At 36.0% G+C, this 72,089-nt stretch overlaps 3 protein-coding genes across 4 annotated transcripts in view; all 3 read left to right on the forward strand.

Moving 5' to 3' along the window:
- Positions 1-14,395: 14,395 nt before the first annotated feature.
- EXOSC9_1 (Exosome complex component RRP45) lies at positions 14,396-25,328 on the forward strand (the record flags this gene model as incomplete). 2 transcript variants are annotated; one of them, XM_051210153.1, is made up of 5 exons in its annotated part: positions 14,396-14,429; positions 17,065-17,354; positions 19,349-19,596; positions 22,566-22,807; positions 24,159-25,328. In XM_051210153.1, the coding sequence occupies 4 exons, from the start codon at positions 17,252-17,254 to the stop codon at positions 24,832-24,834; spliced, it is 1,269 nt and encodes a 422-aa protein (XP_051070120.1). In that variant the 3' UTR covers positions 24,835-25,328. The 2 variants fall into 2 exon arrangements, with proteins under 2 accessions (XP_051070120.1, XP_012796844.2); XM_012941390.3 differs by lacking the exon at positions 14,396-14,429 and adding an exon at positions 16,469-16,610 and having other exon boundaries at positions 17,031-17,354.
- Positions 25,329-32,190: 6,862 nt separating this feature from the next.
- Positions 32,191-40,967, forward strand: MS3_00002560 (uncharacterized protein). Its single transcript, XM_051210154.1, has 11 exons — positions 32,191-32,281; positions 32,323-32,460; positions 32,495-32,543; positions 32,578-32,747; positions 32,779-32,856; positions 32,892-32,923; positions 34,475-34,649; positions 34,900-34,975; positions 36,623-36,639; positions 38,338-38,402; positions 40,055-40,967. The coding sequence occupies exons 1-11, from the start codon at positions 32,240-32,242 to the stop codon at positions 40,122-40,124; spliced, it is 912 nt and encodes a 303-aa protein (XP_051070121.1). The 5' UTR covers positions 32,191-32,239; the 3' UTR covers positions 40,125-40,967.
- Positions 40,968-68,987: 28,020 nt separating this feature from the next.
- RAD21 (Double-strand-break repair protein rad21) overlaps positions 68,988-72,089 on the forward strand; it is a 23,987-nt gene continuing 20,885 nt past the window's right edge. The window contains exon 1 of the mRNA XM_012941387.3: positions 68,988-69,087. The gene's annotated coding sequence lies outside the window, so the exon portion shown is untranslated. The remainder of the gene's footprint in view (positions 69,088-72,089) is intronic.

The raw sequence follows: 72,089 nt of genomic DNA on the forward strand, positions 1-72,089 counted from the left end.
TGAGTGTGCGGAGCATTGTCCTCTTCATGACCGGAGTATAGCAGCATCTCTCCCGTATTAACCCTTTTCTATCCAGCTTGGGTCCAGTGGGTTAAGCTGATTCCAGTACTTCCAATTTGTATCTCCTCATTTCCGTTGCTATTTGACTGGTCTTCCCGGTCTCCCACATTGTTCGGACGTTCCATGTACCGATAAAAATTGTTGCTCTGGTTGTTAGAAGGGGAATCGGCCTCGTAACTTCCGAAGGGAATCCGCTTTCACCATGAAGCGTCATAATTCTTCTAAATGAAGACCTTCTATCAGGGTAGAGTTAAAATGGTTTGAATTATTTTTTCTGGTTAACGTTTTTTTAGCGAGTTAGTTTCCTACGAGATGGAGACGCTAACCCCATGCCCAACTCTCCTCCTTTACCCGGGCTTGGGACCGGCAGTAACTCTAGAAGAGCTACAGGTGGAGTTAGTTCGTGACAAAAAACCATAAATCTGATTCCTAAACCTTAATTATCAACTGTAAATCATAATTCGGGTTCCTCACACTAATGTATAACCCTCACTTGGTCCTAGTGTGGTGAACAAGAACACCAGTGGGGACAATCGAATGTATTTGACACGAAATAATAATAAGATCTAACAATCATAAAGTAAATACGTAAATTGCAAAATGTCCATCAAGTGTCTCATAATGACTCAGACTTCATTGTTCTTGCATTTTCATACAAATCGCATTCTGTTTCCATTCTTTCCTGTTCAATCCTCTTGTCTCTCTGCTGCCAGACCTTCTGTTCACGACTAACATCATCTACTACTTATGTCAATATAAGTAGCACACACCACACTAGTTATCAGATGGACATTCTCAATGTCATTCTAGCGTCGTTTAAAGATCGTCCATAAATTATAGTCTCACCGAGATATAGAAATAAAAATCATGGCTAATTATTTAATGTTTTCGTACATTTCCTGCTAATGTTATTTTACGTCTATTTGTGTAGGTGTATGAACTATTGAACATTGAAGTGAATGGACTATATAGCGTTGTTCTCAAAATCAACCGCCACCACGGAGTAGAATGATATAAACAAGATAAATACTGAATTTAGTTTCATCTTATCACATATATGTTTACATTGTATATATCCATTTATTTGTAATATATAATTAGATTAAAGTAAATTAAGTAATTGAAAACAACACATTACATCAACCTTATTTTTGGATGTCTATTTCATGTTGGTGAAACAACTTAGTTTGTTATTTGTAAGTTTATTGTCTAAGTTGGTAATATGAATGTTGAAACAAGAAAGTATAAAGCATTAAAAAAGAACATATATATGAATGATTGTCTACTTCGTTATTAGTACTAACTTACTTACTTATTTACTTACACCTGTTACTCCTAATGGAGCAGAGACCGCCGACCGTTATTTTTCAACCCACTCTGTCCTGAGCATTCTTAACTAGTTCTATCAAATTCTTGTTCATTTTTCTCATGTCTATCTCCATTTCTCGGTGTAATGTGTTCTTTGATGTTCCTCTTTTCCTTCGGCCTTGAAGATTCCATGTGAGGGCTTGTCTTGTGACGAAGTCGGGTGCTTTCCTCAATGTATGTCCTATCCACTTCCAGCACTTCTTCCTTCGTTATTAGTATTGCTCTAATAATAAGGATCTAATCCTAAGATTATAGATTTGTCATAATGTAACTGCCTAGTCTATAAGATCATACGTGAAAGTCACACCATTGTCTGCACTGACTCATCTTATCGCAACAATTACCAATAGATGATGGTGAACTCATTCAGGCTGAAGGTAGAACAACATATTTAATATAATTAAAAGCAAGTCTTACAGAGCGACCATGCCTACGAGGTTGAGTCATGCCACCCGATTATTTCGAATTAATTCAATTCATTGTTTCCGCCTTCTCTATCGTTAGGTTTTTCTCCGAGTTAAATGTTGAATATCTATTTTCCCAGTTGTCTCCATGTTCAGCGTTGAGGATTGCGAGGTTATGGCCCAATGCCACTACACATATTTATAACCACTAGACAAGTTAATAACCCAGAGTCAAGAGATAATGAAATGATAGTTAGTTGGCTCCGGTCTGACTATGAATATTAGCACTGTAACGTAACTATACTTAACTGATATGTCCTAGTTAAAAATGGAACATGATACCCTTTTCCCATTACTGGTATACAATCATCAAGTACTTAGTTAACTTGTATTTAATAATGTTTTACAAATTTTTCTACTGGTAAATATTCTGATAATAATCATCTGCTCACTAGTGACTGACTTCAAGAGATATTCCTGAAGTTCTAGTGGGAAGCCGTTACCAGTGGAGTACAACCAGGTCTGTTGTGAGATATCAGCTCACTGAAGACAATGGAATATGGTGGCGCAACTTCGTGGATTGGTTGAAGTTAGACATTAACACCGTTGGATACCAGCCGGCTTAGTGGTGTGATGGTTAAGCGGTCGCGCGCGCGAAGCCAGTAGGTCCTGGGTTCGAGCCCCGCGTGGTGCGGGATCGTGGATGAGCACTGCTGAGGCGTCCCACACTAGGACGAGACGGCCGTCCAGTGCTTCTAGGTTTTCAATGGTGGTCTAGCTTCAAGTGACTCATGATTTCAATCTGTGAAAATATTCATTAGTAAAAAATGTTGAACCTCATTACTACTTAACAAAAGTTATTAGTTGGCGGTTAGAATTAAGTGAATTACCAAAATAGCATTAAGACAATGTCGTTTTTTCTTGATTCTACTTTGCATAATATATATTACTTTTGCTACATAGGGGTGTGATGTGTGCTACTTCATCGACATAAGTAGTATATAACGATGTCAAGAATAGAATAACCCCACTTATGTTCTCGTTCATTACAGGGGGATTATATTTTGTAAGATATGTTGATAGTTTTGTTTTGATCAATCTATACTGCGGCGTATATCAACTCAGGAGTATACTCAGGAAAGATCGAAATATAGGATGAACTTCAGAAGGAAGAGTAAAAAAACTATTTACCACAATATTTTGTGTGGATTGGTTTACTGGAAATAAGCCATGGATCTTTTGTATTCACGTAAAGGACGATATCCTTTAGTCTAGTGTTTTTAGCGTTTTCTTAGCGAGTTAGTTTTCTACGGAATGGGGTCGCTAACACAATGTCCAACCCTCCTCCTTTATCCGGGCTTGGGACCGGCAGTAGCCCCCGGAGGGGCTTCAGGTGGAATTTAGACTACTCAACTTAAAACTTACTGTCTGGATTATCTACTTCCGATCTTATTTCACTTTTGACTTCGATGACTACACCAAACGTCTCTTCTCAACTGAGTTTAAAGAAGTTGTTTTATTGTCAGTAATGACTGCATGTTGAAAGCAAAAGATTAAAACTGAATTTCTTTCAGAACATTTATTATCGAACTTACTTTTCAGTTCAAATATAATAGCGAAACCTGAGTTGAATCTTTGGTGGTTGTAGGATTCAAACCATCCTCCCTTAGTAGTTAACCTTATCTGGGAGTCGTCGTTAGAGTAGATATTCTTAATAAAAGGTTTTCTTTTTCAAACAAGTAAATACACCATAAAAAATGACCACCAAATACATCTTAGTTCATGTATGAGAGACTGTTTGAATCGATGATTTATGAGTATTAGTGAAGGAAAGTATTTTTAGTTGCTCAAGTTCAAAATGACAACATCACAATCAATTATTATCATTTCTTTTTGATTGAGACTATGAACCGATTGATGTTAGACCACTAGTGAAAACCTGAAAGCACTAAATGGCCGTTTGGTCCTACTGTGGAACTCCTCGATTCCACACGTGGGATTCGAACCCAGAAACTTCAGTCTCGTGCGCGAACGGTTAACGTCTAGACCACTGAGTTGACATCCAACGGTGTTAATGTCTAACCTCAACCAATCCATGAAATTGAAAAATCATCTTCCATTGTACTGGGGTAGGTACCTATTTCTACCCAACACGGATTAGCTCTACTGGTCATGGCTTCTCACTAGAACTCCTGGAATTCCCTCTAAATATCACCATATCTCAGTATAGTTGAGAAAATGCTTGCCAGTCATTTTACTAGTCATCAGAATGTATATGTCATTACTGAATCAGAGTCACATAACATGAAAAATTAATCTCAATTCGTCACTACAAAACATCTCCAATTGTTGAGTCTTCATTCTAATCAAGTAAGACCATTAGTGCTCGTATTAATGTGTATTCCATTGATTTCCATTATCAATCAAACTACTATTCAAAGCAAAATGTCATCATGTATATAGAATTTGATGTTGCTTTTTACTTTTCTCTCTAAAACGGAACACTGCCAAACATGGATGATAAGTGTGAACAAATAATACATCATAATGGCAGTGATTATCACCAGAAGGAGACAAAGTATGTGTGGCAATTTAGAGAAATACAAATGATCTCTTCATTTCTCTAATCTCATATTCACCTTTGCATTATCGAACTATCACCATCATAATCTCACTACTGATATCTAGTAATATAAGTAGCATTCACCACACTACCATTACTACTACTACTACTACTACTACTACTACTACTACTACTACTACTACTACTACTACTACTACTACTACTACTACTACTACTACTACTACTACTACTACTACTACTACTACTACTACTACTACTACTACTACTACTACTACTACTACTACTACTACTACTACTATTACGACGACTACTACTACTATTACGACTACTACTATTACTACTACTACTACTACTACTACTACTACTACTACTACTACTACTACTACTACTATTATTATTATTATTACGACTACTACTACTACTACTACTACTACTACTACTACTATTACGACGACTACTACTACTATTACGACTACTACTACTACTACTACTACTACTACTACTACTACTACTACTACTACTACTACTACTACTACTACTACTACTACTACTACTACTACTACTACTACTACTACTAATACTACTACTACTACTACTACTACTACTACTACTACTATTACTACTACTACTACTACTACTACTACTACTACTACTACTACTACTACTACTACTACTACTACTACTACTACTACTACTACTACTACTATTATTATTATTATTACGACGACTACTACTACTACTATTACGACTACTACTATTACTACTACTACTACTGCTACTACTACTACTACTACATATTTATTTATATTATTAAAAATGTCAAGTTTATAATAAGATCGATACATAGTTCTACTGTCATATCAAGGTATTTTCTTGATATCACTTTGTTCTATTACTTGGGAAAAAGAATTTTCATTTGAATCTCACGTTTGTTTTCTTACCAACAAAGTTGTCCAGAATTCCAATTATGAATGATTCATCATTCATTTTTTAACTCCATCATCTTCCCTTGTTTATATTTGTGATTAGATAATTTGATATTCAATGTTTAGTTTCAGTTATTCAAATGTACTTCTTCTTCTTGTTTTCCTCTCTCTCTTTATTTATCTAGCATATAGTTTTCTAAGCAAAGATGGATAGTGGTTAGTAGTGGAATCCAGGACGCATTTTTCGTCCCATCTGGGACTCTTCAGCCGGACATATCTGCATGGGGACATAATATAGTGAACACGAACACTAGAGGGGGGGGACAACTGAATGCATTTAACCCAAAATTACAGGACATGTTAATAAAATCTAACAATCACAAAGTAAATATTTAATTTGCAAAATGTCCATCGATTGTCTCATAATGACTCAGACTTCATTGTTCTTGAACTTCAATACAAACTGCATCCTGTTTCCATTCTTTACTGTTTGATCCTATTGTCTCTCTGCTTCCAGACCTTCTGTTCACGACTAACATCATCTACTACTTATGTCAATATAAGTAGCACACATCACAATACAAGTAAAACAACATCAAGTCAATATAAACGTTTTTGTTTTGTTTATTTGAAGGAATAAATTCGAATGTTTAATTGGAAGAAAGAACACAACTGAGCCTGTGAAATTCTTTGAATATTTTTAGTTATTTCAAATAGTTTCATTGTGATTGTTGTTGTTGTTATTGAAACTTTGTTCAAATTTCAGGTGATTACAATCTTATTGTCTAGTTACTAACTTCACCTGGAACCCTCATGGAGCTACTGACAGTCCGAAACCCGAATAAAGGGGGAGGGTTAGATATGGGGTTGGCGACCCAATCCCGTGGAAAACTAACTCGCTAAATACATGTTAACCAGAAATACCTATTTACTGATAACCAGAAGAGGAATTTAATGACGATGGTTGCTATTCACTGATAGTAAAGGTTGTATACATAATCTATATATTTTTTAAATGGAACTAAACGAATAATTATGACGAAAAAATTGTTCAGTCCTATTAGGTTTTCATTGGTACAATGATGTGTTCTACTGATATTGATAGATATAAGTAGTATGTATTATCAATCAAAGATGGAATTCCTGGCAGCAGAAGGTTAAGAAGATAGAAGAAAACAGAACGACAATAGAGAATGATTGTTATGGAAATGAAGGAACAATTAAGTTTGAGACGATTGACTGGTATTTTGCGGATGAAATATTTACTATATGGTTCTGAGGTTTCACTAGGTGATTATGAAATTTTGTTTTCAATTACGTTTGATTATTCCCACTTTTGTTCTCGTTCACTACAGTACCTCGGATAAAATCAGTCTGTGATATATACAATCGAGAAATGACTAGATGTTAAGACTATGCTGAAATTAGCCTCTTGTAGCGTCGGGTCGAGTCGTGGTTGACTATGATCACCACTACAAGAAGGTTGCGTACCAGATATCAGAAGGCGATTGGAAGTTGTGGCGAGATATATTTGTTGGCGATCTCGTGGTATCAAAAGAATACCAAGGTCGTGCCAAAAGAGTACAAGCGGAATCACTGAGCAGACGTAAGTGCGTGCAAGGTCACAATGAACGGAAGGAAGAATGTCTTTAGTACAGTTAAACAAACAAATACAGTATAACAATCCCTGGTACAATTGATGATAATAATAATTGTTTCCATTAAACCAATCGCGTTCCCTTGATAAAAGTAGGTCGCTACACTCTGAAGTCATTTAGATAATTAATGAAATCCAAAGTAGTTAGAATGTTTAATACATTTACTCAATAATAAGTACTTCAACAATATCCCATAATAGTTAAATTTCATATCATATCAAATCGTGCATATTTTTTCGTTCAGAAATGAAACGAGAGGGAAAGGGAAAACCAGTACAAAAGACTAACTCTAACATACTCAGCTAGAAAAAGATTCAGATGTTATGACTGGATAAAACATGAAGCCACAGTTTCAATTTGATGGAGTATTTACTTAGTATATCACTTGTGTTTATTCTTAATTCAGTGTGATATTCGAGTGATGCTCATTGAGTACGACATTCACCATCCATTTTTATTCATTCAATTTGGAATTTACTCAGTATAACACTAATTGGGATAGATTTATTATAAAATCTAACGGTTTTCTCTTGATGTCACTTGTGTATGATAATTGTTGACCGATCATCAAACCCCATTTAAGTTCATGAATAGACATATTTCATCAATGGTTGATCATTGTGATTATTTAGAGTGTGAGTAAGATTTTTATGTACTATTCGTTCTTCTCTTATTCCATGCATCGTTTAAATCTATCTTTTGCAGTTGTCCAATGGAATTCCGCTTGAAGCCCCTCCGGGGGCTACTTCCGGTCCCAAGCCCGGATAAAGGAGGAGGGTTGGGCATGGAGTTAGTGACCCCATCCCGTAGAAAACTAACTCGCTAAAAAAACTCTAACCAGAAAAAAATAGTTCAAATGGAATTCGGTTATGAAATATATCTAAAAATATTAAAAAGTGAATTTAAAGTTGGATATGTTAGCCACTGGATTTTATTCAATAATCTGAATTCATTATATCTTCACCTCAACATTTGAACTTCCTTGGTTTCATTCATCGTGATGACATAGTTACTGTTGAAGAGTCTTAAGCTAGAACGAAATAATTCACTACTGCCCCCCCGATTTTCAAAATTTCTTCAGCTGAAAATGTTATCCACTGAAGTACCGAAACCAGAGACCTAGTGATAAACTGAAGTCTTGAAAATCAACAATAGGGAAAATTCTTTGCAAATAAGTTCATATCTGTTGGACGAGATAATGGTTGTCTGGACTAATTATTATTAAAGAATACATGTATGCCATTGGAGATTGGTCGATTGAGACCCTATATTTATAGTCATCCATGAATGTGTAGTGACTCACATTTATCACGAGAACACGACTGGTTTAATGAGAACAATTATTATTATAACCAACTGTACCAGTGTTTGTTTTAATGTGCTTTTGTTTAACTGTGCTAATGACAGCTATATTGTGCTTCCATTCATATACACACACATTGATTGTGACTTCGCGCGAATTCGGTTACGTTCTGTAACCAAGCTTGTATCCTGGCACGATCTCGGTATCCTTTTGATACCACAAGATTGCCAGCAAATATATCTCGACTTGGTCAATTAACTGCCTTCTGATATTTGGCTTCCGGGGGATTTTAAGGATTATTTGGTACGTGTTTCTCTGTAGCGGTGTTCATAGTCAATTGGGACTCGACGCCACGCTACAAATGTATCTTTAGATTTTCATAAAGGTACAATTTTCAGTTTTTTTATATACTTCATTATAAGTTAAAAGTATCTTTGTCACATTCTTAGATTGCTTTTTTCTTTTGCACCCTTTACAAGTTTGACCTGCAGGTGATTACTGCTTGAAAAAAGTTAGCTTTTATCTCGTGCGTTCAGTCTTTATTCATCATATTGTCAGCTGTTGATGATTTGGCAATGTTAACGAAATAGTAACTTATACTTGGTTAGTTTAAAAGTCAGATAATCGATCGATATTTTTGTTCTATCGAAATGAAAAATAGTAACATAAAACCATTTGATCAAAAGAGTGTGATATTGTGAATGCATGATGTTTGTATGTAGTAATGAGTTATTTATACATTATACCGCGACTATTGCATATTCCAAATGTAACGGTATCAAAAATCATTAAATATGACGTTACTAATGTGAGTTTGCTTTTCCTCATTTGAAGGCAACAAAGAGTGAATGTACTAGAAGAAGGAGAACAAGCCTTAAGCAAGATGAACCTACAGGACAATGAATAGATCCATTTTGTAATAAGCTTTCCCTTTTGTACTAGAATCGCATCATTCAATTTTAAAATATATTTCGGTTGTGCCAGTACGCCGTGTTCTTACTTGAGTGGCATTTACCGATCCTGACTGTTCTGTCGTGTTTCAGATCGCTTCTCCTTGCAAGTAAACGCTAATAGTACGTGCTACACAAATAAAATACGTTCATTTGTGCCCACTGAGTTCTATCTAACCTAAATTGAACATTTCTGAGAGTTTACAGTTAGTTTGCATTACTATTATGGAATGTGTCCAATAATGCTTTTGAAAAAAATTAAGGGCTAATGGTCAATTTTTTTTACATAGCAAGATATACTAAGATCAACCCAGTAGATGAACGCTTTGTAGTCATAACTCGCTTCAGATCAACCTTAATATGAAAAAAACTTCGGATTTATTATTATTTTGTGAACGAATAGTAATTATTTTAAATTAATTTGCTAGTTCACGGTTAACTAGGACAAATTCAGATATGTATATAAATTATGAAGACTTTCCTGGAGACGAACTGATATAATTTCACCAATCATCGAGATCTGTGGATCACCGGAAATCTGCCTATTTGTTGTTTGATTGTCCATGGTAGGGAAGGCGAACTTGATAAATGTAAATTGCCAGATTAGTGATTAATTTTTAGTTAATAGTGTTCTACAATCTTCAGATAATATCGGCAGCCGGTAGTTACTTCTTTCCAAAAGAACACCAGGAAATTCACCTCTAATTCAGTCACACATAGACGCATTATTTTTGGTACTTATTAGCATGGTTCTAGAAGAGATTTGTACAGTCCGAATGCGATTTTTATCACACTAATACGTTAATTATCATTTTCGATCAACTAGCGCCAATCCTGATCAGATGTATAGATGTCTGTGTGAAGTATTTTGATTGTGACAAGTAAGCCATGTTCCCGAACTCAAGTATATGGACTCTGCCGTGGCATTCGATTCTTTTAAAATGGTTTGGCTGATGTAGAAAATAACTAAGAATTTGTTCTTAGTGGTACTTCTAGTTGTGAATATTATTGTAATACTCAAAAAATATAAACGATCCCAAGCTACAGTCTGAAAATACTTTGATCACCGTTAAAATGTAATCTAGTCTTCAAGTCAAATGTAATACAAACAAAGTAATCCGACAGTTATTACTTTAACTACACATCACAAACATTGCTAAAAACTGCCACACAAACAGAACGACGTAAATCAAATCATACATTTGAATATCAAACAAGATGGAAATTTTAATTGGCGAATAAACTGTCATTCTTGATTTGTCTTCAGAGTAATCGTGTATCGAAATTGTTTATATTTTGAGAAGGGTTGCCAAAAACACTTTGAGGTGTGAAGGGCTAGAGCGTTTGGATGCTATGCATTTGGATGTGGCTGAACATGGACTTTAAATGTGAATGACGAACTACATAATCATTATTTGTCAAAAAATGATGTGTAGGCTGATAATACCGTGAGCTGTATTTTCTTTTACTTACTTTCCCAACAAAAATTCTTGCTATGTACCAAAACGTACGGCTTGTAATATTTATATGTACATACTGTACTGAAGTATGTTCTAAAATCCTGTTATCATATGAATAATCGGATCACGGAAAAGGTATATACGTTCAGTGTGCACTGAGTGCACTAAAGTGGCTTATTACCAAACGCTGGTATCGTATGACCTGGGACACAAGGTCTTATGATACGAAATCTTTGATTGAGCTAACTGTCGCCTGAAGTCAAATACATGAAGTTTTCAAGACTTGATTCAGATATATGAGCTTCAGAAGTCACGTAAAACACAACAAAGTTATTTGGAGAAATTTTTACCAGCTGTAGAACTGAAAACATTTCTTCGACACTTATTTGTGTCTCTTCTTAACGAACTGTATGCGTCTAATCCAGAAGCCGTGCCTAATATTCTTGTTTACGTGATGCATATAGCGGAATGTCACAATTACGTTTGCGAAACATTTTTCACAGACTATAAATGCTGATATATTGGACTTTCTTGTTGCTTAAATAGTGTGATCGGGACGTATGAATAGTGGCAGCATTTATTTACAAGACCGAATTAATTAACTACACAATAACAGAAGTTCTCGACCACTATGTTTCTCGGGCTTTCGCTTGGCTAACTTGTCCCTTTCATTCCACCACCCTAAACCCAACCAGGGAACTCTCGAGTGTTGGCCATATCAAATAACCTTTCGAACCATCAAGCAATGTTGTTTTCCACCATTGATCCTAAAAGCAGTAATACAAAATACAAAGAGTTAAGCATAGACGAACTCAGAATCCTGGGTAAAGCCTTACATTTGACCGAAAATTCACAATTAATAACGAGTAGAAATACAGAACATTTATTATCCAGACATTAAAATTATGCGCCTGAACTGCAAATCGTCCTTAACACATATGCAATTTAACAATGAAAAAGTTTTAACACCAGCAATATCGTTAAGCATTTGCGAAACATACAATAATAGATGAACAAAAGTCAGTCACCGAATTTTTGTAGAAATACTCTTATCTCCGCCACATGACACTATAGTGATGTTGGTTCTCAACCACGCGGTCATTGAGGTGAACATATTATAGCTGAGTTGATTTATGTTTGACATTCAACGCTAGGAGGAGTTCAGAAATACTGTACGCGGAAACACTTGATCAGTATGGAATGGTCTGTGTCTGCTCAAATGCTTCCCTTTCATATTTAATATATTATTCTGTAGCGCAATGCGTTCAGTTAAACCTGCTTCCACTCGACCTCAATCAACTGATGTTTTCGTTCAACCTGACTTGCGATATAGTACACACGTTTTCGTTCGTCGAGACTCGCATCGACGACCATTCGAATCAGCATACGAAGGACTTTTCAAAGTTCTTCAACGCGAACCGAAGTACTATATAATCGATAAGAACGGAACCAACGATAGCATCAGCATCGATCGCCTCAAAGCAGCGTATTTAGAAGGAAATCCTATCTACGTCGATTTTCCTTCGGTACAATCGAAGGACACGACTCCACTCATAATTCCTCAACCGACAACCGACACTAGCGATGATACTCCGAATGTATCTGAAAACAAACTTAAAACGACGCGTTCTGGAAGAAGAGTTAGATTTCCAGAGCATTTAAACGACTATTGCACGTAAGGCACTACTAGACATTTAATATTATCTCGATCTTTCTTTTTACGACATATATATTTTTTTAAAAAAATTTTAATATGCTTATATATTTTTTTATTCGAAAAAAAATTTTTTAACGATATTACGTGTAAATTAGTTTAGATTCCAACTTTTTCTCGCTGACATTGTGTTTTTACGCACATACGAGTGTATTTCGACATGCATTTGCACTTTCTTTTTTCTTTTCCAGGACAGCTGGAAAAGAACGATGCAGTTTACGGGGAGTCGAAATTTTCGTCGTAACTATGTTGTACCTCGGTCCCATATAGTAAGGAAAGACGACCAGACGCTGCTACACTTAGTAAGCTATCAGAAGAGTGTTTATCAACGACAAACTCGTTTGGTTTAAACTTCTGACTGGCCACGTCTTAGGGTCGTCACTGCCCCACTAGGGGGGGAGTGATCTGTAGCGGTAAATAAATCCACAAAATAAATAGCCCTGTAAGTTTTCGACGTTGGATGCTGACCATGTGTTTTAGTGGACTCACCTGGCTGAAGGCGCCCGGTCAGGCATCCGCACCAGATCACGTGTGGTAACGCCGTGCTCAACATCAACCGCAAACGCTAGCCAGATTAGATCAGAGAATTCCGATATATTGGTCATCGCCAAATATACTCTTCCGATCTCCTCGACTCTGTGTTTTAATTTCTCTGGGTGGGAACGAAATATATTAGAAGGTGTTACTGGTAGAAGCGTTGTCAAACTCTGAATACCTGTGACACCATCAATTCTATCTACAGCCCGAATGTCATCTTCAGAAGTCTTAAACAGCTTATTACTGACTGTTACGATCGGGTGAGTTAGTATAAACAACGACATGACTCCCATGTGAGATCTGATAGAGTCATATCATGGCAGACCTATGAAGTAGCGATTAGACCTATTTTGCTAGCAGCAAAGATAAATCCATATAGTACAGATCTGAACGTCATGTTTACAGCACACTCTCCTTCAACTATGGTAAATTTGTAGACACGGAAAGAGTGGACATTGATTTAACGAGACAGTGATCAATGGATTAACCCGCCAATTCTTTCGACATACCTGGTAATATCAACCTAAATTTTGCGTCGACTGTAATTTTTATTTGTTTTGCAATGTTAGTCACTTCCTTAACGTGAGAACTTGAAACGTTTCCCCATCCCTATCTAGGCCATAAACAAACATGAGCTTCGGCCTTCCGACATACGAATATCTTGCTTGGTAGACATATACTTCAAGAGCTTTGCCTATAAGAACGAAGTTACTTTTTCCTCTGTCTTATTGTCATTACAACAGAACATACCAACTCATTTCAAATTGGTCCATGAAAATTCTGGTGTCAACTAGGTTATATTCCAGCAGCCGCAATATGTACCATTTCCGATAACAAAAGGGAGATCCCCCAAATCTTCTCAGCCAACACATCAGAACGACCGCTAACGAAGCAGACGCAAGGTACATCGCTTTGGGGATGTAGTATATTTTTAAGGAGATTAGAACTTATTGCTAACCCTAATGAACAATACGACCCGGACGTGATCGACCAGGTGACATGGCTTTATCTTGTCATGACCTATGCCCATGAGTCTTTCTACTCCTGGACAGCCACTGTGGTGGTCTACATCTACCGTAGACTCCGATCAATCACATTACTCTCCCTAACTGCGATTAAATTATTATCTCCTTGTGATGAAAGCATCATTCTTATGATGTCAAAATATTAGAATCACCTAATTGTCTGCTACTCCAAACGTCTCTACGTGACAGCTAACGACAGAAACACATTGGATTTAGAGGTAAAATAAATTCATTCTAATCATCATCGGTTAGCTCTTTTTCCCTAAATGAGAAGCTTCACCTACCATTGTTCAATGCTTTTAAGGACTGAAAATTCGTGACCCTTCGTAATAACACACTTAAATCTTGACCTGAAAGGAGAGACTCTATAGGGAAGTGAAAACTCAACTTGCAGCGCGCGACATTAGGATTCCCCGCTACTCAGTCACATTGTCCCCCAGGTGACTTTTTCTTGTTGTATACAATACTGCAGTATTAGTTGCCGAACGTGTAAAAAGTACTTCTGAAATTGCATAATGTCGTCTTGGGCTAAAATTTAAAAGATACATTGTGTTCATAGAATTTTATGGCTTACTAGTTGTTAATACATAATATTCTTAAGTATAAAATAGTTTTAAAACATGTTCAGTGCAAAAACACCTTTATCACACCGAATAATCCAGCGCTTTGCTTCGTTTACATGCTAAAGCGGATCATTCAGACATGTCGCAGTCAGTAATCCAGCTCGATGCGAAGTGTTTTGGGATCGTGGATCTTATACGTAATAGCTCACAGGACACGATGCAATTTCACGACAGTTTTGTACTCATGATTTTCCACAGTAAACAGTCTTCGATTATTGGGTCATGGGTATTCTTCCTGTTAGTCAGTGTTTGTCATTTCTAACTACATCAGTTCTTTTGTCTGTCCCATGACGTGTTCCGATTTTCTTTGTTCATAAAAGAGCCTAATCAAGCTTGATAATTTGCGTGACAAGTGTTTGAATGATATTGTACAGTTTCACATCATTTAAACTGCATTTCTAACTCTGATTACTTTGAAACACTACGTATATTACTACCAAGCGCATATAAAGTGTTCAAGGTCGTTCAATATTGTTCTGCTTGTTATATTTCTGGATTATTTCTGGACAAACGTAATCTCTCCATTACTCCTCATGTCTATTCCTATGTGTATTACGCAGTTCATAATGCTCATGTGACTAAATGTTGCGTACTCTATGTTTTAATACAAAGTATTTTTAATGTTGTTGCTTAATGATACTTGGTGGATGGACTTCAGATCATTTTCAGTATCTAGGGATACCAAGTGCAACATATTTTTTAATAGAGAATGGGTTCTTACCAGGATCCTGTAGACTGTTACTTCATAAAGATCACTGAATTCGAGTAGTTTATAGGCCTTTTCGTCTAATGTGTAATGTTCATTATCTGTAGCAAGGTAAAGGATAAAAGAACCCGAGATATCTCAGCCAATTATAATTCGCCCTCAATAATACTACACACCCGTTCCTTTTCACGAACCACGATAAGTGGTTTACAGTTCTGCATCCTAGTTAAAACAGTAAGTCTGTTCATCCACCTTGTTATAAACCAGTTAAAACCAAATATCTTAATTTAGTCTGTACGGAACCAGTTTCAAGTCACTTCTACTGTAAAGTAAATCACTATTACTGATCATCTATCAGATTTCTAAGGAAGAATTGAATGGGAGGAGTGAAAGCTTCTTGGTCATAATTTCTGACTGACCATACTTTATAGTAACATGCTTCGAAATCGGTTGCACGGTTCAGAGATCTACTCATCCTTTGTCCTCCCTAAGATCTTGCGTTTATTATTACTTCATACTCTCCATTCTGCAGTTTCGTCCCCTTGCTTTTTCTCTTTGTGATTTCCTCCATTTGTTCTGATGTAAATTATGGCATCCTAAACCGGAATAAATATATCCCAAGTTCTTCGTTTATATCATCCTTATACCTTAGTATGGGGCGCTATATATGTTTATACACCCTTGATCAAAAGTAAATGACTGTCATGTTTAGTATCATAACAGTCATTAATAGTATTGTGTCAGCTTAAAATATATCAGTCAGTCATGATCAACATAAGACATGAGGCAAATTTGGATTGGTTCAAGTGTGTCATGTATCAACACATCCTACGGACTTCCGTATCTGGCAGTAAGGTCTCAACAAGTTCGGAGCTAACACAAAAATTACCCTCAGAAATGTCATGTGTGACCAACGTCAAGCAGTTGTCCCTTATTTATTTATTTATTTATTTTAACACATAGATATTGGTACAAGGAGGCACCAAATAGATATGCACCACACAAATCTCATTCGATTTGTGTGAGAGCTGTGATACTTCCCGGGTGCCCGGACCGAAGCAGGTGGTTTTCTTAGGGGACCACACCTCGAGCCTTTGACCTAAATGTCTGACCCACAATGTAGTGGAGCATCGTGAGGAGATGCAGTCCCATGGTAGCCGGTGACCAACGATTGGTTCATACTCCATTTGTTCCTTCAGGACACTGGAGCCCATGTGCACCATTGTTTTGGAATCCGGTTAAAGTGTCGGACATTGGCTTTTCGTCCTCTCATTTTCGTAAACAACACCCCTGTCTCGAAAGGCGATGAGTAGGACTTCCCTGATGGTGGTTGTATACACATGACCATGTGGGAACATTTCGAGAGGTAAAGCGGACTCTACCCACCCTCGACTGTACCAGGGCATTTGATGGCACTAAATTTTGGGAATATGGGTCAGAAAGATTGTATAGAAAAGTATTTATGAGGGAACACTGCAACTCACGATCCAGGATAAAGTAACGATTAATTTGGCCTAAGTTATTTGGATCAGTTCTGAGCTATCTTACCCAATGTTTCCAACCACTAATCTGAGTCCTCTCACAGATCCAGACCAGGAGGAAACTTGTATGGATTTCCTGCTTAGTGGTACAAATGTATCTTATTTTCTGCGGATACAAGTGTCACGTATCTTCTTTGTTCTTACAGTGTTCATAATTTACTATACTTTGAGATTTTATGGATTACTTTTGTTTCCTCCTAATCAGTTACCAGTATTTCGTAACTATGTTGCCTACACAAGAGGTGAATACACTAACAGAGATGTTAATATCTGGATATCGTCTAGATGGCAGGTCAATAAATGAATATCGTGAAATCAGCTTTCGCTTCCCTCAGGGAAAAGATCCTAATGTTTCCGGCTGTTGTGTTGTCAAAATAGGCGCTACAACTGTAATGGCACAAGTTTCAGTTGAAGTAATTGAGCCTAAACATTTTCGCCCTTCTCAAGGAATGTTGTTTGTACACTTCGATGCTAGTATTTTAAAGTTATGTAAAAGTAAGTTTTTAGTAATTTAGTTTTCATTTTTGTTAGATAATTTGACATTCGTAAAACTCCTATCTTTATGATATCATTAGTGGTTTCCAACTTCAGGGTAATTTTTAGTTCAGATAGGTAATCAAAATTATAATAAAATAGGTAACTCAAATTTCCTAGGGACCCTCATCCTGATAATTTTGTTCTGATTATCAACACTTACTATTAATTGTTAGAGATCACTATCAGTTTTCTCTTGCTTGTTTAATTCAACCGAGCACTGTCGGGATAACCCTAATAGTCATAACTTCAGACAAAAGCTATTCCATATGTTTTGAGTTCATTACGACGGCAAATAATCTCTTTACTTATTTGTTATGAAGACAGTATGAAGTGTTAAGATTACTGTACAATCGGAGTGACTCGTAGAAATCTGTCCGGGGAATCTACTTAAGTTTAGTCAAGTGTAAGAAGTCTACTGACTTGTGTAGAAAAATGCTTCTTCGGTTTTCCGTAAGCGAATTTGTTGTTTTAGTATAATAAACCTAAATATTACCGTTTTGTATGAGTTAGTCATTCAAAATCAATATCGAATATGGCACAAATATACGTCAGTTCAAGTTGCCACACCACATCAGGACGATGAGATAAAGTTAATAAAATGAATGGCAGAGAAGTCGTAAAATTAGTAGTGTAGTGAAGGAGAACACAAGTTGACACAATCGAATGTATTTGAACACAAAATTACAGAATCTCTTAGTAAAATCTGAGAACCATATAGTAAATACTTCATTTGCAAAATGTCAGTCAATTGTTTCAGACTTGACTATTCCTTCGTTTGCACACCAATCATTCTCATTTTCTTCTCTTCAATCTTCTCAAACTTCTGTCTTCAGGTATTCTACTTTCGATTGGTGATACATACTACTTATATCTATTGAAACCGGTAGCATACACCATTGTAGTACAAGTAATAGTAAGAAAGATTTAATATACGAAGGTATGGTTGGAAAAGTAATGAATTCTACAAATAAAATTAAAACTTGAGATCTAGGTGAATATATAGAATCAGTGTACATGAGCCACTGTGACCAATTCTGATCCATGTCACTCAATGTCGTCAACCACTGTTCGAGTTTATCCCACCGATTCCAACCAGGCAGTCTGTTCGTACTTACATTGCTCATTCATAAACTGACACCTTGTCTTACTTTAGTCGCCCCTAGTTTTCGTCTAATCTTCCCTATTGTAACTAACATTTAGCTTGGAGTTAAGGAATGGAAGCGCATACATATTATATATCCCAGACAGGTCAGTTGGTGAAGATTCGTTGTCTCAATACCTATTTGCTACTTTTTCTCAGTAGCCTATTTACAATCTCAGCATTCTTCACTGGATGGTCTCAGTATACACCAGTAGTGCTTTGAAGACACCCATGTTTACAGGTCTTTCACTTTTAAAGACCATGTTTCACAGGCATTGAGTACTATAGAGTAGGCTGCTGTATAGTATACAATTCTCCTGATTGACAGGCACCTCGTTTTCTCAACAAGTGAAGCAATTTGACAAAGACCAAACGATTGTTTTAAATTCCTGCTGAAATTTCTTCAGACACCAGTTTCTAAATAATTATCTGGAGAATACTTACATTGTAAATTGTTCATGTAAAGTGGTTTTTCTAATCATTCATTTAAAATCGATGATAACGAAAGTTTTCTGCAACTCATATATATGAAGCTAATAATATATAGTCATTTAATTTAGGCTAAAAAACGGTATATCCAAAGATCTGGATGGTCTAAAGTTATCATTCGAGCCTCGTCATTTCGTTGGTATTTTCAAATGATTTTCGATAGTCGTGAAATGTGGGGTTAGTGTCGGTAACCTTCACCTTAGTTGTATCTATCACTCAGATCTTTCATTTGTATTAAATTTTTAATTCCTCGTCAACTTTGAAATAATCTACTTCCAATATTTAAACGATACATATATTTGTCTTCCAATTTTTTCAATAGCTCTATATCGTAAACAAAAACGTGATGATGAAGGTCGTCGTCTATCAGCTGTTCTTCAAACGTTACTTCGAGACAGTATTGACTTGGATGCTCTGTGTATAGTTGCTTGGGAACGTGTATTTGCTGTACGAGTTGAATTACGTGCTTTATCTTATGATGGAAATTTAGGAGATTGTGGTGCATTGGCAGCTGTCGCCGCTCTGGCAGCTTTTCGTCGACCAGATGTTTACGTTGATGATACGGGTAAAGTGAGTAATAGCTTCTTAAAATATTGAGTGAATTTAATCCAGTGTCGGTTAGTTGTTGATAGGTGTTTTTGGTTATATATATAGTCTGTGAGTTGACTTATTGGTAGGACTACTATTTGTTGGTCTAAACTGAGTTGTGTAAACTGTAGTTTGAATAGGCAATCATTTAATGGTCGCACTACAGTTTATACGTTTGACTTTAAGCTCCATCTTTTCGCATAAGGGATTGTGATATTACTCAACTGCTCAAACCGAAGTGGCAAAGGGTTCGAACCCAGCTTCCTAGCGGTTGGACGACAAGTGCTTTGATCGTTAAGCCGACTTTCTAACCGAGCAAAGTAGTCTTTCTGTGTATTTTATCTGTAAAAAAAATTGACTATTGATGTTATATGACGTAGTTTTGAAATCGATTTAATCCATCTATCAGACATGCTTGAAATATTGACTGGATGATTTTGTGAATTGTACTGAAAGAAACTTGTCCCATCGGTCGAGTGCTAGTTCTATTGAGGTATGGCGACTTGGACCGATGCATATATGTGCCTGGTTCTACGTTGTAGCTGACTTACTGGCTGGTCGAATGTTTGGACAAATGAGCCAATACTTCAACTTAATATACATTTTCATCTGAGACAAAAAAAGTTTATTGAAAGATATGCCCTGGTACGGCCGAGAGTGGGGAGAGTTCGCCCTCCATCTCGAAATGCTCTCACATGACCACATACATACAACCACCGTCGGGGAAGTCCTACTCATTGCTTTTTCACAGCGTTACTGTTGTTTGCGAAACTGAGAGAACGTAAAGCGAATATCCGATGCTTTAATCGGGTTAGTGGACATGAACAGTCCACCTAGGGGAGTTGGAAAACTCTGGTTCCAAACCAATGGTGTATATGGGCTCCAGGAACCTGAAACAACAAAAGGTGTATGAACCAATTATTGGTGACCGGCTTCTATACGACTGCATCTTCTGACGTTGCTCCACTGCCTTGTGGATTATATTTTTAGGTTGAAGGCTCCAGATGTAGCCCCTTAAGAAAACCACCTGCTTCGGTTTGGGCACCCGGGTGGTATCCCAACCCTCAAACAAATCGAATGATCTATTTGGTGCCTCCTTGTACCAATGTTTATGTGTTAAAATAAAATAAAAGTTGAAAGATAAAGCAAGAAGATGGATCACTTAATAAATCTCTTTTCATTTATTCCATTCTCGAAATTGTACAGTCGGTTCACGGGTGATAAAATCACTAGAAAAATAGATCTCTTCACTTAGCAACTACTCTTTTACGTTCAATTTCATTACATAATCGTGTACTAATAATTCTTCCTTGTAATTTTTAAGTTGTTACCATTTGTTAGATTTAAATTGAAAACCATTTATGTCGCCCTTACACCACATAAATTGAGGGTCTTTTCTTTTTTTACAAAATCCAATAAAGTATGCCGAATAAACTCAACTGATGTCACAAAGTCTAATGGTAAAGGGGAGAGACAAGTTTAGGGTGGTCTATTATGTGTAAATGACTTATTCACCTATCCTGAAACATCCCACCATTCATTATGTTTCTCACTGTATGGTGTTAATGTTCTGTCGTCATTAAGATACGATTACAATATCAGTAAATATGGTCATTTTCATTTTATTCAGATCCACACCGCGATTGCTGATGGATGTAAGTAATGGCGGTGTGGATCTGCTGCCTGAAGAAAGACTTCTCGACCTTGAGTATACGGATGATATTGTCTTACTGTGCGATAATGCCCAAGGCATGCAACCCGCACTTAATCAGTTGGCAATCAGTGTCCGTAGGTATGGTATGTGCTTTGCACCTGCGAAGTACAGAGTACTTCTACAAGACTGGCAGGATTCTAATCCTGTACTCACCCTGGATGGTGAGCAGATAGAAGTAGTCGAGAAGTTCGTGTATCTAGGTAGCTGGATAAGTGCTGGTGGTGGCGTGAGCGATGAGATCGATTCACGTATAATGAAAGACAGAGCGGCTCATGCCAATCTGGGCCACCTTTGGCGCCTTCGTGATGTTAGTCTGGCTGTAAAAGGTCGGATCTACAACGCGTCGGTGAGAGCAGTTTTGCTCTATGCTGGTGAAACCTGGCCTATCGAGTTGAGGACGTTAGACGACATTCTGTGTTCGATCTTCGTTGTCTCCGAAGGATTGTTGACATACAGTGGCAACACCATGTTAGTAATGCAGAGGTTTGGCATAGTGTGTTCAGGCGCAGAGCCGATAATCCAATAGGTATCATTATCTTGAAACATCAACTTCGGTGGCTTGGATATGTTCTTTGAATGTCGTCCCAGAGGATTCTACGTCGTGCATTATTTGCCGACTCTGGAACTGGTTGGAAAAAGCGGAGAGGTGGTCAGTATATGACATGGTGTCGTGGTATAAGAGGAAGCTGTTTAAAAATGGCTTTTGTCAGTCCTTCACGACTCCCTGGTTGGGGTCCGAGAGATGGTAAGACACAATGGCTAGAGACGTTATCAGATATGGCTCAGCATAGAAGCCAGTGGCGATCCTGCTGTAACCTTCTTTACTTTCTTCATAAAAAGTGGTTGTATCTTCTTTAACTGAAAGAATTCTTCTTGTTTTATCTTTCCGTTTCCCCGATTATTATTATTATTATTATTATTATTATTATTATTATTATTATTATTATACCACCATACACTAATGTGTGGTCGTGATTGCTCCTTTTTTTTCTTATACGCACCTTACCTTCTTTTTTCTCTTCCCATTCTCATTGTAATTGTGTGGCGCATATATGTATCTGGCGCCCCCTTGTACCAATATTTATGTGTTCAAGTAAATAAATGATAAATAACAATATCAGTGTCGTAATCGCTATAAAAAGCAAGTTATGCTAACAGTCTTGTATATATTCTAATGATAGATTGATTTTCACTTGATTATATATATATACATTTCATTGTTATAATTTTCAATTAGGTACTAGTCGATTTTGAGGCTAAATTTCGACCTAGAGTACCTTTAGGTATTCGTCGTACTCCAGTACTTGTTACACTTGGTCTAACTGCAGATGCTAAAGTAATTCTAGTTGATCCTACCGCTCGTGAAGAACTTATACTTACTGGTGGACGTGTATTGCTTGGTTTGACGAATACCTCTGAAATATGCTGCCTATATACTACTGGATTATCTGTGCCTATTCAATGTTCATCACTTTCAAGGTATATATTTAGTTATTTTTTTACCAGGTTCAACTTCAAAGTAGTAATTCCATGCAAATTTTTGTCATATTCTCAGTTGTGCAAGTTTTCTAGTATAAACTCATTGATAAGTAAAGCTTGTTTGAAATCCCAAACAGTTGAATGTGTTCTCAATCAATAAACGGTGTCGGTTGTTAATGATTATGGAAATCATTTAACAACCTTACTAGTATGTTGTTGCTGAAGTAGTCAGTGAACAACTAGAAATGAAGAAGGTTCATCGGTTGATTTTTCTTTTTTATTTATTTTATTTAAACACATAAACATTGGTACAAGGAGGCACCAAATAGATCATTCGATTTGTTTGAGGGTTGGGATACCACCCGGGTGCCCAAACCGAAGCAGGTGGTTTTCTTAAGGGGCTACATCTGGAGCCTTCAACCTAAAAATATAATCCACAAGGCAGTGGAGCAACGTCAGGAGATGCAGTCCTATGGTAGCCGGTCACCAATAATTGGTTCATACACCTTTTGTTGTTTCAGGTTCCTGGAACCCATATACACCATTGGTTTGGAATCAGGGTTTTCCAACTCCCCTAGGTGGACCGTCCATGTCCACTAACCCGATTAAAACATCGGACATTCGCTTTTCGTCCTCTCAATTTCGCAAACAACAGTAACGCTGTGAAAAAGCAATGAGTAGGACTTCCCTGACAGTGGTTGTATGCACGTAGCTATGTGAGAGCATTTGGATATAGGGAGAGCGGACTCTCCCCACTCTCCGCCGTACCAGGGCATTTTTCTTCTTAATAGCAGATAGATTTAAGCTGTTTTGTAATTTACAACTGAACATAGATATACTATGTGAGTAAACACTAAATTGTGTAAACCATTTTTTATAAGTTGCATTTTCTGATGGCGGTTCTTTTTATGGATTTTTGGAGCTTGTAAACTAAGACTAATTTAGTTACAATGTTCAGTTGTTTGCTACGCCGACCAGTAATTCAGTTCAACGATTCTTATATAAATGTATGTTTTACTTTTAATTGTATATGCACAATAAAGAGATTGCTACATGTATTGCCAACCGATTGACGTTAGTGCTGTAAATGATTGGGTGTTGACTCAGTGGTTTCAATGGTTTGGCGCTTGGTTTGAGACATTAAGGTCGTGGGTTCAATATTTTGTGAAGTTGTGTATAGGCGCCTTTATAAAGTCTTATACTTAGACAAAGTACCCATTCAATGATTCTTTGTTTTCACTGGTTATATGAGGTCAGTTCGCGCAATAAAGTTGAAATAAAGTTGTGCAATATAGTGACTCAGATTATATTTTCTGAAAAGTTCAATGTTTTTCATTAATTTTTTTATTAGGTGTATTCGTTTAGCTAATTCTAAAGCGAAAAGTCTTGTTTCATTAATTCATTGGGTATTAGAAGGTTTATCTGTTCAAAGAGAAGCAAATTTAACCGCTGCACATGCTAGATCTAGTGAACTGAATGAAAGTCTAATCATAGCATCCAATGCTCCATTAGTTTTATCTACTGCAACATTTTTACTTGATAAAACTAATCAAATTGATCATGAAACTGGTTCATATAGAGAAGAAGGTGAAATTCTACCAATCGATCATGATTCATATTCAGATTTAGATCATGATGATATGGATATTGTGAGTTCTGATGAAGGAGAAGAACATGATGGGAAAAATACTTCAGTAAAATCACATAGTAAACAAAAGAATGAAACAAAACTTTTACCTTATGGTGTCATTGAAGTATCTAGTAGTAGTAATAATCATAATGATAATGATAATCAAATCTCAGGAACAATATTACCTAATTCATCAGAAAATGATTTTGATGAATTCGATTCTTCAATCCATATGTTTCATGCTAATTCTCTTATCTTGGATACATCTAATCAAACATTTTCTGAAGTGTTTAAACAAAATGATCATACAATAGAATCTGTATATGAAACACATATTGTTGTTGTTGATGATGATGATGATGAAGAAGATGATGTTACTATTTTAAATTTAGTATAGAAAAACAAAACTATGTATGTATGTAAATGATTATACTTTTCTGTACAGTTCTTTGTTTAAAAAGAAAATGAAATAAATTGGCTTATTCAATAATTATGTATGTAGATATGAACATTCTAGTTACTTTTAGTTCATTTTGTCATTGCTCTATGTTTAAAAGTGATTACGAGTTCATCTAGTCTATGAACGGAACAAAGACTCGATGACCAAAGACCAATAAACTAGCTATTCTGATGCGTCCCAGACCCTCTAACTTAAAGAGAAAAGTCGAAGTTCGAAATGGGGAAATATATTCCGCAAGTAGCCAGAAGTACTAGCAAATAACAGTAGGCACAAATCAAACGTATATATATATATAAAGCATAAAATTGTCCTTGGGAAATGTTACAAAATAGCCTAGTAAAAGATATCAATAGTGTTTAAGATTCTTCCAAGTGGAAAATATGACATGTAGGTGAAAATGAGCGCTTTTGGCGCGAAAACAAGAAGTAAAGCATTTAACAAGTGAGTTCTGGGGATCTAACAACTTTAACAGTCATATTTCAGGATAAACTTCATGTACAAATTGTTTTCAGCTGGTTAGTACAGATCATTTCTATTGTACTACTTGTTTTAATTTCAACAAGTTAACTATTGTAAACTACCACAATTAGAATTATGCGTGAGATTAAGAAAATTCCACTCATGAATGGTACGCGGCCTCAACGTTCTTTTTCGCCCTGGTTACTAAGTTTTCCGTTTCATTTATCCAGTTTTCTATGTTTTGTGTAGTCTTTGATTCATAACAGGGTTACTTCTGATATTTACTAACACTTGTGTTTCTACCATTGTGTTATAATTTTGGTATTTCCTGGTTGGTAGAGATTCCGTTTTACCTAACCTATCATTATAGTGGCAGCCATTATTGATTCACAACTCCTTGATTGGACGTGTTTGAATTGGTTACTTTGAGTTATTGTTTTTGACAGTGAATCACCTTCCGTGTTTGTTGCGACTACCTAATATTCATGACAAGAAATCAGTCTTTACGACTCAACTTTTTGTTTACTTGTTATCTTACAGTTTTTGTTTTTCACGTTTAAATGTAATTAACTGGCCTATTCAGTAAGGTTGAACTGTGTTCTTCGCTTGGTAGCAACATTGCTATCTTCTGATAGGCAATCACTTTTATGGGTCTTAATAATTCTGCGATTGATATTTTTATAGCTTGGTTGTATCCAGTTTCGTGAATGTAAATTGATTGTACAACCTATCTACTAAAACTGTTCTGATTTATTATATTGGGGGTAACTCTATACTTAGTTTACATTGAATTGTTACTATAAATCTTTCCTGAATCGTTTTCACATCAGTCGATTTACGTTACTCACTAGACTCATTATTTATGCAGCTTACGATTTGAGAACTACAATATCTCTGGAACTTATATATGGCCTGGTAAACAACTACGGGTATAAGGTATTTTGTTGTAATGTTTATAAACATGACTTCCCGTTCTTGCTGCCACATGACGGCTGAATTTTTCTTGAAAAAACTTTCAGTTACTGTACATCGTCTCATCATTCTAACAAGTTAGTGGAATATACGCACAAAGTGTGATACCAAGATACTCCTAAGCCTGATACTTGAGTTAAGACTAGGCGTGGAATCTAATATTAGCTGTGGGGAATGCCATAATTACAGAGATAGGCGAAGGCGAAACTAACGAACTGGCTATTCATATGGTAAGATGAATGTCAGCAGTGAGGGTTTGAATGAAATGTGTGGATATGAGATTCTCTTCCTTATGTTGACAGTTTCTCTTCTTAAAGCCCAAACGATTATTTTTGTGAATTATTTGTAATGTTACTCATATGAGATTCCTTAGAATTTCATGCATAATAATTTTTACAAACGGACGTTTATGCACGTAAATACAGGTTACTCATAGCGAATGAATTATTTTACTTCAATTTCATTTTACATATTAGTTCAGTGAACTTGTAGTGCTGATACCTTGACGCTAAGTGTTATCGATATTAGATGGAGTTCCCGGGTACAAATAAGTTATGTATCTACTTACAACATGTTTGTACTCACAGTAAACTTGAAATGTTGATCTTATCGATCACAACTAACAGCTATCAAAGGTGTACAAGTCATCGTCCGACAAACAGATGAGCATAGTTTTACAGTTGGTGGAAATTTTGTCTACATTAATCAACAGCATTATACCAGAACGTGAGAAAGACTGGGCGATGAAACGCGAAATCAATCGGAAACAAATCTGACAACTGGGTTCTTATACCCATTATCTAAAATGCTTTCAAAATTACTCTTATGGAGACAAAACCTACGGGAGAACGGTCAGTCTGATACGAAATGGTACACAGTCAACAGAGGTCTATATGGTCGGCCTAATATGAAAATGGCTCATTTATATCATGTCGATTCCTGAGATTTATCAGGGGCCATATGATTAATCATACATGATTCTAAGTAAGACAGTTTACTGATCGTTTGAATTCTGAACTCACAAATGGTTTAGATTTAATTGTTGACATAAAATAAACTCCTGACAGTTCAAGCTGCCATAACTCACATCATAACAACAAGGAAGATGAGTAAAATGTTAAATAAAATAATCATAAAAGCGTTGAAAAACCAAACATGAAAAATATAATTCATATAAGTTAGGGGATGTACAATATCCGTGAAACATTACTGAGCTCTGGCCAAATAATTTACCAGGATGGACCATTTCTATGTTAGATGACATCATTGAATACCCCAAGCAACCAATAAAGGGGAAATTAAGCGGACGAAAGCGTAAATAAAGGAGAAAATGTCACTTTTTCGCCTTTACGGCGGTTATTTAGGAGAAATATCGATTTCGGGGGAAATTTGTCGACAATTATACGTAACGTACAGTGTTTGAATATACCGCATCCCGAACTAACGTTTTCGTAAACGTCGACAAATTAAGGCACCGCTTAATAAAAAAACAAAGCTATTGTTATAAAAACAAGGTACAAAATACTGCACCACGCATTCGGGTGAGACGCATGTACACTGACTTCGTTTTTTGTTTAGCCAAAGTGTTCCGACATGCTTAGGAGCCATCACAAAAACCTTACGTGATGCAGGTGAGTGTCCTGAAAACGTGTACAAGTGTTCAACCAAAGTTCATCGGCAGTGGGGTTTACTACCATCTAGGATTGAAAACCAATCTGCTAAGATACGTTGAGCTTTGGTTGTGTACTTTTAATTTCGACTCTTTAAATTTGTATATCACTATTGATGGACTTTCTATGTCTAGAAGCTCCAAGGAACAGTTATGGCCTATACTAGGACGGATCATAGCCCCTACGTTTAGTGACGTGTTCATGATAGGGATCTACAGAGGGAATAGTAAACCGGCAGAATTCAACGAATTTTCTGCGGACACAATTTCTGAAATGAAAGAAATGACTGACGTTGGTCTTTTTACTGTTAAGTTTAATAAATACATAGCTATTAAGTTGGCGGCTGTTATATGTGACGCACCTGCTCGTTCTTCTGTTAGGTATACGGTAAATCATAACGGTAAGACAGGTTGCGATAGATGTACTGTACTTGGGAGACGGCTGGAGGGGAAGACGACCTTTCCAAATGGGGTGTATACTTTAAGAACAGACGACACCTTCCGTCGTCAGACTCAATCTGTTCACCATCAAGGACATTCTATTATGGAAACGCTTTCGATTAATATGATCATAAAATTTCCTTTAGATCCTATGCACATGGTGTACCTTGGTGTTTCGAAAAAATAGATAATTTATGGATAGATTTAGCACGCAGAAGACTACTGAACTTAAACTCATGTGCAATTAGAAACATAAATAATTTAATACCAGGTTGCGTGGCAAGTACTCCTTCCGACTTTCCGCGTAAATGCCGTACACTAGACTTTGTATCGGCATGGAAAGCTTCGGAATGTAGGTTGTTCCTTCTGTATTTAGGCCCGGTGACTCTTTAAAAAACACTGCCACAACCTTTGTACCTTAATTTCCGGCGTTTAGCGTTATCCATGTATCTGCTTGCACATCCGAAATTACATAATACTGTTGTAGAAACCGCCAGAATAGATTTACAAAACTTCCTTAAGGAATACGAATGGTGTTATGGGTTTGAAAACTTAGTTTACAATGTGCATTCGTTACAGCACCTCCCTGACAACGTTCGTACATATAGACCTTAAGATAGTTTTTTAGCCTTTCCTTTCGAGGTTACTTTCACGATATCCGAGACAAAATGATAAAGCGTAATAGAAGGAAACAAGATCAGGTATGTACTAATTTAAAGTGATAACTTCCCAACGGCTCTATAGTTACAGTCAACAGTATTAACGGACATAACCGTAAGTTCAGCTTCAAGTATTTGGCTGTGCCAAAGCATGTCATTGAGATATCGTTGTGAATTTTTTTGACTTCAGAATTCACGGGACAACTACTTCACTTATCAATAGCCGAACGGACGTGACTGAAGGGAATAGTCCGTGCAATTTTCTTTATGTTCTACCTCATTTTTAATAAACAATTTTTTGTCAAAGAGCTTACTTTATTACTTACATGAGAAACTATAGAAGTGTTGAGAATGTGTGTTTGAGTGTCAGTGAACTTTTGATTAAATGCACATTCCTTATAAATAATACATCACCTGTTCCTTCTTTTGCAGATAATTTCAAATAACAATGAATTAGCAATTGCAATGGAAATGCAAAACAATCGATGCCGAAGCTTCTGCTCTAATGTTGTATATACTCATCAGCGTGGAAGATGAAATTGCTTCTTTCGTTTTGATGAATACATGTGATATGACGATTGGAGTAAATGGTTTTAAAAACTCTGTAACCACAGAACAAATTTTGCATACAAAGAATACTAGGAACCTAGTTTTGGTCGTCTATGTGCGTTTTGCTCTCAGGTCTAAACATAAGTGATCCAGGTTGCTGTAGATGGTCCATAACTAGCAGAAAAGAGTGTTGTCGGTGGTTAGAATGGAACAGACTGAGAGAATTATCGTATAGTGATTGATAAAATGTCTGAATTCAAAATGCAGGACGTTGTTAACAAAAGACATGAAGATAATGGAGAATTCAATTTCACAGAAAAGAAAACCATACGTGGGAACTCCGAGTTATTACACTACAAGACTCAACCATGACCGCCATTGGCTTGAGATTTCAAAATTTATAGTCTCAAAATGCGAGAGAATGCGAATTAGGGAAGACTAAATGATGTAATAATTGAATTCTATAAAGACTTTGCAACCACCAACTGGAAAGAATTTTTTAAGTGGTTCCCGATGTGAATCATAAATATCTCAACAACTTCATCGAAATAATACTTGTCTAATAAATATGATGTGAAGACGTCAATATTCGTTCAATATTGCCGTGGGTAAACCGGAGGAATCGGGTGATCCTAATCCAAAGATCAGATAGCACCATTACCGTCGGGATTTTTACAGACGGCCTAATCCCGTAAACTCAACCGGAGTCACTATTAAAAACAGTCATAATAATTGGGAGGACAGACAATGATGTCGATCTCCGGCTGTTTTGTTGTTTTAATGACCTCTGAGAAAGAGTAATAAAGACACCTATTGCCTGGCTCCACGAAAAGAACTATATTGACACTCGGACAGATCTGTTGTATAATCGGAAGACATAATAAAAAAGACGATGGATGTAAATGAACTAGTAACTTGACCATGAACCAGTCGGGATAACCCACGACTGATGAGACTTTAGGCGGTCGCGTCTTTTCAGTGAATATTGTGTGGATAAGTTGCTTCTCTAAAAAGTTTTTGCACGCCACTCTTCGTTTATGCTCAGTGACCTTCAAACAAGCGACAGTTTGGAAATTGAATGGATACAGAAGTATTCCACAAAAACGTCTTTAAGAATGAATTTCGATCAGGGTTACTTTGCTCGATACAACACATTAGGGATGTAGCCTCTTTGGAAGAGCGTAGTTGGACTTAGTCTTACATTTAACTCGAACTGATACACCACTTTTTACACCCCTTAAATCCAAATCACACTATGTTTGTCGAAATGCAGCACTACTATGGATCTAACACGCAATAAATCGTCTTCCTTCGGCAGTTTTCTCTGAATTGGGATGAGCTACCAAATAGATTATATGAAACAGACTCCGCAGGACACTTGATTCATGAGTGAGATGAAATTCTAGACGACTTCACGACACTAGAAAAGCTAGCAGACCTTAGCTTCAACAACCTAATGTCACGATAAGACAAGTAAGTCTAGACAATTGTGTGACTTAAACGTAATGTTTGTTCGTTTAGATAATTGCATCATAGCAAATTCTCAGTTGCAGAGTGGGTCAATTGTTCTGGTATCAACGAATAATGCACACAATACAGACCCAGGTCATATATCTACAAGAGTTTCTTTCGCATTCGAAATTTTTCTGTGTGCTTTTGATCAGCATTTAATTCATTAGAAGTATTAGGTTACAAAGACATTAGTACTTTTCTGGATGTATGTGAGAGATCATTCTTATAGGCGTCAAAGTAACTATGAATAATTTATGACTAAGATAATTGTTGCGACTGAGTGGTTTCATTGCTAGCTTTACCTCAGGTATGTGCTCCACGTCATTGTCATTTTCGTAAGTTCACAGAAGTCAAAGAACAATTTGGCGAATAAGTGCACATGTAACTGTCAGCAGAAATTCGTTCACAACTTGCCTGCTATACTCTCGAATGTGGCTTTATTCGTCCTCATATAAATGATATCTCCTTTTGAAGATATTGAAGCATGAAGAGTGGATCATGGTTGATATTATTAATAACTAGATGAGTTTAAGCGAATTGACATGCCTGCCACCAGTGTGTGAGTTTCAGTCAGGGAAAATGGAAGTGGTCTTCCATGCAGTAACTCAGCACTTTTAGAAGTAATCACCGACACAAGAAATATGAACGATTTCCAATGTCAACTTATTCTAAACCAGCCTACTGCTATAGAATGATATCTGGAATATGAGTTGATACATGTGGGTAATCTCGACGAAAATATGCACCAAAATGAATGAGAAAAATGGTAGAAATAGGAAAAAGGGAAAGTTTTTAAAGTAATTCGGGTTGTTTGTTTGCCTGATTGTAGGCGGTGTAACTGCTGGATGCCTATGGTGCTTCACAGGATTTTTATCATAATTTATCATGAAAGTTTCATTGAAAAGAATTGTTTTCATCAAGGTGCCTTCAAAGGTATACCTTCATTTCGTGATGAAAAAAGTCGAACCGACATTCTCTTACTTCTTTTAAACATCAGCGTTTTAATGATGCTATGGTAACTATATAAGGACATGCAGCCCCGCTTTGATCGAAATAACATTGGATTTTAAGGATCACTATCATGCCAGTGTATAGATTTGAAGGCGATGTAAACATAAACTGTGTAGGTTTTTTCATTCTGCCTAATAATCCGAAATCATAAAGGTTTACTCTCCCGGAACATGGCTTATTAATCGAGACAATCTATATTTGACCATAGAGGTTTTTGGAATAACTAAAAGAACACGCTTGCTCAACGCCATATTCCCACTCCTCATCCACGAAAAGTTTTCATTCGATAAGGTTTGTTAATCTGTCCTGGATAAAATCAAAATAGACTTTTTATACCGCTCTTTCTGCCTGCAACGTTGTGGATAGATTAGAAGGTAAAACTGATTATAGTCAATCACTGTATCTTAGATTACACGGTAACAATTGAGATAAGACAGATTGCTGATGTTTATCTTGGAGGGACACTTTTAGCATATTACTCGACGAATGCTAAGGAATTTTTCTCTCCATGTTCGAAAATGTGTTTGAGAACTATTCCCAAGAGAGATTTGCTGTTGCTTAAGACGATTGATTTTCCAGTAACGCAACTATTTATCTTAACACTTTCAGGGTGTTTCCCCAAGACTAGAATATTCTGTTAGTTCTGCTATCAAATGTCACCCAGCTTCATGTTATTGCACTTGCTGTGTAAGTCTGTATTTATTCTAAGTCAACTGTTTTAGTATTCTTTGCCACAGTGCTGCTGTTATGATCCGTGAGTTTACACAGTTTTTTTCTTTCTTTAAGTTTCAAAGTACATGATTTAATACACTTCTATTATAAATGATTATTTTCAAAATGATCTTAATTGAAAACTAGTTACCCTCCTATTTAATTAACAAAGGTAAAGTTAATAATATGTATTGACATATGTTTCTTACTTAACTTGTTAGTCAATATTTCACTCTGTAATACTTACAGAAGGATTAGAAACGTTTTGAGACTTTAAATCTTTATATTTTTTATATGGTTTGCATTTAAAGTAAGTATGTCAACTACAATAATGAACTTTGATCAATAAAGCTCGAGTGTCATTAAATTCAACCTCGATTTTTTAGTTGTACGCCGATTTCACTTGTTGTTTATGTCTTGTACAAGATTGAATATTGTACTTCAAAAATTTAAATGGAAACATTTCTTTCCGTAAACAACTTCCACTGCAGTAAGTGAGTGATATCCTGATTCAGTCACATACGAGTGAAATAAGATATTAAATGGTCGCTATCTTGAAAATTATTTCTAAATGATCAAATTTATACATCCTACTGGCGTTTGATATCATAAAGATATATTTTATGCACTAAATACTTTTTGTCCTTCCTACCAACGACCATGTAAATAGTAACGTCGTTAAAGTACACATGGTTGCGACAATAATGCTAGTACACCTCTGAAAAGACTAGAGATAAGAGCATAGCGCTTTAGTTAATAATTTATAACTTGATATAGTTAGCTTTTCGAAAAGTCTAATTACTTAAAATGTTAACTTATACATTTGCTAAAAACGCTCTTTTTTATTTGAATGTTAAATTTTAAGTTTTACTTTAAGCAATTATTAAACATCTGACTGATTTCTAGAAACACAGACTTACTTTAGGTGTACCAATGCATGCTTTCAGATTTTATACACAAAACAAAGTCGAAGACCAGAAGTTCTGGGCAACTATTGCTGAGTTGAAAAGTAATTTCAACCAAAAAATAGTTTGACCGCCTGAGAAATTTAACTGCCTTAATGTGTTGTCTGTGACTATTAGCTTCATTTCTGATAAGAAGCTAAACCACAAAGCGGTCAAATTTAATTTCAAGTTACGTTGTTAAATGCATTCATATAAACATTATAGAACCTTATCTTTCAGATATATTTACTTCGTAATGCATACATGGGTTTATTATTTGAACCAAAAATCAGTCTTCATACCTTCATTTCTAGTGGTAAACTGACGTAAATTTGTCAGTTGTTGTAGCTGAAGTTGTTATAGATGAGAAACCGATGAATAAGAAACTGTGGGTTCGGATTCTGCAACCTGGCAATACGTTTGTGTTAGTTCTCATATGGGAGAAATTGGCTTGAAAAGTACTGTTGAAATAAACTCTTCAGGTCGAAGGTATCCAGTCAAAAGCTAATAAATGACTTTTCAAAAATTTGTTAAATATTTTTACTTTTTCGTTTTATTAAACAAGAAGTAGTGTGTCAAGAGTCATTATGTATATCACGCCGCCAAATTACTTTCATTAACAATCACTAAAGTGTGTCTTTTATTTTTAGATGTCTTTACAAGCCATTAACACCGACGCCAAGTTATCATCGAGCCACAGTCAACAGTGCTTTGAGATGCCGTTATCCTGAATCTGATGGGTCTAAATGCATTGTAGCATCTGATACTGCTAGTCATATAGCGAAGTCACAAAGTGCTTCAAGAACCTCTAGAAGCCCAAAGAGAGTAAGGTTCACATTACTTTTGACTACCATCAAGCGCGTATTTTTATGGCATTTCAATGGAATAATATTCATCTATTAACATGTTTACTTTAATTGAGATAACCTGAGAATCGATTTTAGCCTTATCATGTAGTTAACATTTGTTCAGCAAAAAGATTAGTCTTTTGATTCACTCTGTTGTGTATCTGATTCTAAGGCTCTATTTTAGATTATTTCAATCATTTGTTTATAAACTTTTGGTTTTGTTTTAGGGGGCTAATGTAGATGGGCCATATTCGTACAGACCTCAGTGTCGACCAAGATCATTGTCTGCGCGTAGTCGTCAAAGTGAGTTATGTTTCGTTAACAATATTTACTATTGTTTCGTATACGTACACAATGTTACATTTAAATATATTATCTAAAAAACAATAGCATGAGTTCAGCAAAACTGGATCTGATATTGTCAAAATTTCTAGTGCAAGTATGCATTCATTGTACTAGATGTAACTGACTTTATTTTTTCAGTTATCAACGAAATGCTTGATAATTAATGCCGAATACATATTTATAAAAGCACTTGTTTTGCAATTTTGTCTAAAACTAAATGTATTCAAGGACAAACACTGGATTGTACATAGGTACTCAGTAAATGAAAGATATTGAAAAATACATCAAGACTATGGGCAATATTTAGAGGGGTTTATCACTGAAACAAACATTAAAACCAGTGATTTTATAATTATTATATCTATAAGTCAGTATATTAGTTAAAAGTATAGTAAAGTTAACTGTAAATATACATTATGCCAATTTTTCATACAATCACATGGTTTCTTATGGAATAGATTCAAAATATAATAAGTATGGAACAACGTAAACGTTGATATTTAGAGATGGATAAGATGCTGAATGTATCTTGTAAAGAATTTGTTGCCAATTTTACTAGTGCCTTTCAATGAAATCAAGGCTTTAGTAATGGATTAAAATAGAATTGAGTTTCTTATTATCATCTTAGGAGATACTTTTCAAATATTTGCTTACATTATATGTTAAAATCAAAGTGATAGTAAAGTGAGTAGTGTACTAAGGTAGTTTTGCATGCATATCTAAGGTTCGAGATTGTTAATATTCAAAGCTGCATCAGTAAATAGGTTAAAGAATAAACATATCGAAATGTTCAACTAAATGTTGTATACGATGCCAAACTAGTGATTTGATGTTGAATATCTAGAAGATATAATCTACCCGTATCGTCTTTTGATAACCCAAGGTCCAAGGGTGGATTCGTACTGCTGACTCTGCAGAGGTATGAAGGCATTGAGATGTTTCATTAAAACAACCAGCATAACAGCTATGCCGCCTTCCCACAAGAGGGAGTGAGTTTAGAAACGGTCAACTCTAAAAATGCACACCTCACCTTATCCCATGGATATCCATCTCCGACAGTAAGATCTCAACAAGTACGGAGCTAGCACGAAAATACTCACAAAAAAGTTGTGTGTGACCGACCTCAAGGAGTTGTCCCTCGAGGACTGCAGTGAAGTTCTCGCGTTGTTAAGACCACCCCTAAACCAATTTTGTTTTAAAGTACCTCCAGAAGAACCCTTCCACGGTGTGGTCAACCGAGAAGTGATAACCCCTCTCATACCTCTAACAACACTCAAGATCACTTTATTCACTGTCTTTTGCTAACTCTTACTTCAAGATTCTCTAGAATACGAATGGGTACAAGTACTCTTTTCGTCTTCTGAACTTCGTAAACAACAATAATACGGTGAAAGTGCAATGAATAGGACTTTCCGGGCAGTGTTTGTATGCACGTGGCTATGTGAGAGCATTTCGAGAGGGAGTGCTGACTCTTCCTACTCTGAGTCGTATCAGGGAATTTCGGGGGACACACAAATGTTCACAGTTTGGTGAGGCAAATTTCTTATTAAATTATTCGATGATTAACTGTCTTTAAACATAAATTTTCATTAAAAAACATTTCAGATTACAATGAAATTTCGGTAAGTTATATCATGATTATTATTATTATTTCATTATACTACTAACTTAGTATTGTCCTATATTTAGAAAAGTAAAGTGTATATTATGGAATTGAATTTGAAATGTGTAAAATAAACATCTATGTCAAAGTATCATAAATAACATTTCTTTCCTTTTTTTGTTGTTGATGAATCCAGTCAATTCAACCACAATCATTTCAGAATCTGGTACATATATCCATTGGTTTAAGTTGCTTCATCCTATCACCACACCACGATGTAATTACTAAGTTAGATACTTACTTACTTACGCCTGTTACTCCTGATGGAGCATAGGCATTCTCCAACCAACTCTGTCCTCCGCCTTCTTTTCTAATTCCATCCAATTCTTGTTCATTTTACTCATGTCTATCTCCATTTCCCGGTGTAATGTGTTCTTTGGTGTTCCTCTTTTCCTTTGGCTTTGAGGATTCCATGTGAGTGCTTGCCTTGTGACGCAGTTGGCTGCTTTCCTCAATGTGTGTCCTATCCACTTCTAGCGTTTCTTCCTTATTTCCTCTGCTGGAATCTGGTTTGTTCTTTCCCACAGTTGATTGTTGCTAATAGTGTCCGGCCAACGGATCTGAAATATTTTGCGTAGACAACTGTTAATGAACACTTGTATCTTCTGGATACTAAGTTAGATAACAGATTATTAAAGGTATTATTGGTATCAGAACAAGCTATGATCCATATGTAAAGAAATTCGAACACTTCACTTTTAACTTAAGGTTTAGGCTGATGATCTTGTTTTCAGAAGAACAATTAAAGCTTGACGACCAAATCATCCAGCTCAGAGAATAAAACTCTATTAAAATCATCCATCCACCTAAGTTAAAGTCAGTCGGTCAGCTGTAACGCTGGATCAGGCACATATATACATCGATTCAAGTTGCCATATCGCATTAGTATAGCAAGATGAACACCGGATTCATAGAGGTAGTTAAGTGAATGGTATAATATATAAAGAAAGATTTTATGTTAAGGTGTAGTACAGGAAGAAAGAACTAGTTCGTAGAAAGAAAGATATGAAGCGATTTTAATTTCATAGTTTAAGGGAAGACAAAGAGTGTATATACCTACGACATTCTGATCGATTCTGAGCCATGTCACACAGGGTCTCCAACAATTGATTACAATAGTCACGCGTACCCCAACCAAGTAGTCTGTATCTACCAACATGGCTAAGGTTAGGATTTAGTGACTTTGTGAACTGATGCCACGTTTTGGTTTGGCTGCTCCTCACTTTCTTCCAACCCCCCCCCAACATTAGTCAACATTGTGCCTCGTGTTAATCGGTGTTCAGGCATACGCAGCACGCGGCCCCAACTATCTCAGTCTATAAAGATTCACAATCTCATCTACTGATTTACCATCATCATTCCCTAATACTCTGCGATCCCACCTGAACTACAAATCTTCTTCACTATCTTAAAAGTTAACAGTTTTGTCGAACCCCAATATACAAAGAATAAATAATGAACGATAAAAATTCGTTTAATGATCATGAATCTAAATTGTTTGTTTGTTTGTTTATTTTTCTGGTTCATTTTAAACATACCATTATTGTAGTTGACATAATTCCACACTACAATATTATCATAATACCACCGTTTAACAATTAAAACTAAATACAAATCATATGACTGATACAATCTTTATTACCCATTCATTTTTAAGCCTGTTAACTCATTATCCACATGGGATCTACGTGAACGGACAATTCGAGATGCACAAGATCGCAGGTAATTTATTATTGTTATAGAAAACAAAAAAATAATGTACTTTAATGATTAATTGCATTATAAGTTCATTTATGTATGGAAGAGAAGATTCTATAGTGTTATCTCATCATTGGGAGAGGAGAAATAATCAATACCTAGACACCATGGTAACATCTTTTAGCTGGGTGATAACAATTCAGGTTATATATATACATATATATATAATAGGAGTTATAAGTGAATTGGATAGATAAAAACACTTAGTAGGCAATGTGATTTATAATTCTCTAAGATTGATTTAAATATTGTTAATTATATAAAACATTAACTGGCTTTTATCTTATTAAAGAGATATCATTTCAATGGTTGAAATCATGAGTCGATTGAAGCTAAACTACCAATGGAATGCTGAAAGTACTGAACGGACGTTTTGTCCTGTTGTGGGACTCCTCAGCAGTGCGTATACATGATACCACACCAAAGTGACTTGAACCCAATACCTTCAATCTTTTAGGTGAACGTTTATATTCTAGACCATTGAGTGAACATCCAATGGTGTAAATGTCTAACTCCAACTAATCTACGAAATTGAACGACACATCCAACATTGTCTTCAGTGAGTTGATATCTCACAACAGACCTGGTTGAATTCCATTGATCATTACTTCTCACTAGAAATCCAGGAAATTCCTCTTAAAGCCAATCACTAATAATCATTTATTGATTAATATCAGAAGGGGTTTTGTAGAGATTGTAGTAATTTCAATAGTTAGGATCATGAGTCAATTGAACCTAGACAACCATGGAAAACATGGAAGCACTGGATGGCACTTGGATGCGCACTGCTAAGGAGTCCTACAATAGGACGAAATGTTCGTCCAGTGCTTTCAACTTTTCCATGATAATCTAGCTTCAATCGACTCATGGCCTCAACCATTGAAAGAGATAGAAGTTGAATATGTTTTAACTCTATTAAGTCTAATTAGTAATTTCTTCAATCGTAGTAGATCAAAAGATATTCAGGGAAGGAGGGTTAATTCAATGCCTGATTCCTAAATCAGTCACAATCTCAGTAATTATGATAAAAATGATAATATTTCATGACTCTATTCAATAAATATCCTTCTATTTGCAATGAAGAATGCTGAAATAAAATTCCTATCTTCTATTGATTAAACTTGTGATTGATCAGAATCAATTCACAAGAAACCGGTGATTAAACAGTCATTCAAATTTCATCCTTAAGTGTCTATCACTAGTTGAGCTACTATTCCACCTTCCCTTTCTTTAGACATTTGTCGTTCTGTAAATTGATAGACAAGAAAGAAATCATATCAATCCCAATCAAAATTGTAATGATAGTAACCCCCAATGGAATCTTATAACTTCATGTTAAATTATTGGCATTTTTATATGAGTATATAAGTAATACAAGTGATTAATCTAAAAAAATTAGTTACTATGGTAACATCTAAATTACCAAAATTTACTAGGAAACTTACGCAATTAGAAACTAGGCAGTGCATATATTACCTTATCAGTTAAATATATGTTCTTTGTAAAAAGAATACCCAATTTAAACTGTAACATTGATTGAATATCATCTTCTTCATTGTTTTTTTTCTTTCTCTTTTTTTGATTCATTCTGTTACTATAATAACAATAATGTCCAGTGATCGTTATTGGCATTTGTATCGATTTTGGCAAAATGAATATGATCGATTACGTTTACAAAGATGTTGAATTAAACAAACAAAATTAATAAATGTTATGTTCTTCCTTAAACAAAGAACACTTTCCATTACAGATTACTACTACTACTATTATTATTATTATTATTATGATGATGATTGAAACTTAGATCTTATTATTTCTTTGACCATATTCACTATTCAAATTAGATTTGAATGATCATTATTTGACATATGAATATGTTTATTGTTTAAATTGTATGGTTGTCAATTCATGTCAGGAATTATTATAATGTCAGGTATTGAAGAGATTAGACTAGTGTTCACATTTTCATTATTTAGAGATATACTACTTAATTCTATGAATTATGTATGAATTATACTACTTAAAAAAGAAAAGATTTTCAAAACTTTATTCATGTATTTTTGTGTTTTTTTTTTTTTAGTTCTTTTAAACTTTTATTTTCTATATCTTAAACCATTTTATTGATATAATGTGCCTTAATTATATAAAACAATAAAAAGATGATAGAACATATAAATATACTACTGAAATCCATTTATTTAGTCAATTAAGTATTATATCAAGATTTATAAGAAGAAAAAAACGAAGATCATATTCCAATACAAAAACAACAACAACAAGAAGATTTTGAATGATCTAGTTCATATTTCAAAGAAAAAATCTATGGTATTCCTGTTATTTTTTTCAAATTTCATAATGATACTATTTACTACTTATTTTGTGATGTTTCAGTAGTATACATTTACAAAGGAAAATGTATATGTATATGTATACATCATTGAATGTATGAATTAGTAATGTTTTATTTATGATATTAGTGTATCAATCACAATAATAATAATAATAAAATATAAAGATTAGTTTCACAAATTTGTATTATTAATTCTTTATAAACAACATATATATAGGATTCTACTGAGTTAATCGGATGGAGTTTTGGGCGAGACTGTAAATTATGGACGAGTCAATCAGAAGCGTTTTAGAGATTTCAGGGTTACGGTCCCAATTTCAGTGCTTAATGCTAACGTACGATGGGTTCACAACGAATTTTTTACAAAACGTGATCATTGAGCAGCTACAACAAATAAAACGGCGAGACTATAATTTGCGGACGAATCGATAATAGATCTCGGATTTTAACGCGAGAGCCTTTAATCCTTTTGGTTAAATAAACTCCTGGCATTATAGCTTATGTCAGTTCGTGATGAAAACTCCATATATAATTCCTAATTAAGGCAAATTATGATAATTATTGCGAACTGGATAATAAAAGCACCAGTAACACTGGCTGCAGCCAGGTACTATAATATATACGGATGATTGGAGAGCGTACAGACTCCTACATAGGCTTGGTTATGTGCATCGTGTCATTATCCACAAGTAGCATTTTGTGAACTCAACAATCGGAGTGCACATTAACAATATTGAAGGTATGTGGTCGAGGCTGAAAGAGTTTTTGAGACTTCACCATGGCTTCGGATGCCGACTATTCTGTAGCCTCTACTGCATGCATTACGATTTAAGAACCTCTGAACCTCTTTCTAACCTTGACAAGTTTTTGAACCACGTATAAGAAGTGTATCCACTTTATTTCCATGGTTTTGTATAACATATTTTTACTCTATACTGACTGTTTGCTGATTGGCTAATATTTCACAAGGTCACTTAAGATTCGTTTAAAGATCGTCCATAAATTAGAGTCTCGCCGAGTTCTGATCTCTGAACTGGATGATTTAGTTGTGGAGCTTTCATCGTTCTTTTCTGAACGACATTATCGACTGTGAACCATATGTGAAAAAATCTGAACACTTCACTTCACTATCTAAAGTTTGTGCTGATGATATTGTTCAGAAGAATATTGAAAGTATTACAACTAAACTATTAAGCTTAGGAAACAAAACTCTATCAAAATCAATCACCTGAGCTACAAATCTTTCCTTCCATTTGGTTTATACGAAATTCTCCCTTTTATCATAATTGAATTAATGGAAAGGTACAGACAATTGAATGATCGATAAATATACATGATTAATAGAAACAATAATAATAATATCCACTTCATTGATTACCAACTGTCGTTAGTTACGGTAACGTCGTCACCCTAACAATAAAATATACAATTACGTGATAAACCACTTCGCATATCCATTGTACTTGATACTTTGATCTGGTAAAAAAGTAACGGACATCTTTTGCTTCGATGATCGATAGTCATAATGAAAAGTATCCTTACGATTGTGATATTAACATAATCGCAACTCTCTTACAATCAATTTAAATTATTATGATTTAAATTTCGGTTAAGATCTTATTCGAGCAGCAGTAGTAGCCTATCTATTTCTATGTACCGTTATGATCATCAAATCATATAGTAGACTCTAGTTGAAAAATGTTGATCGCTTAAATATTGCTCGATGTATTCAAACCTTATTATTAGCCTTTGTCTTACTTAACTACACCTTATTCCATTTGACCATAAATTCGCTTCTGTATTTGCTCTCATACACACATATTCTCCTCTCTACTTTAAATTCGCTTGATGTGCTGGAATCACTGGAAAGCCGTTTCGTCCTAGTATGGGACTCCTCGGCAGCGCGCATCTACGATCCCATACACGGGGCTCGGACCCGTAACTATCGGTCTCGAACGTAAATACTGAGCCTGTAGACCTCTGAGCCGGCATCCAACGGTGTTAATGTCTAACTTCAATCAATCTTCAGTATTACACGACCGTTCACCATTGTCTTCAATGAGTAACTGCCTCTACACAAGATGCGGTTGAACCCCATTGGTCACAACTTTGCACTAGAACTTTAGGAAACACCTCATAAAGCTAGTCACTAATGAGCATATGATGATTATTATCAGTGGATGTGTACTGCTGAGGAGTCCCATACTAGAACGAAACGGCCGTCCTGTACATCCAGGTTTTCCATGGTGATCTAGCTTTAATCGAATCAACTGAGGACAACCAATTATATTTGAACTCGATATTTTTGAATCACTTAGTAAAATCTGAGAACCATACATTAAAGACTCCATTTACGAAATATCAGTCAATCGTCCCAAACTTCATCGTTTTTTCGTTTCCATACCAATCATCTATTCATATGTTTATGTTAGATCCTTATTTATTCACAAATTAGACTAATCTTCAGATTGGTAGGTTTATAATATAGAGATTTCAAGTGTTATCTCCTTTTAACGGTTACATGTATTGTTACGTATATTGTCAATACTCATCTTAGTAATGTTTACTTGTATCATCCCATACAAGCAAACAATACTGAGTAAATTTAAACTTTGCTACATTACACAAGTAAGTGGCTATCAGAACTAAGTAACTAAGTGGATAACACGATGATGTTTGAAGCAAACAATACTGTGGGTTCAAGGCCTGAAGGGAACATCAACTCTAGGATGTAGATACATCCAATTGACGAGTACTAAATAGGACGAAACATCCATCCTTGATTCCATTACTAGCCGTCATTCATCTTCTCTTACAATATTCATTTGATTAAAATGATACACTTTACTAAAATCTTTGTACTTGGGCAAAAATGTACTTTTAATATCATGCAAAAAAAGACCCTGATGCAATGGAAATGATGAGCTATAATAATAAATTATACTCATTTGAATAATTATAAAGAAAAGTACTTTTTTCATCAAATTCAGGTCAATGAATCAAGTGTGGATGGATGGCTATCTTACAAAGTACAATATTAGGATCTTTAATTAGAGTGTGATTGGTAATAGGAATGAAATTATACAATAAATGACAATATACTGTGATTAGATGGTGGTTGAAGGTAGTCGACAGGAAACCCTGGATCCGGGTTTCGTGCTACTTGGCACTCTTCAGCAAGGCGTACCTGTAATCTTGAGGGAATTGGTGTTCGGTCGCGGCTCGTATAGCTCAATGGTAACGTCTCTGACTGTGAAGCTGGGTGACACGAAGTCGAATCCGCCAGGGAGCATCAGTTCCCTCAAGATTACAGGTACACCTTGCTGAAGAGTGCCAAGTAGCACGAAACCCGGGTCCAGAGTTTTCTGTCGACTACCTCCAACCACCATCTAATCTCAATATATAGTGCCCGCAGTGTCGAGTCACCTAGACTAGTGGCTACATTGCAATATGATCGATAGCATTCGATCTGCACTAAATAAAGACTAGACATGCATGACATTGATCGCCACCCAGTGATCAATCAATTGTGACAATATACTGTATCACACAACAAAATAATTCCACAGTTAGATGTAGATATTATAAAGAATTCATGTTCAGTATAATGTAAGTAATTCTTGAATATATGACTTCAGCTAGACGAATAATGAAACCAAAGAAATACTGAACATGTTCTGTGTTCGGAAATGCAAGCGCTCAGTAATGAGTACATACGACCTTTTCAAAGATTGTACTCAGGAGATTCGAACTTGATAGCGAGCGAGATCATAGAGTTACCATCTCATGACTTATATTTTTAACTTCAGTCAGTATACAACATTGATCCACTAGATGTATTTATCTTACTTCTAACATGATTGAATTCAATCGATTATAAAGTTTCGAATGAATCAGTTGTTCTATACATTCTGCTTTTCATTTGTCCCCTAACTAAAATTAAACCATGAAACGAATTATAGTTCAAAGAATGATAATATTATACATTAAATCAACAAACATTAGTACTTTGGTGAACGAGAACACAAGTAGGCACAATCGAATGTTTCTGAGACGCATCATCCCTTGTGGTCTGGTGTGTGACGAAATCTCAGCACGGATACAGAAGGCTCGACTAGCTTTTACCAACTTGAGTCATTTATGGAGTAGGTGAGATATCCGTTTACCAACCAAAGGACGAGTTTACTGACCATCAGTTTGTTTCGTCCTACTTTACGGCTGTGAAACATGGCCGGTAAGAGTAGAGGGTATTCGTGGGTTACTAGCATTTGATCATATGTGTCTTCAAAATATCGCTCGTATATCCTAGGACCACCGAGTAAGTAATGCAGTTGTTAGGAAACGGGTACTAAGTAACGATGGAAAATCAATTGATGAAGTAATGAAACTTCGTCGGTTGAGATGGCTAGGATATGTGTTACGTATGCCCAACCACCAACTTCTCCGACGAGCTATGTTTTATGGTGTAGGGATAGGTTGGAAGAAAGATAGGGGCGGCCAGACCAAAACATGGCACAAGTCCATGAAGTCGCTGACAAGTGGTCTGAGTCATGTTGGTAGGTGTAGACTATCTGGTTGGGATCTGCGAGATGATAGCAACCGATGGTTAGCGACCTTGAATGACATGGCTTAAAATCGTTTGTAATGGCACAAATAGATCCTTTCTTTGTGTTCTCCCAATTTCTAATCTTCTTAATTCTTTGTGTCCCTTTTTTTCTCTTTCCGAATTTGTTTCACTGGATCATACTGCCTGAATAACATCTTCAAACCCTAATGTTTCCGATTACTGCTTATACTTTTACTAACTCTACCACTAAGGGATTTGAATTGACAACTGCATCTCTGTGCTAATGTGATATGGCAATTCGAACTGATGTACTTACGTACGAAGTTCTACGTTGTTGAATGACTGATTGAATACAAAATTAGAGAATCACTTACTAAAATTCAAGAACCATACAATAAATACTTAACTTGCAAAATGTCCATCAATTGTCTCAGACTTTATTGTTCCTTCCTTTGCACACCAATCATTCTCTATTCTCGTTCACTTCTCTTCAATGTTAGGGTAAATCAGGTTTGTAAAATGTGAAAACAATACATTGAATAAACTATTGTACATATTCCTTGAATTGTCCTATACAAACCCCATTGTTCTTCTATTTCTGTTGTTATTTTGATTGTTATCAGTTTTCCTTTCTATTCATTTGATTTCCATTTTTTTATCCATTAGAATTCTACTTTTAAATCCCGATACATACTACTTATATTTATTTGTACAAGTAGTACACACCACATGACAATCTGAAGCTTTTCAATGGAACATGTTGATTCACAGAATCTCTCTAGGTTAGAAAAAGCTATCAAGGATATCAGATGAGCGAATGACTTCAGCCAACATGGGATATAAAGGTTTAAAGTGAAACTTTAAGTGAGGTGGTGAGCACACATTACATAGAAGGTCAAAAAATCAGAGACGAAACGTTCATTAATTTTGTTCTGATTGGTCATCGAATGATAAGAAAATTTGTCGATAGTATCATTATAGGGATATTCAAGCAATTTAAGGTGAAAGTAATCAGTTTGTGACACAATTGTAAAACCTGGAAGCACTGGACGGCTGTTTCGTCCTATTGTGGGACTCCTCAGCAGTGCGCATCCACGATCCCGCCTCGCGGGATTGTAAAAAGAATATGATACCTTACCTGTTCAAAAATTCTCAGGATACTTGATTATATAGATGTATATTATATTGATGGTACAAATCAGATATTTGTCATTTCCTTTCTAATTCTTTTGAAGTTTATACTCAAACAATAAACTGCATCCTAAGCTACTAAAGGAATTAACTAAGTTTGTTGCGAAACTTTTAAGTGTATGCTTTAATGTATCCGTTTCCCAGGGTCGTTTGATAAAAGACTGGAAGAACGCCATAGCAAGTTCTGTCCTCGAAACAGGTACGAAACATAAATCTGAGAATTACCGACCAGTTAGCCTAATTAGTATGGTTGTTAAAATTTTAGAAAAGAGTATTCGGAAGGTGCTGTTTAAGTATATCAATGAAAACCAGAGCCTTTCGGAAAAACAACGTGGTTTTAGAATAGGTTATTGCTGTTTTACTAATTTATTGGTGGTTTGTGAAAGCTGGTGAGCTCTTAAGGACCAGAATTTGCCTGTAAACGTAAACCAAATTGACTTCAACAAATCTTTTGACAAAGTTCCACACAACCGGCTGTTATATAAGTTGAGAAATATCGGGGTTGGAGGTAATCTATTAGTGTAGAAAAAAGACTTCCTAGTTGGGAGCCAACAAAGAGTACAGGTGAACTCCAAGTTGTCAAGCTGGGAAAGTGTGCTAAGTGGAGTGCCTCAGGGTATAGTTTTTGGGCCAGTGCTTGTCCTCTTATATGTAAATGACCTTCCTAGTCCCTTATCATCATCGGTCTTGCTTTATGCTAACGATGTCAAGTTATGGAGAGCGATGCGAAGTAAGGGTGATAGCTTAGAACTCCTAAATAACCTGGAGAAATTATCTAAATGATCTTAAACCTGGCAGTTGCCAATAAATACTTCCAAGTGTATTGTGATGCATATCGGTCATCAAGGTACAGATACATACACGATGAATAACACTGAGCTACCTGTCGTCCAGACACATGACTTAGGAGTTATCGTTAGCCAAAGACCTAAAGACTACTGCACACTGCCGTGCGATAGCCGCCAAAGGTTTTAAAACTTTATGGTCAGTACTTAGAGCCTTGAGTCATTTCGACGCTAAAAAGTTTGACTTTGTATACAGTATTCGTGCATCCTAAACTTAAGTACTGCATACAAGCGGCTATCCTCTTCTTAAAAAAAGACAGTGAGCTTCTGGAAAAAGTTCAGAGAACAGAAACCATGCTGATTCTCGGAATGTCGAAGCTCCCGTATGATTCTCGAATGGCCAAGTTAAACCTATTACCATTGTCATATCGAAGAACTAGAGGTGACTTGATTACAGTTTTAAAATTACTTAGTGGTAAATTTGCACCTGATATGCCCTCATTTTTCTTGTCTTCCAAAAAAGAGAATTTACGAGGACATTCCATAAAAGTTCACAAGTCCAGAACAAATTACCTATCAACTGACCATCGACTTTCTCATCAAATCATCAACAAGTGGAATTCATTACTTCAGCACGTAGTTGAGGCTCCATCCGTCATCTCTTTCAAAAGAAAGTTAGATGAACTAAGAGACTACCATTGCCAGGACTAGCACAGGCCATCAAGCCTCCTGTCCTTTCCAAACTGAAACTGAAACCAGTTACGATAACTTACTGAAGGAAAGATGTCTGAATAGACTTGTGTTCTATGATTGATTCATTTTCAGTTGGGTTATTATTAAGTTTACACATAAACAACATGTAAATTGTATGAAGATGTTGAAAATTTATTTATGGTCTCATGAGGAATTCAGAAGGAAATCGTGTTAAGAAGCATTTTTATTGGATAAATTCAGCAAATTACTTCAGTAGATTGATTTCAGTTTATTCATCTTACATTAGAAATTCAGTAAATGAATTACTAATCTTTACAGTACTACATGACCGTTTTTTGTCCTCTTGCGAGACTCCTCAGAAGTGCGCATACACGATCCCGCTTCGCGAGATTCCAACCCAGGATCTATCAGTCTTGCATGCGAGTGCTTAACCACTAGGTCACTGAGCTGACCGGGATCCAGTGGTGTTAATCTCTGAATTCAACTAATCTAAGAAATTGAACGATAAATCCACCATCGTCTTCATTGAGTTACTATCTCACAACAGACCCAGTTGAACTCCACTAGTCACTGTTTCTCACTAGAACTCCAAGAAATACCTCTTGAAGCCAGTCACTAGTGAACATATGTTGATTCATATCGGAAGGGATTTTTGTGAATTTTATGATAATATCATTAGTTGAGATCATGAGTCCATTGAAGCTAAACCATCATGGAAAATCTGAAAGCACTGGATGGCCGTCTCGTCTAGTGTCATTTCATTAAGTGTGATTTATTTCCAAGTGTCTCTAAAGTAGAACGTTTATTCTATGAGTGCTGTGAATAATCATAAAATTTTTCCATTTAAGTTATTTTCTTATTAAAAATGTTATAGATTGAGAAAACGACGGTAATGAAAATAGGAAGTTTTTGATTGAGATCATGAACTGATTGAATCTAGACCACTATTGGAAACCTGGAAGCACTAGACCGCCGTTCCGTCCTATTGTGAGACTCCTCAGTAGTGTGTATACACAATCTTGCTTGTGGGATTCAAACTCAGGACCCTCAGTCTCGCGAGCGAGCGCTTAACCTATAGACCACTGAGCCGTCATCCAACGGTGTTAATGTCTAATGGCTGGCCTCAAGAGCTATTTCCTGAAGTTTTAGTGAAAAGCAGTGACCAATAGAGTTCAACCGGGTCAGTTGTGAGATAGTAGCTCTCTGAGGACATTGGTGGATGTGTGGCTCAATTTCTTGAATGAATTGGAGTTAGACATTAATACCATTGAATGAATGCCGGCCATCTCAGTGGTCTAGAGGTTAGGCGTTAGCACACGAGACTGATAGGTCCTGGGTTTAAATCTCGTGAAGCGGGATCGTGGATGCACACCGCTGAAGGGGCCCCACAATAGGACGAAACGGCAATCCACTGCTTGCAGGTTTTTCATGGTGGTCTAGCTTCAACTGACTCATGAATTGAACTATTGAAATTACCATAACATCCATACAAACCCCTTCTGATATTATCTGAATATGTTAAACAATTAACTGGAACATTAAATTAATACAATCATTCTGTTACAAAAACATTCTTCCACTTTAATGTCTCACATGAACTCGGCACCCCAAATACTCTGAAACTATTTGATCGACTTTAGACGAAAGTTCTTATACATTCAATAAGTTTGATGTATTAAAATTTGTACAACTTAAGCAATACAGCATTCGACTACAACTGTTACAATCCATTGTTCTTATCAAATTCTGCCGAATAACTTTTCAATCTGATTGTTGTTAATTGTTTAATACCTATAGAATATTTAACTGAATAATAACTCCTATAATTGTACTACTATGGAATTCATAAGTTATTACTATCTGATCATTGTTATCTTCGAAGAGTTTCTCGTATTTAATCAATAAATTGAGTAAGTTTTGTTGAGAATGGGAATAAGATATTAGGCAAAGTTGATATAAAGATTAGTAATATTATGGATCAACTATGATGGTTGAGAGATGTATCACATATGCTTAACCATTGCTTACCACGATATTTTATGCTTGTTAGGATGGAATTCCTATGATCGATTAAACTGCAAAATTGTGCATGGAGAACAGTTGACAAACTCGTTCGAAGTAAAGACCGGTGTCAGGCAAGGTTGCTTACTCTCACCATTCCTCTTTCTCCTGGTGACCGACGACTAAATCATGAAGACATCAACATCTAAACGGAAGCACGAAATATAGTGGACAGATAGGATCCAGTTGGACGATCTACACTTAGCAGATGATCACGTTTTTCTATCGCACACGCAGCAACAAATGTAGGAGAAGACGACCAGTGTAGCAGCAGCCTCAACAGCAGTAGGTCTCAATATACACAAGGGGAAAATCAAGATTCTCCGATACAACACTGCATGCACAAATCCAATCACGATTGACGGAGAATATTTGGAAGATGTAAAAATATTTGCATATTTGGGCAGCATCATTGATGAACACGGAGGATCTGATGCAGATGTGAAGGCGCGGATCGTTAAAGCAAGAGCAGTATATTTACAAATGAAGAACATCTGGAACGCAAAACAACTATCTATCAACCAACACCACGGTCAGAATTTTCAATACAAATGTCAAGGCAGTTCTAGTGTATGGTGCGGAAACCTGGAGAACTACGAAATCCATCATCCAGAATATACAAGTGTTTAATAATAGTTGTCTACGCAAAATACTTCGGATTCGTTAACTAGACACTATTAACAACAACCTATTGTGGGAGAGAACAAACCAGATTCCAGAGGCGAAAGAAATCAGGAAGAAGCGCTGGAAGTGGATAGGACACACATTGAGTAAAGCAGCCAACTGCGTCACAAAGCAAGTCCTCACATGGAATTCTCAAGGCCAAAGGAAGAGAGGAAGATCAAAAAACACATTACGCCGGCAAATGGAAATGGACATGAGTAAAATGAACAAGAATTGGATGGAATTAGAAAAGAAGGCGGAGGAGAGAGTGGGTTGGAGAATGCTGGTCGGCGGCCTATGCTCCATTAGTAATAACAGGCGTAAGCAACTAACTAAGTAAGTAAGTAAGGATAGAAGTGAATTGTAATACAGTTAGAAGTGGCTAAATTAAGGTGTGAAGTCCATGACATCATTATCTGTGTCAGTAGATTGGGACTATTTAGTTTGAATGTGCGAATTAGTTGCAATCAGTGATGAATGATCTTGAATGACATGGTTAACAAAATCTATTTGAAGCAGATGCTTTCACTCTTTGTCTTCTATCATATTTTGAGCTTCAATATAATGCAATACTTATTATGATACGAATTCATTCCTTCTTTATGTACCATATTATGTATGTTTTGTTTTTTTTCTTGATGAATGACAACATTGTTACTTTGACTCCTTCATTATATATCTTATTCAGTTTACTTTGCTGTTCGAATGTGATAAGAACACTTCGTTTGATGTATATTTGAGCAAGTTCCTGAATTGTTTTAAAAGGATTAATTTTGATGGAGTTTTGTTCTTTGACTCAGATGGTTTGGTCCTGAAGCTTTCATCGTTCTTTTGAACGACATCGTCAACACAAAACCTAAAGCTTCACGACCAAACCATCCAGCTCAGTGAACAAAACATGAAAATCATCTAACTGAGCTACAAATCTTTTCAAATGGGTAATTAATGAGTGTAGATTTCAATATTCAAGGACATATGGGATTGTTTTAATCGGTTTACTGAATTTTAATTATTGAATAGTGGTTAACGGTATAATCAAGGACGTGTGTTTCGTCTTATTTCGGACACGTGAATTAGATTAATCTGTCTTCTAATGTTAAAAATAACACCATGATTCGAACTTAATACCTTTTGTTTTAAACGACAAACACATTATCCATTGAGTAACTAAGTTTCAATAATCATAGGAATGCTCAACAAAAATAAATCTCATATTAAATGGTTTGAATAATCTTGTTGTTAATTATAAGGATTGAAATTCATCGATCTTTCATAACATATATACATTCTGAGAAGACTGTCATAAGTTCCAAATAGTGATGAGCCCAATATTTATTTCAACACAAGGAGGTATCAAATAGATATGCGCCACATAAATCATTCGATTTATATGAGGGCTGGGATAGTGCCCGGGCCTCCAAACCGAAGCAGTTGGTTTTCTCAGGGGGACATACTCCGTGCTTTCGACCTAAAGGTCTAATCCACAAGGCAGTGGTAGCCGGTGACCAATAATTGGTTTATACGCCGTTTGTTCCTTCAGGATACTGGAGCCAGCTCATGTACACCATTAGTTTGGAATTATGATTTTCCAACTCTCCTAGGTGGATCCTCCATATCCACCAACCCGATTAAAACGCCAGACATTCACTTTTCGTCCTCTTAATTTCGAAAACAACAGTAATGCTACAAGAAGGCAGTGAGTAGGATTTTGCTGTCAGTGTTTATATTCATATGGACATTTAAGAGCATTTGGAGAGATAGATCTGACTCTCCCCACTCTCAGCTGTACCAAGGTATTAAGTGTTTGAAACAAAAAAGCATCAGGTTCAAGTCTCAACATTGAGATTGAGTTTCATTCAACTGAAAAGTCTGAAATAAAATGAAACACACAACCTTCATTCTATTGTTCACCAAATACCAAATATGTTAAAACTATTATTTTAATTCAATTTGTCTTATGACTTGAATTTGTATCATACTCCTTAAAAAAGTACATTTTATCTTATGAATTTGAGTACTTCTTTAAGTTGACAATATAATGTGATTTCAATGGTTTCATTCGTTTTAAATGACACCTATAAAAGTGCATAGAATTCCGATAATCAACTAACAATCCAATTCAAGTACTGTAATGAATGAGAATATGTAGTGTTTGAATGAACTAATGATACCTTTGTACTTGTTGAATACTTGATTTCGAATTCTGAATACAGTACATTCGTTTGTGGTTTCTATAGTACTTCTTGATCCGATTACGTTATTTCTTGGATTCTTAGTTTATACTATAATTCAAATACTTCTAATTATCATATTGGCGTCGCGATGGAGCCTGCGACGGAACAGTTAAATATTCATCCAACTTCTGAAGCTTTAGAGGATTGCTTTGAAAGGTTCGAAATCTGGGCTATGACCAAGGAAGATGATGAAGATGTTAATATTGTGGCACATTTTCTCACATTCATCGGAAAAGAAGCATACAGATTATTTAGAACTCTGGCTATGCCAGAAAAGGCTATCTCGCTTCCTTATACAACTCCGAAGGATCTACTGCTAGACTATGTTCAATATACAAATTTCGAATGTGATAAAGGAAGAAGATTTCGTAAAATGATTCATGGGGATATAAAAAATTCCACTGCATTACAACCTAGTTCATACTCAAGATTATGCAGATAATTCATTGAAGAGTTGCAATGCAGTTCACAAAAATGGGCACAAGTCTAGTCAATGTTTGTCCTGTGGCAGGTTCCACTCTTTTAATTCATGTAAATTTCGTAGTTCTAAATGCTTTCAATGTGGTGATATTGGACATATTCAGTCAGTTTGTAATACTAATGTTCATCTTGCTGCAACGAATATTAAGTCTTTTAATTCTGATTCTATTAAGTCCAGTGTTCCTAATGATCATTTATCCTTATCAACGATTGCAATAGACAGTGTAGAGTCATATAGCAGTTCAGAGTTAAGTGAAACTCAGAATTCTTGTGAGACAACAGTTTCTGATCAATCAACTTCTTATCGGATTTCTCATGTTATTGTACCAAATATGGTTTTTCCTAATGATTCACATATTTCTGATGAAATTCCTTGGAAATCTGAGGAAAATATGTTGAATGAACCTAATCATGATCGAAAACCTGATGTAGTCTTGATAGATGCTGATTTTTCTAATGATCCTTTGCTCTGCAATGACATTCTTAATAAATTCGAGGAAACTATTTCAGAAGAATCAAATCTTGATGTCATATTAAATATTATTTGTCCTCATAATGCATTTGTTTCTGGTGGGAGACTTGTTCAATGCGAAGCAGGAGTACTAAATGACCTCGATTTTGATTACAATTCGAATGATTTTATATCAACTGCCATTTATCTTTATCACGAAGTCACTTCTAATGTTTACTCTAACCAATGTGAGATATATGTTTTAAATGAAGCCACATTATTCATAACTTGGGGATATAAAGATCCAACATTATTTCGTGGGGGAGGATAGTGTTGGGAAATCTGTGATTTAAATTCTAGACGGTGGTTTCGATACACAACCGACATGGTGATTGTATACAATCCCAGGAACCAAGTGAGTCTGTTCCGATTTCGGTTGTTAATTCCAATAATAATGAGTACATTCCAGATACTATAGAGTTTTTATCCAATACAGTGTTGGACAGACACAGGATGAACTTGAGGAGAAGACGTACAATCGATTGCAGATACCTAGAATCCAATTTAAGCTGTGTCGGATGTAGTGTTTGAATGAACTGATGATTCCTTTGTTTTTGTTTAATGCTTGATTTCGAATTCTAAATACAGTACATTCATTTGTGGTTGTCTAGTACTTCTTGATTCGATCAAGTTATTCCCGGGATTCTTAGTTCATGCCATAATTCAAATACTTCTAATCATCATAGAATACCAATAGTTACAACTGAGTATCATATCTCAGAATCATACAGTAAATACTTCATTTGTAAAATGTTAATCAATTGTCTCAAACTTCATTGTTCCTTTATTTTCACACTGATCATTCAATGTTCCCGTTCCCTTTTCTTTGATCTTCTTAACCTTTTGTTGCCAGACATTTCACTTTCGATTCATGATACATACTACTTATATCTATCGACATTAGTAACGTACATCGCAGTATCACGTTTAACTCAACTTTGTATTCATTAACTGAATGGATCAGTTAATATTCACATTAAAAATATCGTACCTGATGGATATAACTATCATTTATTATGATTCCATTACGTAATGGATAATGATTTGATAGGTTCTGAATTTGATTCTTAGTGTAAACATTAAAAAATTATTCACATGTTATTTTTTTTCTTGAATCTTCCCATTGATGTTTTAGGACTGAAATTGATCAGTCTCTTATTGGTATATGTGGATAACGCGATGGCGTTTGAAGCGAACGGTACTGAGTTCGAGTCCCAGAGTGAACATCAACTCTGAGATGCAGGTACACCCAGCTGACGAGTCCCAAACAGGACGAAACGCGCGTCCTGGATTCCACTGCTAGCCACTATCCATCTTTGCTTATAATGCTTGTATATTAAGGCAATATCGAAGCATACGCACAGTATGCACATATGCCAATAAGAGACTGATCAATTTCAGTCCTAAAACATCAATGGGAAGATTCAAGAAAAAAAATAACAAGTGAATTAAACTTCAACCCAATGCACAAGCAAGTGGCTACCAGGACTCAGTAGCTAAGTGGATAACGCGATGGCGTTTGAAGCGAACGGTACTGAGTCCGAGTCCCAGAGTGAACATCAACTCTGAGATGCAGGTACATCCAGCTGACGAGTCCCAAACAGGACGAAACGCGCGTCCTGGATTCAACTGCTAGCCACTATCCATCTTTGAATAAAAAAATATGTTTTAAAGGCATTCACCACCTGACGAGTCCGAATAATACAAAATATAATGCCCAATTTCGACTGTGTTGTGACTTTTAGCCCCGGTTATTTATCAGGTAATTTATTCATCAATCGGGACACGACTTATACCATCTTATCACTGTGCCAAACCAATGACATTTAGTCGACATGAGCAGCCTGGTGTCCCTCATAAACAACCAGTTGAGTACAGAACACTAACATCAGCTTCCACTATGCAAATCATTCATATACCAGCCAAAAAGATCATATCACACCATCAAATAGGAAATAACATTTATGCAAGATCAAACTAAAAAGTGGCTTTAAACGTGGGAGACTATAATTAATAGACTGAATATAACTCAAGAACAATAAATGGTGTAATGATAATCTACAAGTCAAAATGAAGCTTATAATAAGAGGAATATATATATACATAATCTAAGTACTGAATTGTTATATAATAAAAAAAATATATACAGTATTACTGAGATCATATGGTGGTTGGAGTTAGTCGACAGGAAACCCTGTACCCGGGTTTCGTACTACTTGGCACTCTTCAGCAAGGTGTGACTGTAATCCTGAGGGAACTGGTGCTCCCTGGTGGATTCAGTTTCATGTCACTAAATAAGGACTTGACACACATGACATTGATCACGACCCAGTGATCAATCAATTGTGACAGTATTACTCCATGAATAGTTGTCAGAAGTTACCCGTATTTAGAAATTCATAAAATATGTTAAAATCTATATCCCATATTGTTATATGTGAATATTAGATCATTAAGGAGAAACTAACATGAAAATATCAAGGAAGTCAATAGGGTAGTATAAATGAAAATAGAGTACCATTCATTCAAATTGTCAGCTTCTCACATTATATATATATATATATATATATATATATATATATATATATATATATATATATAATATTATTGTGCATTTCTACTTACTCACTTACGCCTGTTATTACTAATGGAGCATAGGCCGCCGACCAGCATTCTCCAACCCACTCTCTCCTCCGCCTTTTTTTCTAATTCCACCCAATTCTTGTTCATTTTACTCATGTCCATTTCCATTTGCCGGCGTAATGTGTTTTTTGATCTTCCTCTCTTCCTTTGGATTTGAGGATTCCATGTGAGGACTTGCCTTGTGACGCAGTTGGCTGCTTTACTCAATGTGTGTCCTATCCACTTCCAGCGCTTCTTCCTGATTTCTTTCGCCTCTGGAATCTGGTTTGTTCTCTCCCACAATAGGTTGTTGCTAATAGTGTCTAGTTAACGAATCCGAAGTATTTTGCGTAGACAACTATTATTAAACACTTGTATATTCTGGATGATGGATTTCGTAGTTCTCCAGGTTTCCGCACCATACACTAGAACTGCCTTGACATTTGTATTGAAAATTCTGACCGTGGTGTTGGTTGATAGATAGTTGTTTTGCGTTCCAGATGTTCTTCATTTGTAAATATACTGCTCTTGCTTTAACGATCCGCGCCTTCACATCTGCATCAGATCCTCCGTGTTCATCAATGATGCTGCCCAAATATGCAAATATTTTTACATCTTCCAAATATTCTCCGTCAATCGTGATTGGATTTGTGCATGCAGTGTTGTATCGGAGAATCTTGATTTTCCCCTTGTGTATATTGAGACCTACTGCTGTTGAGGCTGCTACACTGGTCGTCTTCTCCTACATTTGTTGCTGCGTGTGCGATAGGAAAACGTGATCATCTGCTAAGTGTAGATCGTCCAACTGGATCCTATCTGTCCACTATATTTCGTGCTTCCGTTTAGATGTTGATGTCTTCATGATTTAGTCGTCGGTCACCAGGAGAAAGAGGAATGGTGAGAGTAAGCAACCTTGCCTGACACCGGTCTTTACTTCGAACGAGTTTGTCAACTGTTCTCCATGCACGATTTTGCAGCTTAATCCATCATAGGGATTCCATAGGATTTTGACTATTTTCTCAGGTATTCCGTAGTGTCGAAGAAGCTTCCATAGTGTTGTTTTGTCCACACTGTCAAATGCTTCATCGTAGTCAATGAAGTTGATGTAGAGTGATGAATTCCATTCAATTGATTGTTCCACAATGATCCACAATGATGCGATTTGGTCTGTACACGATGTATCCTTACGGAATCCTGCTTGTTGGTCACGGAGTTGGGCGTCTACGGAGTCCTTCATTCTGTTTAATAATACCCTGTTGAAGTCTTTTCCCGGTATGCTGACTGGTGTTTTATACTACTTATGTCTTTCAACATAAGTAGTATATAACATTCTAGAAATAATAATTACGGGATTCATGCCAGTTTATAGGCATGATCAATTTGATATCAATAGTATCATTAAATGTAGAGAGAGAGAAAAAAACATGTGACATAGGATTGTTTGAAGTGTACTACTTCAAAAATTATATAAGTAGTACATTTGTGACATGTATTTTTACAGCAATGTAATTCATCGGCCGGAAACTTTTAGTTCTTATTCAGCGGACATCCTGTTGATTTATAAAAACGGTGTATTTAAGGTCATTTCCTATGCTATAACAAATTTATTGTAACCACTTGTAACTGGAGAAAATAAAGTAGAAGCAGAGAGCATGGAACGACAAAGTAATAATTACTAAAATATGTCAATCAGATCTACCATGATGCACATGTATCATGTGATACAATGATATACTATTCATGTTAGATATTATTCAAATAAGATGGTGGAGAAGATTTGTAGCTCAGGTGGATGATTTTGGTGGAGTTTTGTTCAAATAGAAGTTTGTGCTGATGATGTCGTTCAGAAGGACGATGAAAGCTCCACGACCAAACCATCCAGCCCAGAGAACAAAACTCCACCAAAATTATTCAAATAAGTTAGAGTTGCCAAGGTTAGTGTTAACCTGAGGTAATAACAGATAGGTGGTTTTACTTAGTGAATCCAGTAATCAAAGTAGCTAAATAATTAAAGTTCCTATAATCTTACTTGTGGAATAAGATACACTTACAAATGCTAGAAACTATTTAATGCATTTTCAGAAGAGCATTATGCATCAATGTAGGATGGAAGTGACATTATCTTATGGATAGAGTCTGAAACATTTACAATTAAAGTAATTCATATAGAGAGATGATCTAGAATGGGTTTGTTTTAGTACTGACAATATATGATCATTCCAGGAATTTGTATATGATGCCATGACAACTTTAAATGATAATGATTAACAGTTATTCACTTAATCTCAAAATGATACATTCAAATAGATGTAGTGACCTACTTTTATCAAGAGAACGCGATCGGTTTAATGGAAACAATTATTAATATGACCAATTGTACCAGTGATTGTTTTACTGTACTTGTTTGTTTAACTGTGCTAAAGACAGTCATTTTACTCCTTTATCCTTGCATTGATTGTGACCTTGCACGGGTTCGGTTACGCTCGATAACCACGTTTGTACTCCTTTGGCACGATCTCGGTATCATTTCGATACCACGAGATCCCCAACAAATACATCTCGACTACAGCCATCAACTGCCTTCTGATATTTTATCAGTTAACTGGCACGTAGTCTTCTTGTAATGGTGTTCATAGTCAACCACGACTCGACTCCACGCTATATAGACAGTAACTGAGTGCAATTTTAATCGCCACAATTCATTGAAAGATCACAAATTTATGGATTATATCTTCAGATGTAGTTTTTCAATATCAGTTTTATTGAAGAGAAAATTAAGATCTATGGATTCTGGGTAATTGTAATTGAGTATGTGATTCTGAGTCGACTGGATTGGTGATATGTTAGATCACATAACTTGATATCTATGTAAATGGGACTGTTACTACAAACTGTTAAACCATTAAGAATATCTGGAAATTGTATGTAACTAGATATATGAGTAAGTATGTGTCAGCAGTGCAGACTACCGACTATAGGGCAGGATCAAATTTAGAAACTGCAAATCTCAACTACTATATCATTGTTTCAGTAGTCCGGATTTTCGAAAGTCAACTATTATCTAATATAGTGTAATTTTTATCAATTATTACATATTCAATTGACTCATGATCTCAACTAATGGTATTACTATAATATTCACAAAAATCCCTTCCGATATGAATCAACATATGTTCACTAGTGACTGGCTTCAAGAGGTATTTCTTGGAGTTCTAGTGAGAAACAGTGACTAGTGGAGTTCAACTGGGTCTGTTGTGAGATAGTAACTCAATGAAGACGATGGTGGATTTATCGTTCAATTTCTTAGATTAGTTGAATTCAGAGATTAACACCATTGGATCCCGGTCAGCTCAGTGACCTAGTGGTTAAGCGCTCACACGCAAGACCGATAGACCCTGGGTTCAAACCTCTTGAGGCGGGATCGTTGATGCACACTGCTGAGGCCTCCCACAATAGCACGAAACGGCTATCCAGTGCTTCCAGCTTTTCTATGGTGGTCTAGCTTCAAATGATTCATGATATCAACTATTGCTATCACAGATTCGTTATTCTCCTACTTTCAATTTAATAAAGCACACAAATTATATCATTTATACTGGAATTTGGAAAATTTCATTCCTCTAAGATAATTATCATTTTGAGCACAATTTTCAATTAATTTCGATAGATTTTTGAAAATTTCATATCACATTTATTTGCAGCATTGATTTTATTGGTCATGTACGGATGTTAGATGGTACTTGTTTAATTACGCCTGTTACCCCTTGTGGAGGAGCATAGACCGCACACCAGCATTCTCCATCAAACTATGTCCTGGGCACTCCTATTCAGTTGCTATTCATCCTTTTCATGTTTATTTCCTATTCCTGACGAAGTGTTATCTTTGGTATTTCTCTTTTCCTTTCCCCTTCAGGATTCCAAGTTAGAACTTGCCTCGTGATGCGGTTTGATGATTTCCACAATGTATGTTCTATCCACCTCCAACAACTTTTACTAGCTTCCTTTACAGCTGGAAGCTGCTTTTTTCTCTCCCACAGTAGGTTGTTGCTGATAGTATCCGGTCAACGGACATTGAGTATCATTCGCGGAGAGTTGTTTATAAATACCTGTACATTTTTGATGACGGTTGTAGTAGTTCTCCACATTTCAGCTCTGTATAGTAGAACTGTTTTGATGTTCATATTAAAGATTCTGACTTTGATGTTGATTGACAGTTGTTTTGAGTTTCATATGTTCTTCGGCCATTGGGATGCATACCTTGTTTTACCACTACTTTTCTTTACGTCTGCATCATTTCTTTCTTGTTTATCGATGATATTTCCAAATTACGTGAAACTTTCCATCTCTTCCAGAGCTTTTCCATCAAATGTGATTGAATGTTCATTCTCCATGTAGTATTTGAGGATGAATATTAGTTTTTTTCTACAAAGCTATAGTTATTAAGTACTACTTCAATGATTATATCTAATTTGTTAGTTTTTTGGTAAAATTATTATAAAATATGCATCATATATATATATATATATATATATATATATATTGAGATTAGATGGTGGTTGGAGGTAGTCAACCCGGGTTTCGTGCTACTTGGCACTCGTCAGCAAGGTGTACCTGTAATCTTGAGGGAACTGGTGCTCCCTGGCGGATTCGATCTCGTGTCACCCAGCTTCACAGTCAGAGACGTTACCACTGAGCTATCCGAGCTGTGACTAACCTCCTGTAGGACTGAGATGTAATCACAATTGATTGATCACCACCCAGTGATCAATCAATTGTGATATATATATATATATATATATATATTATCAAGTATCCTTATTCACATTCACTGGGTGTTGTTTCACTTGTATCCACCCATTGTTATTTAGGACTGAAATTGATCAGTCTCTTGTTGGCATATGTGCATACTGTATGGATTGTCTCAATCAATATAGCCTTAAGTCACAAGCATGATAAGCAAAGATGGAAGATGTATAGTGGGTGGCAGTGGAATTCAAGACGCGTGTTTCGTCCTATCTGAGACTCGTCAGTTGATTATATAACCCACTGAAATAACGATATTTTCATAGAGGTGAATTTCATTTACATATACCATCTTGGGTCTATTTGCATTTGTCAAGCCAAACAGTTTGATTTATATTATGTTCCTAAGTATCATGAGTACAAAATTTCAAATACATAACATAGGTTGGCAATTAAGTGGTTTGAAACAACTGTGCTTAACAACAGATCTGATAACAATGATTGTGTTCTCAAGTGTAAGCGATATCACAGGAAGAAAGAATTAGTTGGTAGAAAGAAAGATATGAAGTGATTTTAATCTCATAGTTTAAGGGAAGACAGAGAGTGTATACACCGACGTCATGTCACCCAAAGTCTCCAACCATTGATTACGATAGTCACGCGGACCCCAACCAAGTAGTCTGAAACTACCATATACTTTCTTCATAGATAAAATAAGTTTAATTGTTATTGACAGTGTTCATGTATTATTTTTGAGATTTATTGATTCTTGTAAACATGATACCTTGTTTATACCATAGAGATGAATAATTTTAATAACTATGTAAAAGAAATCAATAAATTAACCTAAGAGAAAGTGAACAAATTCTATGTTTGAAGAAAGTTCAATTCAAAACTGATCAATACATTCACTTGGTATTGTTTGGCTTGTATCTTCCCATTGAGGTTTAAGGCTGCAATTAATCAGTCTGTTATTGGCATATGTGCATCCTTGTGCAGATTGCTTTGATATCGCCATAATTCACAAGCTTTTTGTAAGCAATGATGAATAGTGGCTAGCAGTGGAGTCCATAATTGTCACGATGACGTTTGAAGCGAATGGTACTGGGTTCAAGTCCCAGAGTGAACATCATTACTTACAAAATGATCAATACATTGTTACATAAACTAAGTGATCAATATGAAAGATTAGATCAAATGGAAAGACAAACATTATAAATATGCAATTAGTAATAGATGAATTTCTGGGAACGATCAATTAAATTAATGTTTATGAAATAGATTGTTAGTTTGAATGTAACGAGAGTATCAACTATGATAGAATAATCTGAATTCATTTACATTTCGTGGATTCTTTTCAACTACTTACAAATTGAGTCATTTTGATATAGAGAGTTCATCATTGCTGTAAAAGGTCGGATCTACAACGTGTCGGTGAGAGCAGTTTTGCTCTATGCTTGTGAAACCTGGCCTATCGAGTTGAGGACGTTAGACGACTCTCTGTGTTCGATCATCGCTGTCTCCGAAGGATTGCTGACATTCAGTGGCAACACCATGTCAGTAATGCAGAGGTTCGGCATCGTGTGTTCGGGCACAGAGATGATAATTCAATTGGTGTCACCATCTTGAAACACCGACTTCGGTGGTTTGGACATGTTCTACGAATGTCGTCCCAGAGAATTATTTTTCGACTCTGGGACTGGTTGGAGAAAGCGGAGAGGTGATCAGTGCATTATATGGTGTCGTGGTATGTAAGAAAGCTGCAAAGGACTGGCTTTTGTCGGTCCTTCACGGCTCCCTGGTTGGGGTCCGAGAGATGCTGCCACACAGTGGCTAGAGACGTTATCAGATATGGCCCAGAATAGAAGCCAGTGGCGATCCTGCTGTAACCTTCTTTTACTTTCTTCATAAAAAGTGGTTGCTTCTTCCTTAACTGGAAGATTCCTTCTGATTGTACCTTTCCGTTCCCCCATTATTACCACTATTATTATTACACTACCTTACACCAATCTCTTCGTTATTGTTCTCTTTTTTTCTTGCGCTCCTTACCTTTTTTTTCTTTCTCTTCAAATTCTCATTGTTTTGTGTGGCGCATATATATTGGCGCTCTCTTGTACCAATATTTATGTGTTCAAATAAATGAATAAATAAATAAATAAATGAGTCGTTTTGAAATATTACAAAATATCAAACAGTAGAAACTAATAACTGAAAACATGGGTTTAAATTATATAGACATATTTATTTATTTATTTAAATACATAAACATTAGTACAAGGAGGCATCAAATAGATACTTGCCATATAAATCGAATCATTCGATTTATGTGAGGGCTGGGATACTGCCCGGGCGTCCAAAGCGAATCAGGTGGTTTTCTTAGGGGGCCATACCCGGGGCTTTTGACGTAAAGGTATAATCCACAAGGCAGTGGAGCAATGTCAGGAAATGTATTCCCATGGTAGTCAGTGACCAACGATTGGTTCATACGCCATTTGTTCCTTCAGGATACTGGAGCCAGCTCATGTACACCATTAGTTTGCAATCATGATTTTCCAACTCCCTTAGGTGGATCCTCTATATCCACCAAGACGTTTAAAACTCCGGACATTCGCTTTTCGTCCTCTCAATTTCATAAACAATAGTAATGCTGTGAGAAGGCAGTGAATAGGACTACCCTGTCAGTGTTTGTATTCATATGGACACTCGAGAACAGTTGGAAAGATAGTTCTGACTCCCCACTCTCGGCCGTACCAGGGCGTTTGGGGGCATATATAAACATATATACAAAGTACATGTAGTCTTTCGTCATTTCAACTTCTCACGTACTAGCATTTATCATTTAATATTATGTTACATTTCAATATAAATATGATAGCCAACGAGAAACTATTGAGATGTATGCTACTTATGTCGACAGATATAAGTAGTACGTAACAACAGTGAGAAGTAGAAACCGTAGTAGCATAAGGCTATGAAGGTCAACTTGAAGAAGACAGAATCGGAATATGAGAGGAATTGTGATTTGAAAGAATCGTACAGAATGTGAAGAACAAATGATGGAAATTTGGAAAAATGGAGTATTTTATATATGGTTTTTATATTTTACGAAAACATTCTATAATTCCAGACTAGAATCCATTTGTCTGTCTACACCTCTGTTCTCGTCCATTAAACTTTAGCTTACAAATGGATTCACAGTATTCTGTTTCAGTAGTTGTACATTATTCGTTTAACTTCTCAACAGGCATCACTTGTAAAAACGCTCTAAAAGCACATTTGTTTTACAAGTTAGTTCTAAAGATCATGTTCAAAGCGAAGATGAAGGATTGATTATTTAAACATCAGTTAGACTATAACTTATGAACAAATCAATCAGATTTAAGATAGCAGGTCTTGGATTTTGGCGCGAAGTTCATTCATTCATTCATTTGGCTAAATAACATTTTAGCATTATAACTGATGTTAGCTAAGTATGAAAACCCTAATTCAAATACATAACCCTGTAGTGACTTACTTTTATCAAGAGAACGCGATTGGTTTAATGGAAACAATTATTATTATAACCAATTGTACCAGTGATTGTTATACTGTACTAGTTTGTTTAACTGTACTAAAGACATTCTTCCTTCCTTTGATTGTAACCTTGCACGCACTTACGTTTGCACAGTGATTCCGCTTGTACTCCTTTGGCACGTTCTTGGTATTCTTTCGATACCACGAGATCGCCAACAAGTATATATCGCTACAACCTCCGATCGCCTTCTGATATCTGGTACGCAACCTCCTTGTAGTGGTGATCATAGTCAACCGAGACTCGACGCCACACTACAAGCCTAACATAGAAATGTGAATATAAATCTTAGTTCCTTATACTAATTTTCAACCCTTATTTAATTCTATAAAGTAGATGGATATTCTCAAGGTGATTCAAGCATGGCTTAAAGATCGTTCATAGATTATGATCTCACCAAAAATCTAGTTTGAAATACATATTATCAATAAAGTATATTAACTTGCACTCTTCAAAATCCTCAAATTCAAATTCAACTTTCATCTAGTAATGTTATAATTATCTGTAGCTCAGTGGAATGATTCAATGAGTACTTTTAAAGCATGTTGGATCTGGTATAATCTTCTAATGATCTAACTAACATCAGGGTGCCTTAAAGATTAAAAGGACAAACTTCTTACTTCCATGGTGATTTTATTAAGTACAGTCTTTTCTTCTTCAAGTACATATTATTTGTTAGTTTATGAGAAACGTTTTTCAATAAAAGTGAGACATCTATGTTTTTTTGTCATTGTAAACGACTACTGATTATGGTTTAAGTAATACTATTAATTTCGTTACAAGCTAAAATAGAAAAGGAATTATTGATGTGATCTGATGACTTGACTTGTATAACTTAAACCTAGTAAATGTCATTCAACCATTGTGTTAAGTTTTAGTTTAATTAACTAAACAATTGGTAAGCGAACATGGGGGGATAATGAAGTGATCAATCATTGTTATTGGATCTAATATCCAACTTCTATGTCACCAGCTTGTACAATCCGATAGATTACTTTTTGCTCGCTCCTTGTTATTTCGGTACAGTCCAAGGTATTTGGTGATTATCAATGTAACAGTAACTTCAAATGAATGAGGGTAATAGGGTCTACATATGCGATCTAGACTTGATATAAACCGTAACCATAGTGATTTAGTTTTTTTGGTATTAAATATGCAAGAAGTCTTGATAGGATTCTCTTGTTTTTCTTTTAGACAACCAGATTGATTAATATGACATAAGGTATTAGTAACCATCTACTTGGAGACGGATGAAGGTTATTCAAGCATAACATCGCTGAAAACAACAAATTCATCCTCACCTTATAATACGTAACATTTAGATATTTACAGTTGTAGCTGCATTTTAGAATGAGAGTATGAAAAACTTACTTCATAAGAAATACTCTTAGACCAAGCTTTGAAGACTGATTATTGTGTAGTGTGAAGATACCTTCGTCTTATACAATCTCTTCGAAGACAAATTGACCAGATTTAGCCGTTTCTAATAGCTATCAAAAACGAGATCACCAAGAAGGCACTTAATACGTCAAACAAAATGCACAGATAGAATACTAAAATGTCCCGAGATAAGATGCAGTATGCATCACTAATTAGTGGAGTTAGCTTTATTTACGATATTATCAGAATTAATAATATCACACTATTGATCAGACGTATAAAAGTAAGATCAGCTTTCTGGGAGTGCATTATAATTTGATGTCGTAATGGTTGTTTCAGTGTGTAATAGTCTCTGAAGATTTGTGTTTGTTAGATGAAATCCAGAATCTGATCCAACAGAATTCATACATCAAAGTACTTCTTCACAAATGTGAACTGACTCAAAAAGATGACGTTGCATGTGTAAAATGTTTCGGAGTGGTAAACGTTTCCTGTTCCAGTCAAAGAGAAGATTTACGCTGTTATCAGTTAAGAGGCTCACTAGTTCCGTTCGGAGATAATGATTAGCCCCTTGAATGTCAAAAGTAAGTAGAACAACTAGCAAATAAGATGCAATAACCACGAAGTGAATACTGGGAAAATCCCTCCAAAGTTTTTGATTTAATAGTACTGCTATTCTTCGAATTGTTTTCCTTGCTTATTATGTTCACTATTATTCAGGACTTAAGTGATCGTATTTTCATATCTATTTACCTTCTCGCAAGCCTTTTTTGTTTGACCTTAGTTAAGGTTTGTTTTTATCATTCAATTTGATGGTCGTACGATATCGAACCACTGAAAATAAAATCTTGTTTTAATGAACTTAACGTTATAACGTGTAGCAGCTGTTTACGTTCGTTTCAAACCTTTGCCACTTTACTGGATTTTTTCAGAAAGACATTTGATTGTATTTTGCTTCAAATTTTAGTGCTGGATATTAGATACTTAAAATCTGTGTTTATCAATTATTTTTCGCTTTAGAAAACATTATTTTGTGCCGGAGAAGTATTCAGCTATTTAGTAGAGTAGTGACATTTTTGAATAGACGTTCTACATTATATGTTTTCAACATATGATATCACATTAATCACGCACAAAATTTGTGTTTTGATATTATTCTTGTTCGCGAGTGATTCAGAGGCAGAACATAATTTGACATCACCTGGTAAGCCTTAGATTACTGGATCGCCTTCTGAGTTGGAACTAAATAGAAATGGCACCCCGTTAACTTTCTGAAGGCCTAATGGGAAGTTTTTTAGACTGGACTACATTTATATCAGTCAGTCAACCGAGCTTCGGACCCATTCACCGTAGATACAATTGTATGTAGTGATATAATTGGCTTTTGTTAGTATTATTATAAGCTTTATTTAGCACTATGTTTTCTGTACAATACAGAATTCTCAGCACCAATGATTTCAACAAGTTTCCTTTACTTAATTAGTGATCGATCCTGAGGACAAATATTGAGTGGTCACCAGTTAGATGGAAGCAGTTCAAGAATAAACATCTGAATGACGTTCATTTCTTTCAATTCATATTACCAGCTAACACAAAGACTTTGGTTGTATTAGTAGGGCAAGTGGAATATCACTAAAGCCTAGTCAAATCAACCGGCAGTTGGGTCACTGAATATCGAACCGATCATCGATTCCTGTCAAGGTCAAGGACGACCAACGCCCATCAGTTAATCGTATGCCATGGACTGGTACATGCGGCGGTGGTCTTACTTTCGCTTGTATCTTTCGTGCCTCTGGGTAACCCTCGTGCTATTGATAGAAGAAACCAGACAAGTAGTGAATAGGTCTTTATTTAGATCTTCGCGAAGTCACAGTGGAGCGTGGGATTATTTGTTCAGACAAACAAAGCCTCTCAACATTCAATACAAGATAACAGGAAATATAACGCCGATACAAAATAAGGAAGTGAATGAATACTTGAACTATACTGTTTTGACATATGCTTAGTTGTTTGAGGTGGAGTCTTAACCAATCAACCTATGCTGTCACATATCTACTTTAACTAATATATTTCTGTAATAACGTCCTTTGCGTTGTACAGTCTACAAAGTATTTATAGTGCCTCGATAAGTCGATGAGGCAACCCATGTAGGGTGTTGACCGCGAGGTGTCTTCAACGTTAGCTGGTTCGTCACACCATTCCAGTGTTACTTCAGTAAGCCCCCAATCATTCAACATAGATCGTCTACGGTGGTTAATTACATACTTTTTTGTAGACTGTACGGCGAAAGGTTGTAAACGTTTCATAAATGCGTCTGATTAGTTTATACGATTAGTAAACATAATGATGTGTTAAAAAAACAGACAACTTGTTGAAATATCTAGATGGTAGAAACCGGTAGCCCGAATATTCGGGCAAGTCGCCAATTCCATAACTCAGCCATCAGAATATAAGAAAATCGTGTATAAACAACCGTAGCGTTAGTAACTATGGTATCAGAAGTGGTCAAGAAAGCACACTGACTGAGTGAAGGTGACTTTATAGTAATACCAGTAAAGTTACTTTAAATTCAAGTAGACTCAATGAAGCTGACGTCATTTTGTCATACACTGCTACTTCAACAGAATATTCTGAGTGAACTCATGCTTTCTTTAAGTTAACTACATTTCGATTTTATCAGCGTGGCGGTAGACAGAGTGTGTTTGTATTTTATACTATTTGTACCCATTTTGCTCGATTACCTGAAAATATTCTGGTTAAAACTATATTTAAACACAGTGAGTATAGTAAACTTACTTTATCAAACTTTCCATTAGTTTATAAGAACTTTATATTTACTAACATATTTCCGTAATTTTTTGTTGGTGTTCGTAATCGGATGTAAGTAGTTATAATTACCAAGAGTTCAGTCCCCTTTTAAAGATCTCAGTATCATCTTTTAGACTCCTATTTCTTGTTGTCAAGGCTGGAATATCCATTATAAGTCATCTCATCAAAAGTTTACATAGTAGCTTGGAAGTTTCCTAACTGTCGACGTAGGATTAAGTCAGACAATGTTTTTTTGGTGGTTTGGTATTGATTTATAGTTTTTTATGAGACAATTCCGGTTTTTATACGTCTGTTACTCTATGTAGCAAGCATGTCAAGGCTCAAGCCACTACTGCCTTTGTTAACTGTGACTCAAACTTCTAGAAGACCATATATATTAGTAACGATATTTAGAGTAGAAAACCGTATTGATAAGCTGACCGGGTGACCAAAAGGTCACGTCGAATATCATTGATATAGTATTCCTACTATAAATCCTCAAATGCGTTAGGTGAGACCCGAATATGTCATGGATCAGTGGCATTACTTTGAATAGATAAGAATTGGTTGGTAAAGTAAGGATAGTATTTGCTTGATGATGCATAGTTATGTGCAAAAGACCTGGTATTTATGTTCACCGGATCAAGTTGTCACATCGAGATGAAACGTGCTTGACTAAACAGAGTAGTAACAACAATGATATATGACCAGGTGTGTAATATATGATTCGAGAAAGGATAAATTTCTGGAACAACAAAAATGCATTAAGTATTTTTGAAACCCGAGACTTAACATTAGATCAAGATAAAATAAACCCACATCACCACGACTGATTTTGAGCCGTCACTCGTCTCCAACCATTGGTTACCATGGTTTCATGAACCTCACCTAAGTCGTCTAAATTTAACAATGCAAGAAAGTAAAAACTGACCACGAGAACAAGTTATTATCTGTTGCATTCATCAAACTTTCAAATTGATAACGCCATTGGAGACAAATTTTTTCCCGTCCTCAAGTAACATTAGCTTAATGTAGTCTGGTTTAGTGTTAATAATCTGCTATAAAGCCAGCTCAGTCGTTAACACCTTAGAGAGTCGTTAACAGTACAATTGTACAGTGTCATATTCCTGGTTTTTGGAGTTGACGTAACCTGAGTATTTTGCTGATCTTGAATATTCGATCAACCGTGACTCCAGATAAGTAAAAAAAACAGGTAGCCGTCCTCCACATAAAACCTAATACGGTGTTTGTTGACCAAAGTTGACATACCTGGTCAGCACGATGAGATCAAAATAGGACGAAATAATGTAGTAGAAGGGATAAAAAATGGATAAACTTCGGGTGTAAAGGTATGTATGAGGTTATGCTGAGTTTCAAGGCGAGTGATTTTGAGCCATGCATTCCAAAGTCTCCATCCACTGACCGTAGTTATCACGCAGATCTCAACCAGACGATCTGATTGTCCTGACGCCCCCGAATCCCCAAAAGAAACGAAAGGGGGATTTCCATCGTTTCTTTCGGTCCTCTTCCCGATTTGGTGAACAATGCCTTAAATAACTCAGACATGTCTCGCAGATTTTTTCTGCATTTGTGTATGTGATCACTTGGGTTTGTATTATTCATCTCGAGCTTTCGTAACATCGCTTATAACAATGATAACAATGACTCCCATTGTTGTTTATACACTCCAATGTCGTGTAATTTAATGGACAACAATCGGATAGTCCTCAAATCGATTTTTAGAGCAAATTGGTTACTTTCCAGCGAAAACGGGCCAATGTGGACGTCACCAGTGTATACAATATGACCAACCGTATTCGTAGTTTACCTTGAAGAACGTGTGTTCTACTGTCATTTGTTGATTGTAGGTTAGGACATGTGCCTGTTAAGCGTTCTTATTTCGTATCTAAATCCTGCTATAATTGGATATCAAAAAAGTATGGGGCACACGATTAATGATGTGTTACTAAGTGACAAAGGAGAGGATGGAACTGCAGTTAAAAACAAATCAGTGGACAAGAATGATGTATTATATTATGTACAGTTCGGTTTAATACTGGATCAGGAAAGACTTTTTATTCTTGAGAGTTCTCACTTTTATAAGGAATGCAAGAGAGAAAACTACATCGGGATCGCCACTGGTTTCTATTTTGACATATATCTGATAGCTGAGTTTTAAAAGTTAAATAATCCCAATCGGGAGGAAGTCATGGACTGACAACTGTCCTAGACAGTTCATAGCACGGCGTCGTATCGCAAACTGACTATCTATCTGCTTTATCTACCACTCCATCATCGGTATATTATACACGGTTATATTTCCAAAGTATGTCCAGTCCATCAAAACCGGTGTTTCAAGTTAATGACACCGAATTAATTATGGTTTCTGCATCCGAACACACGTTGTCAAACGTCAGGAATAAAATAACACTGCTGTTACCGGATATCAGTCAGTGAAGCTATTGAGTACTGTTTTGGCAAATACAGACTACTTGATTAAGGTCTACTGGGTAACCACAGTCAGTAGTTGGAAGCGTTGGGTAACATGACTCTCGAAGATGAATTCACCCCTTGTCTGATTCAGTATGATTTCATAAATTTTATTCCGTTAACTGTGACTTTGCTGATGTGGGAACTTGTTATTTACGCCTGTTATCCCGCGTGGAGGAGCATACGTGGCGCACCATCATTCTCCCATCGAACTCTGTCCTTGGCAACCCTCTCTAGTTGCTATTCATCCTTTTAGTGTTTTCTTCCAATTCCCGACGAAGCGTGTTCTTTGGTATTCTTCTTTTCCAAGTTAGCGCTTGCCACGTGATGCGGTTTGATGACTTCTACAATGTATATCCTATCTACCTCCAACATCTTTTCTTAATTTCCTCTTTAGATAGAAGCCGGTTTGTTTCCTCCCACAGTAGGTTGTTGCTGGTGGTGTACGGCTAACGGACACTGAGTTTCATTCGTAGACAAT

Source organism: Schistosoma haematobium, chromosome ZW (genome assembly GCF_000699445.3).
Source record: "Schistosoma haematobium chromosome ZW, whole genome shotgun sequence".
In the NCBI taxonomy this organism is placed as follows: domain Eukaryota; kingdom Metazoa; phylum Platyhelminthes; class Trematoda; order Strigeidida; family Schistosomatidae; genus Schistosoma; species Schistosoma haematobium.

What these genes read in the sequence shown, in the direction of transcription:
- MS3_00002560 (XM_051210154.1), top strand. Translation starts at nt 32,240, where the DNA reads ATGCCAGTGTATAGATTTGAAGGCGATGTAAACATAAACTGT. An exon ending in CGTTGTGGATAGATTAGAAG is followed by an intron (nt 32,544 to 32,577) that starts GTAAAACTGATT and finishes ACTGTATCTTAG; the next exon opens with ATTACACGGTAACAATTGAG. An exon ending in CCTCTAGAAGCCCAAAGAGA is followed by an intron (nt 34,650 to 34,899) that starts GTAAGGTTCACA and finishes GTTTTGTTTTAG; the next exon opens with GGGGCTAATGTAGATGGGCC.